The following is a 72,089-nucleotide window of genomic DNA, read 5'->3' on the forward strand; positions in this document are numbered from 1 at the left end:
TTTCATCATAACTAGTGCAATCATCATTAGTACTAAGGATATTCAAAGAGTTCATACTAACAACATTGCAATCATGCTCATCATTCAAAGATTTAGTGCTAAACATTTTATAGACTTCTTCTTCTAGCACTTGAGCACAATTTTCCTTTTCATCATACTTACGAAAGATATTAAAAATATGAAGCGTATGAGACAAACTCAATTCCATTTTTTTGTAGTTTTCTTTTATAAACTAAACTAGTGATAAAACAAGAAACTAAAAGATTCGATTACGAGATCTAAAGATATACCTTCAAGCACTCACCTCCCTGGCAACGGCGCAAGAAAAGAGCTTGATTTCTACTACACAACCTTCTTCTTGTAGACGTTGTTGGGCCTCCAAGTGCAGAGGTTTGTAGGACAGTAGCAAATTTCCCTCAAGTGGATGACCTAAGGTTTATCAACCCGTGGGAGGCATAGGATGAAGATGGTCTCTCTCAAGCAACCCTGCAACCAAATAACAAAGAGTCTCTTGTGTCCCCAACACATCCAATACAATGGTAAATTGTATAGGTGCACTAGTTCGGCGAAGAGATGGTGATACAAGTGCAATATGGATGGTAGATATAGGTTTTTGTAATCTGAAAATATAAAAACAGCAAGGTAACTAATGATAAAAGTGAGCACAAACGATATTGCAATGCTAGGAAACAAGGCCTAGGGTTCATACTTTCACTAGTGCAAGTTCTCTCAAGAATAATAACATAATTGGATCATATAACTATCCCTCAACATGCAACAAAGAGTCACTCCAAAGTCACTAATAGCAGAGAACAAACGAAGAGATTATGGTAGGGTACGAAACCACCTCAAAGTTATTCTTTTGGATCGATCTATTCAAGAGTTCGTACTAGAATAACACCTTAAGACACATATTAACCAAAACCCTAATGTCACCTAGATACTCCAATGTCACCTCAAGTATCCATGGGTATGATTATACGATATGCATCACACAATCTCAGATTCATCTATTCAAACCAACACAAAGTACTTCAAATAGTGCCCCAAAGTTTCTACCGGAGAGTCAAGACGAAAACGTGTGCCAACCCCTATGCATAGGTTCATGGGCGAAACCCGCAAGTTGATCACCAAAACATACATCAAGTGGATAACGTGATATCCCATTGTCACCATAGATAAGCACGGCAAGACATACATCAAGTGTTCTCAAATCCATAAAGACTCAATCTGATAAGATAACTTCAAAGGGAAAACTCAATCCATTACAAGAGAGTAGAGGGGGAGAAACATCATAAGATCCAACAATAGTAGCAAAGCTCGCGATACATCAAGATCGTATCACCTCAAGAACACGAGAGAGAGAGAGAGAGAGAGATCAAACACATAGCTACTGGTACGTACCCTCAGCCCTGAGGGGGAACTACTCCCTCCTCGTCATGGAGAGCGCCGGGATGATGAAGATGGCGACCGGTGAGGGTTCCCCCCTCCGACAGGGTGTCCGAACAGGGTCCCGATCTATTCTGTTCCCCGATGGTTTTAGGGTATATGGATATATATAGGCGAAAGAAGTCGGTCAGGGAAGCCATGAGGGGCCCATGAGGGTGGAGGGCGCGCCCAGGGGGTAGGCGCGCCCCCCTGCCTTGTGCTCTCCTTGTTGATTCCCTGACGTGTACTCCAAGTCTCCTGGATTGCTTCCGTTCCAAAAATAACTCTCCCGAAGGTTTCATTCCGTTTGGACTCCGTTGGATATTCCTTTTCTGCGAAACACTGAAATAGGCAAAAAAATAGAAACTGGCACTGGGCTCTAGGTTAATAGGTTAGTCCCAAAAATCATATAAAAGTGCTTAGTAAAGCACATTAAACATCCAAAAGAGATAATATAATAGCATGAATACTTTATAAATTATAGATACGTTGGAGACGTATCAACAGGCAGTACAAAGAAAAACATGATTCAAGTATGAATTTGGTTCAAAGCTTACAGCTGGCGGTTTATTCAGAAAGCAGAAAGGATTTAATCCAACTTGACTACAATCTTCCAATCTCTCATTCAGCAAGGTTTTGGTCATATTGTTGATGTCTTCATCAGTCATTTCGATTTGACAATGGTGCTGAGAATCTGCTAACTCGCCAGTGTACTCACACATTAAGCCGGGCCGACAGCTTAGAGGTAAGACTCTCCAGGTGACCCAGTAGCGAACTAGATCAATTCCGGTCAAGCCATTGGCCATCAAGGCCCTAATCTTTGCAAAAGCCGGTACATATTTCTTCCGCTCTGTTGTACTGATAAGGTCCGGAAGATGATGTCTGTTACTAAGCCGGCTGGCGCGATAACCCAGCAAGGGATTTTCTCCTTCTGGTGAGGTATCTTGGCAATAAAACCAAGTATGGTTCTAATCTTTGGGGTGACTGGGTAGAGTGGCAACTGGGAAGGTGGCTTCTTTCCGTCACTGTATAGATATGCCGCCTAGCTCTAAGCTAGGTCCGTTTGTGAACTCATTTTGCCGGTTTAAGTAGTAAAACTCCCTGAATAGTTCTACGGTTGGCTCCTGTTGAAGGTACACTTCGCAAAATACTTGGAAGTTGCAGATGTTTGAAACAGAGTTGGGCCCGATATCTTGTGGATGGAGCTTGAAAAAATGCAACACATCGTGGAAGAATTTTGAACCGGGAGGGCTGAAGCTCCAGCTTATGTGACCAGTAAAGACAATCACCTCACCGTCCTTGGGCTCGGGACGAGTCTCATTGCCTGGAACCCTCCAACGGATGACATCTTTTTTGGCCAAGACGCCAGTCTGAACATATTCGTTCAGGTCTTCCTCGGTGATCCGGGAAAAGACCCAATTGCAGGCGGTGACAGCCTTGAAATTTTTGAGGAAAAAGACCTGAGAGAAAGAGATATTACCAGGCTTAAGATCATATTATTAATCCGGGCCATTGTCGGTGTCAAAACCGGCGGATCTCGGGTAGGGTGTCCCGAACTGTGCGTCTAAGGTCGATAGTAACAGGAGACATGGGACACGATGTTTACCCAGGTTCGGGCCCTCTCTATGGAGGTAATACCCTACTTCCTGCTTGATTGATCTTGATGAATATGAGTATTACAAGAGTTGATCTACCACGAGATCGTAATGGCTAAACCCTAGAAGTCTAGCCTGTATGATTATGATTGTCCCTATGGACTAAACCCTCCGGTTTATATAGACACCGGAGGGGACTAGGGTTGTACAAAGTCGGTTACAGAGAAAGGAATCTTCATATCCGAACGCCAAGCTTGCCATCCACACCAAGGAGAGTTCCATCCGGACACGGGTGAGAGTCTTCGGTTTTGTATCTTCATAGCCCATCAGTCCGGCCCATGTCCAACAGGCCGGACGTCTGAGGACCCCTTAATCCAGGACTCCCTCAGTAGCCCCTGAACCAGACTTCAATGATGAGGTGTCCGGCGTGCAGATTGTCTTCGGCATTGGAAGGCGGGTTCCTCCTCCGAATACTCCAAAACAACCTTCGAACACAAAGAACGTGTCCGGCTCTGCAAAATAAGTACCAGACACCACCGCAGAGAGTATAATATCTCACGAGTCCAGCCCACTGACAACTTTTGTAGCGTGACGCCACATCACCACCCGGTCATTATTTTGAACCTTTTTCGGCCTGCCACTCCACGTTTTGAGATGTGGTTCCATTGGCATGTCTTGTCAAAGCTGAGATCGTGTCCCCTTATTGCGGGATTCTCATCAATACGGGCACGAGTAATCCAACCGTGCCGTCTGCGCGGCCCTTGGGAAACAGGCGAGTTTTAAGGCGAGTGGGGAGGCGCTTGATATTCGCTGCCTTTCACCCACGCCTTCTCTCTCTCTGCCCATCCATTCTCGAGCTCCAGCGCCCAAGTCCTCATCTCTTCCGCCTCAAGAAATCACTCCGATCATGTCCGGATCCGGAGCGCAGGGCAAGTGGATGGTCTCCTCCCTCAAGGAGAAGGACATCACCAAGCTTCGGGAGGCCGAAATTTGGCCAAGGAGGTCGCCCACCGACTTTCGACCAAGGGACATATCGTCCCTACCTTGGAGCCCCATGAGAGGGTAGTGTTCGTCCCCCACTTCGTCCGCGGGCTGGGATTTCCACTCCACCCATTCATCCGCGGACTCATGTTCTACTATGGGGTGGATTTCCATGATTTGGCCCCCAACTCCTTCCTCAACATCTCGGCATTTATTGTCGTCTGCGAGGCCTTCCTCCGCATCTCACCCCACTTTGGATTGTGGCTGAAGATCTTCAATGTGAAGCCGAAGGTGGTGGACGGCCAACATGCAGAGTGCGGAGGCGCCATGGTGAGCAAGATGCCCAACGTCATATGGCCCAAAGGTACTTTCGTGGAGACCGTCAAGGGGTGGCAACAGCAATGGTTCTATGTCACGGAGCCCCGCGACACCACTTGGGCCGAGGCTCCCGAGTTCAAGTCCGGGGCCCCGATGAGGCTCACCTCCTGGCTAGAGAAGGGCCTAGACTGGGCCTCGTCGGACAAGCTGACAGCGCTGCAGATGCGCATCAAGAGCATGGTCGACAAGAACATCAAGCTTGTCAATGTGATCCAGGTGATGCTCTTTCGCCGGATCCTTCCATGCCAAAGTCGGACCTGCAATTTGTGGGAGTTCGATCCGGCCAAGCACCAGACCCTGCAACACTTCTTCGGTGTTACACACGAAGGTATTTGGAAGGTGCTCTTCATGGCCAACGAGACATGGCCGAAGGAGACCGAAGACCGTGGGTACAACCTGACCCACCCCGCCAGTCCGGTGAGTTTTTCCGTGTTTTCAAGGTGTATCCTTTACTTATATACCCAAGGAGAATGTCTAAACTTCCCCATCTTACTTTTTCAGAGCTAGACAAAGAAGGTAGAGTTGGTCAAGAGTCCAGCTCCACTGCCCGAAGACCTAGCAACTCCACTTCTGACGAAGATGATGGTTCCGGCGCCCTACCAGGTGCCGGAGGAGAAGGCCAAGCGGACCAGAGGCGGTCTCCGCCACAAGGGCACTTCGGACGTGATGTTCAGAGACGTCGAGACCCATTCCCCACCCGCCACCGACGACGAGGAGGAGGAGGAAGAAAGCAACTCCCCCCTGAGGGGGGAAGGAAGAAAAGGGCGGCCTCCACACGTCTGGAGGTCGAAGCGTCCAAGAGGGGGAGAGCCTCCCTTGCGGACGACACTGCGCCGGATACCGACAGCAGCTCGGAGTTGCACCCCAGGGATAAGCCCCGTGCCGGATCGTAAGTATTCGAAGGTTCTGACGCGCTTATATGTCCGACTCCTTTATCTCGTAATTCTAATGTGTTGAATCATGTGCCGCAGTCCAGCCCACGACAGCTCCCAGCGATCCTCATCGGGGGATTCGCTGGATCCAAAGGCTATGGACAGCGATTCGCTGCCGACAGCCACCTCTCCCAAGGCCATGGACGACGCTAAGGCGGTGTCCCGAAGGACCTTCACGGACCAGGGAGAGATGCAGGAGGCCATCAGGATGGCGCCGGAGGGCGAAAACTCGGCTGTCGGACACCTGGGGGAGCAAATCCCCCTGGAGACTGGCGATGGGGGCCATATCCAGTGCGGCCCCCAGCCGAATACCATTCCGGAACCCAGTACGGCTCCGGATTCAGGCAAGCAGCCTCCTTCGAAAGAAGGAGGTGCGCCTGTTCCACTGGTGACCTTTGTCCAACCAGAGGCACCGGATACTCTTCTGGAAGCGCTGCAAGGTGATTCCATTGTTGAGGAACACCGTATCCTTATGGGTATGGTGGTTGAGAAGGTTCAGTCCGTTAAGAGCGGACTAACCGAAGCCTGCACCAGCCTTCTGATAGGATTTGAGGTAAGCGGCATAATTGTGTAAGAAGAATGTCATAGTGTAGACAGTAGCCCCTGAGACTTTGTCCAGTGTTTGGAAAGAAAAGCCCGACAGAGGATCAAATAATTTTCGCAGGGGACTAACCATACATGTTTATGCGAATAAGCAGGCGTCGCTGCTGGCCGCGACCTCTCATGCTACCGAAGTCTCCGGACTGAAGCGGAGTCTAGAGCGGGCTGAGGAAGAGCTCGGCCGAGTGAAGAAGCAACTGGAGGACAAGCAAGGTATGTAATGACCTTCTGTATATCAGAAAGGATTAAGGATTTGTGTTGACTATAGTGCCATGGTATTTTGTAGGAGCGGCGACTGAGGTGGAAACCCTCAAGAAGGCGCTGGCCGAGGCCCAAAAGAAAGCGGCAAAGGAACAAGCCGCCCGTGAAAAACATGAGGCCTGGGTTGATGAGGTCCAGCAGGAGCTCCAGGACGCCAACAAGAAATGCGAGTCCTTGGAGCACAATATTGCGGATCAAGAGACCGAACTCGCCAAGGCTCGCCAAAGAGCACAAGATGCCCGGGTTAAAGCCCAGGGCGCCCTCCAGGAAATCCAAGAGGCCAGAAAAATCACAGCGGGTAAGGCCTTCATTATGCAGAGCAAATATGCGAAGAAGAGGTATCTCTTACTAACCCGGATTTGGAGTTCTCCAGGAGCGTTTGAGGATTTACCGCGCAGTGTTGCCGACACTGCAGAATTCTTCCGAGCCGAAGAGGGGAGCTCAACGGAGAAGTTGTTCTGGTCGTAATACCTTCCGCCAGAACATCCGGTGCCCTTTAGCGATCAGCTAAAACAGCTGGTCGAACTGCATAGGGTGGCCGAACTAGCCATGAAGGATTTGATAATCCGGCTATGTCCTGCAGAAGCCATACCCAGCAGCTACTTCGGGCTCGTGAAGCGGCTGGTCAATGCCTGCCCCCAACTCGACGTCATCAAGCGGTCGGTCTGCATCGAAGGTGCACGGATGGCCTTCGCATGTGTCAAGGTGCAGTGGGCGAAGATGAACATCGTCAAGCTCACGCCCGAGGGACCGCCCGCTGGCAAGGAGAACCGCACGCCAGAGCGGTATTTTGATGATGTCCTGGAGGGATCCCGCACTGTAGCGGAGCAATGTGCGAAGGACATTATTTTTGAATGAATACATTCATGTTATCCTATCCTGTATGGTGAAACAAAGCTGATATGTAATATAATGCTTGTTATTTTTAAAATTTTACCTCCTGTGCGGCTGTTTTTATTAAATCTGAGAGTTGGCCAGTCGTCGGCTTCAGCCCCCACGTAGGTAGTACGGGGTTGTTTGGGATGGAATCTAAACACTCTTGATCCAAAAATTTGGTCCTTGAAGGAGGTGTTTAGCGCAACGAACCAGGCAATCGGACTATGTGGGTTTATCACCCTCACTTAGCCATAGGAGTTTGACAATAAAAATGCAGGCGTAGCCCCTAGTTAGCATTTAATCCGAACTAGGGTGTTGTAAACACCTGATCGGACTGAGGCCGATCCGTCGCATAATGCGGAAAAAATCGCAAAAGATTTGTAACCTCCGAATAGCTGACCGGCTCAGGCCGCCTCATGACAGTCAGTTTTCGGCTTTCTCTACTGAGGTGCTCATCTGGATAAACCAGGACACAATCGCACTAGTTCTCCCTTTACTACCCTAGTCGATAGAGCGGAACGTAAGGTAGTAAGCACAGGAGCCGGGCAACCCAACTATTGACCAAAGACATGATTCGGAGCCAATGCATATAATGCTGAAATTCGGGGCGCCGAAATGTACTATAGAAGTGTTTGGACTTTGTTGCCATAGTATGGAGCGTAGTGAAGCCCCTGGCCAATTTAAGACGTACCAAGGTGTACGGGTGCAAAAAATAGCAAAAAATGAAGTAGTAAGCCAATGCCACGTAAGTTGGGCCGCAAACTGTTTTCATTATAATTAGATTAATACGTCAAAGCGTATTTGTACAAATAGTGTGATAAGCACCCGGGCTATTTGACATGCCAAGATCAAGGGGGGAGCTTGCGTGTGGGTCCCGAAAACAGGTAGAATGACCGTCGAGAAAGACATCTAGAGACCCCCCCCCCACACGTCTGTGCTACTTGCCGCCTTGGTGTATTCGTCCTTCGAAAGGACCGTTGAGCAGGCCGCCACGAGGGGCCTGTGGAGAAGGAGCCTGAAAAGGATAAAAAAGAAAAAGTGAAAGTATGTGTGTCCGGAGAAGGTCGAGCCATATTGTGGACCACAATCTGGTTATGCCTCCGTCTCTGCCCATGGTATTTTCAGTGCGTAGTTATGTACGTGCTGTACGTATGCTGCCACTTGGTCAGGACTGTGACGTAGGTCGAATTGCTAGTCTAGCTCCTGATGAGCCAGATTGTCATGCTACGGAGTAGTCCAGACTCGTTTGACAGTATCTGGGAGCTTGGCCGTTGAATTAAAATTTTGCCTTAAAAGGCCGCTCTGTACTTCCGCTGCCAGGGTCGCGGTGTGTTCTTCAGTGCGGAGGGAGCGCTCCGTGTTACCATTGACTGTTATGACCCCGCATGGTCCGGGGATCTTGAGCTTGAGATGAGCATAGTGTGGCACCACATTAAATCGAGCGAATGCGGTTCGTCCGAGCAATGCGGAAGGGGACGATATCGAAGATCAACTCTTCGCTTATGAAGTTGTCCGGGGACCTGAAGACAACTTCCAGTGTGATTGAGCCCGTACAACGGGCCTCTACACCTGGTATGACTCCTTTAAAGGTAGTTTTGGTGGGCTTGATCCTTGATGGATCGATGCCCATTTTGCGCACTGTATCCTAATAGAGCAGGTTAAGGCTGTTGCCCCCGTCCACGAGGACTCGCGTGAAGTGGAATCCATCGATCATTGGGTCGAGGACCAGTGCGGCTGAATTGCCGTGGCGGATGCTAGTCGGATGGTCCCTACGATCGAAAGTGATTGGTCAGGACGACCATGGGTTGAATTTTGGGGCGACTGGCTCTATCGCATAGATGTCCCTAAGTGCGGGCTTGCGCTCCCTCTTGGGGATATGGGTGGCGTATATCATGTTCACCGTTTTGACCTGAGGGGGAAACTTCTTCTGCCCCCCTATGTTCGGTGGATGGGGCTCCTCGTCATCGTCCTCACTTTGCTGCCCCTTCTCCTTGTTTTCGGCGTTTATCTTGCCGACCTGCTTAAAGACCCAACAACTTCTATTAGTATGATTGGCTGGATGAGCCTGAATTGTTCCTTTTGAACGGCTTCTTCCGCTGGCCGGACTTGGAGCCACTGAATCCGGCGTTGACCGCTGTGTCGTCGGTATTATCACCGTTGCTTCGACGCTTGTGTCTTTTGCGTCGGGGCTTGCCGTTGCTATTTCTGGCTTCCGAAGTGCCAGGTTTGCTTGTATTGTTATTGCTACGGGCTAGCCAGCTATCTTCGCCCGCGCAAAAGCGGTTCATGAGTGCCGTGAGGGCTGCCATGGACTTCGGCTTTTCCTGGCCGAGATGTCGGGCGAGCCATTCGTCGCGGATGCTGTGTTTAAAGGCCGCTAGGGCTTCGGCATCCGGACAGTCGACAATCTGGTTATTTTTAGTTAAGAACCTAGTCCAGAATTTCCTAGCCGACTCTCCGGGCTGTTGGACTGTGTGACTTAGGTCATCAGCATCCGGAGGCCGGACATATGTACCTTGGAAGTTATCACGAAAGGTGTCTTCCAGGTCCTCCCAGCTGCCAATGGAGTTTTCGGGCAGGCTGTTCAACCAGTGCTGAGTTGGTCCCTTGAGTTTTAGTGGGAGGTATTTGATGGCGTGAAGATCATCACCGCGGGCCATATGAATATGGAGAAGGAAATCTTCGATCCGTACCGCGAGGTCTGTTGTCCCATCATATGATTCGATGTTCACAGGTTTAAACCCTTATGGGAATTCATGCTCCATTACCTCATCAGTGAAGCAAAGGGGGTGTGCGGCGCCTCTATGTCGGGCCACGTCGCGACGTAGCCCGGATGGAGTCCGTCTGTGGTTTTCGGCCCGGGCATGATTATGCTTGTCGCGTCTGGCTAGGTAGCCGTCGTCGCGCGTCGGGGCATGCCCCCTCGGTCCGTAGATCGATCTGGTCTGTCCTGCTCTACTGTCCAGGTCTTGCCGCAGGTCATATGTATATCCCCGAGCTATTTTATCTCTGCCTTTACGGTGAGGTAGTACGGGCAGGTGTTCGGCTTGAGTTGCCGCTTTGTCCCGACCACGTGGTGGTCGGTCAGCCGCATTGCGCGATGATGGTATGGGCTCCAGCACCTCGTCATCGAACTGAGGGAGCAATTTGCGCTTCGGATAACTTTTGGTTGGGCGCTCGAGGCCGTATTCCTCGGCTGCCAGGACATTAGTCCATCTATCATTGAGCAGATCTTGATCAGCTTGAAGGTGCTGCTACTTCTTTTTCAGGCTCCTTGCAGTGGCTATTAGCCGGCGCTTAAAGCGATCCTACTTGAGAGGTTCCTCAGGCACGATGAAATCCTCGTTGCCGAGGCCCACCTCATCCTCGGAGAGCAGAAGATAATTACTGTCCTCCAAGTCTTCGTTTACGCCCTGTTCATCAGGGCTGACTCGCCCATCTTCCCATTCATCCTAATCGGAGGTTGGCTCAACGGGGTCTTCATTGTCTTCGGCATCGTCTAGAGTATTATTTTCTCCTGTGCCGGTATTGCTGTTTTTTCTACGGCGTGATTTAGAGTGGCGCCGCTGACGCCGGTGCTTTGGCTGTATCTCAAGAGGTTTATCCTCAACTGGGTCTTCTTTGTCATCGCCGTTATTCTCTTTCGGTGTATCCACCATGTACACGTCATACGAAGAGGTGGCCGTCCAGCGTCCAATAAACGGCTGGTTTTGGGCCTGCTCTTCTCCGGCATCGTCGTCCATACCATCGATGTCTTCGGAGTCGTAATCGAGCATGTCGGTTAAGTCCTCGATGGTGGCTATAAAGTGGGTGGTGGGTGGGACGGAAAATTCCCTGCTCTTAGCCCCTAGTCCGGGCTAGGCACTGTTCGGACGTTGCTCCTCTGTAATAACAAGGGATCGCATTAGGTCCAGAGCCTCGCTTAAAGGCGAGGTTTGGCCCGAGAGAAGAGAGCCCGTGGAGTATGGTGAGAGGGAGACTCCTTGGCCGAACTCACACGATGCTGACTCCGAGGGTTCGGAGCCAGTGTCCGGAGAAGGGTCTGGCTTCGTGATGGTTGCCACCGACGCCACTTCAACCGGCTCTCCCGTACTGGGTTTGGCGGCCGCAGATAGTCCGGGGGGCTCGAGAAGTCCGTCTTCGGACATGGTGACGCACTCCGGGTCTAAGGCCAGAGCGGGAGTTGGAGTCGCGAATCCTTGGAAGATAAAGTCTCCCCGGACGTCAGCGACATAGTCCAGGTTTCCAAAACTGATCCAGTGACCTGGGGCATAGCTGTCGATCTGCTCTAGATGGCCAAGCGAGTTGGCTCGCAGTGCGAAGCCGCCGAACACGAAGATCTGGCCGGGGAGAAAAACTTCCCCCTGGACAGCGTTGTTGTAGATGATTGACGGAGCCATCGAACCTCTTGAAGACGACACAGCGGAACTCTCAATGAAAGCACCAATGTCGGTGTCAAAACCGGCGAATCTCGGGTAGGGGGTCCCGAACTATGCGTCTAAGGTCGATAGTAACAGGAGACAGGGGACACGATGTTTACCCAGGTTCGGGCCCTCTCTATGGAGGTAATGCCCTACTTCCTGCTTGATTGATCTTGATGAATATGAGTATTACAAGAGTTGATCTACCAAGAGATCGTAATGGCTAAACCCTAGAAGTCTAGCCTGTATGATTATGATTGTCCCTATGGACTAAACCCTCTAGTTTATATAGACACTAGAGGGGACTAGGGTTGTACAAAGTCTGTTACAGAGAAAGGAATCTTCATATCCGAACGCCAAGCTTGCCATCCACGCCAAGGAGAGTCCCATCCAGACACGGGTGAGAGTCTTCGGTCTTGTATCTTCATAGCCCATCAGTCCGGCCCATGTCCAACAGGCCGAACGTCCGAGGACCCCTTAATCCAGGACTCCCTCAGCCATTGATTCAAAGATATAAACAATTAACAGATTAAGCCGGGGGATGGACATTTGAAGTATTGGCGGCTTAAATGGGGACTAATGGTACCTACTTTCTGCTGTTAAACCGGACAGAGTTTAAAGTCAAGATATATTTTACAGAATCAAATTATAAGGAAGAAAGCATGGTTAAACCGGAGAAGCAGTGCTGGGTCATGCAAGTATGAAGCATATGGTGGATCACGGTTTACAATATAAGCCGCCGTGGCAGTTATGGTACTTCAAATTTCACTAAGTGTTGGATAAATAGATTTCGCAAGCTGGAGCAATAATTTTGGATCTACCAGAGTTCAGAAAAATAGTAAAATTCTAGCCTAAGGTGGCGGCAATGGAAAAGTTTGGATACTCTGAAGAGATCTTCTATGGAGAGATGCTATTCTAATGATGAAAATGATGTTAAAAACTCCTTCCGCACAAGATTTATGGCCTATTCGGATTAAAAGCTATCAGAGTTGACGGAAGCAATGCAAGAACGACAAGAACACCGACGAACGGCCCGAACCCTAATAAAGATCTGAGATAAAGGGGGAGGTGCACTTACAGGTGATGACGGTGGCGCGCCGGAGTTTTCTTGTCCGATCAAGCCGATGCAGCGGCCTGAGTTGATGCAGCGGTCGGAAGTTACAGCGGCGGAGCTCGAGCACTGGTGCGGCTGTGCGAAGGAGGAAGGCGAAGGAGGAAACGAGGGGAAAATGATAAAGACCCCTGCCCCTATTTATAAGGGGGTGGATACAAGGCATGCGCGGGAATCGAGGAGGCTAAAATCATCATGTGGTTATATGGACGCCTCGGTTTTTGGGATGCTCATTAAGATAAGTATCAATTAAGATTTCTAGGCCTCGTGCGAAATTAATACAAAATGACGTCATGGCGGTTTAAGAAGATTCTGTGAGCTGATGTCATGGCGGGTTACAACAATGTTCATCAAACAAAGCGATGTAAGATTTTTGACAAATCAGATATTGAAGATTGATATGAACAAGTTCAAATCAACCTGGGGCCTAATGTTGGGGATATAACTACTGGGTACGAACCGCCCAGGAGGGGTCGGGTCATACCACTGGCGACTCATCAAAGAAGATGGCGGATCATACAAGCCCGTTGACGGCCCAAGACCGAGAGGCGACTTGAGGCTCAAGAGGATGAACCGCCATATGTGTATGACTTGTTTTGTAAGGCAAGCGTAGTTAGTCACCGAGCCGGACACGTTGTGTATGAGCCGGCCGGGACTCCGTGAGCCGCCGGGCATCTACCTGTGTATATAAAGGGACAACCCGGCGGCGGTTTAGGGCAAGAAACAAGAGATCGAGAACTAGGTCAAGCGTATTCGCTCCCTGGTAATCGAAACCCAAGCAATACAATCTCAAACTGGAGTAGGCCTTGTTACCTCCATCGCGAGGGGCCGAACCAGTATAAACCCTCTATGTCCTTTGTCCCGATTAACCCCTTTAAGCTAACCTAGTTGCGATGGCTCCACGACTAAGTACTTCCGCTAGGACATCTGCCGTGTCAATTCCACGACACGACTCGTGAAAGAGTCATCGTCATCATTGAAGAAACCGCTGGAGAGGTCATTGAAGAAAACCATGGCGACCGCGGGGGGTTGGATGCGAGACGGCGAGAGCGAGGAAGCGGCTATAGCTTTGAAAGGAAGGAAGAAGGAAACACGGGAAATGTGACTTGTGGTCGCGGAGAAAAGAGGTTGGGGAGGGGGGGAGAGTTAGATATTTTGGCGGTAGGCCAATAATTTTGAAAGGTGGAGGGAAACTTTGCGCGCGGTGCCGCCGGACACCATTCACTTTGAACAAATGTGTGCATCGCAAACGTTTCTTATACTTTACGCACATGCGATAGTTTGATCATTCAAATTTTGCTGGAAATTTCCCTGGGTACGATGCTCATCCACGTCATTGCATAATTTAACATCGCTTGATAATTTGGGTAAAAGAGTCTACAACACACATATCATATTAACTGAATTGAGCAATTTTAGTAATTAAACAGAGCCAGTTGACCTAAACATTGCTCTAACCAAATACCAGCGTTATAAACAAAGGCTAAGTACTCATAATTTTAACAAAGCCGACGATGCACCGCCCTACGCCTCGCCGATGTAATATGAGACGTCGATGACTTGTCCTGGTGACATGCCACCATTGGTGGACTCCACGTCCCCCAGGCTGAAGTCGACCCGCGTTGTCGTCCTTAGCGCCACCCTCGAGGTTGTAGTAGTTGTAGTAGTGGTTGCGCTAGAGCTCGCGTTGGTACTCCACCGCCTATTCCTTGATGGACAGGCTCTTATCTACCTCCTCCTCAGCCACGTGCAACTCCTCCTCCCGGCGCTCCTCGATCTCTACCGCCTCCTGCATTTCTAGCTCCCGCTCGGCGATCTCATGAGGAAGCAGGTGCTCCATGGCCTCCGATGCCTTTTCAGACGTGGGTTGCATGCTGGATTCCAAGGAGGCCTGGAATATCTTGACATGGGCATCCTCGATCTTGGTGTGGATGGCCTCGACCCGGGCCAGGGCGGCATGGATGGCTGCTCGAGCGCTCTTGGCTCTTTCTTTTTGGAGATACCCTTGTAGTGTTATACTGCCTATTGATTAGTTCTTTCTTTCTGCAACTTATTGAGCTTCATGAGGGCTCAGATTTGCTAATTTAGCTTTTGGCTCTTTCAATACATTGGGATATAGAGATAAGAGATAATGCGGTGGAATTATCCAAAGATCAAAAGTGTGTCATGGACGGGTCCCAAGACTGCCAACGCTTTCTCTGCAGGTCCGGCTACCAAAATACTAGTATATGGTGTGCACCCAAACATTTCACACCCAACAACGACAACAATTCATTGGGCTGCATTTGAGATACACAACAGTAAAAAAGACAGTTAGAGCATATACAACCGGCCTGGTGCCCCAAACCCTCCTCAAACGCTCGAACGGGCCGCCTGGTCACTGACCGGTCATGATTTTTTGATCAAGATGGGCGACTTAAACGGGCCTCAAAAGCTCGGGCTGGCCAACACCCCTCGTATCCAGCCCAAATACGGGGCAGAAATGGGGGTGCCCGGGTGTGCCCGGGCACGCGCGCCATGTCAGACCCGACAGCCCGACCCCACCGCAAATTGCACCAAATCCACCCCCAAGACGTGCCGGATACATTTGCTATCTCATCTCTTCTTCCTCTTCCATGTCGTCCGTCTCGTAGCTCCGCCGCCGCACGCGCTCAGCAGCCGTTCCTAGCCTCTGCGCCGCCAGCTCCGGCAAAGCACTCCTCTCTCCCATCCCCACCGCGGGGGACGTCGTCACCGGCCTGGACGCCACCACGGTACGTCCGGCAACTCTCTGGCTCCATCTTGCGCTTGATGTGTTTGACACATTGTCCGACCGGATTTTTTGTGATTTTGTTAGGGAAAATGATGGATTCCGATGCTTCGTCGGACGAGGAGTACAGACCGACGGAGCTTGACCAAATGATTCAAGATGAGTTCTTCGATTCCTCGGATTCAAACGAAGAAGTGGACATGATTATGCTCATGAGCATGCAAGAGGCAATGGACCGGTAAGTGGAGCATATTCACAACTTCAAGGGCTCAATCAAAGGGAGAAGAGTGATCAACCGGGATACGGTGTCCCGGACCAAAGCTACTAGACTACTTTGCTCCCAATCCTACTTTCCCGGATGATCCATGGTTTCATCATTGTTTCCACATGCGGAAACCTGTTTTTGCGCGTTGTGGGGGGAATGGAGGCACACGACGACTACTTCAAGCTCACAAGGAATTTCTGCGGACAACTATCGTTCTCTGCCAAGTAGAAGTGCACGGCTGCTTTGAGGATGCTTGCACTTGGTACTGTTGCAGATGCCGTTGGTGAGTGCTTGAAGACTACTGTCAACTTTGCCCGCGCCATGGTGGAGGTGTTTGGACCTGAGTATCTCGGAGAACCAAATGTGCAGGATGCAGAGAAGTTGTTGGCTATTGAAGATGCAAGGTGGTTTCCAGGAATGCTCGGATCAATTAATTGCATGCATTGGCAATGGAAGAACTGCCCCAAAGGTTTGCGAAGAATGTATCATGGTCACACCAGAGAGTCCACCATCATACTAGAAGCGGTGGCATCACATGACTTATGGATATGGCATGCTTTATTTGGAATGTCGGGTTCTCGCAATGACATCAATGTGCTTCAACGATCTCTGGTGTTCGGGAGGCTTTGCAATGGGGAATCATCGCCGTGCAACTACACCGTCAATGGTCGAGACTACAACATGGGATACTATCTTGCCGATGGTATCTATTCTTAGTGGGCGTCGTTTGTGAAGACCATATATGAACCGCATGGCAATAAACATAGCCACTTTGCAACAATGCATGAAGCGGCTAGGAAGGATGTGGAGAGGGCATTTGGTGTGCTTCAAGCTCGTTGGGGAATTGTGTGGAGCGCTTCAATGATGTGGGAATCAGAAACTTTGTGGCAGCTGATGACATGTTGTGTTATTCTGCACAATATGATTGTCGAGGATGAGAGTGATGGTGTAGCCCAAACCCATGATTTTGAAGCACATGGAGAACAAGTTGAGATCCCAGAATATCAAGATGCGGCTCAACTTATGAACTTCCTGCAGATGCATCAGAATCTTCGAGATCATCTGCACACGCAGCTACTCAATGATCTTGTGGAGCACATGCAGACCCACAATGACAACCAAGGAGCTAATGCTTGAGTTGTGCACTTAAAATAAATTTTATGTAAACGTTATCTATGCTCAATACCAATATTTGTTATTTACGTGCAACATTGTCTTCTATGATCGACGTGCATGGATTTGCATGGATTTGAGAGTCCGAACTTGAGATATGTGAATGTCGGGAGGAAAATATGAGGGCCCGTTAGGATGTGCCCGGGGGCGTCCGCGGATAAATAGGGGTTCAAATTTGTCAGGTCCGGCTGTAGATGCTCTTAGATGCTCAGGAGGAAAAGGTAGAAGAATAGGGCCCATTTTGAGCTCTGGCCCACACGCCAGCCGCAGCCCAATCAACAGATGGCCTCAACGCTCTTTTTTTGGTAAACTTTTCCTTCTTTATTTATTCATAAATAAAGTAGCATTGTTTACAAGTAAAAGGATAACCTAATCATGGGCGTTATCCATCCAAACACTCGGAGGAGAAAACCAACCTAGCTAACCTTGCTAGTTCATGAACTACTCGATTACGCTTTTCATTTAAGCTTGGCATAAACAAGAAGATATTGTATAAACTTGAAGAAGATATTGTATAAACTTGAAGAAGATATTGTATAAACTTGAAGAAGATATTGTGTTGAATTTTTTTTGACTCCCTGACAACGCACGGGTAATACTATACAATTAGAGGATATGTCTGCATTGGGCAAGAGACAGCGGTGGGGGTGGTTGCTGGTACAGGAGGCGAGGACGCTGGCAAGGCTCTGGTTGTTTTTAATAATTTGTCAAACCCAGTCGAGTATGTTCTTTCAGGTACTCCAAAAAAACACAGGACATCGGGGTCACTGGACGGGCTGCAGACTCAGCATGGAGAGGGGACACGCGATCAGGAGATGGAGGAGGGATCTCACACACCAGAGGCAGTCGGCCCAGGGGCCGCCGACGAACTGACGGGGCCGACGGAGCCCCGTCAGGAGCAATGAATATCCTTGGCTGGAACTGCCGAGGGGCGGGGAACCCTCGGACAGTTCGTGATCTTGTGAGCTTGGTGCAGGCTCAGTCCCCTAGTATCGTCTTCCTTTGTGAAACTAGGCAGCCAAAAAATAAAATGAAGAGACTGCGTGCTCGTTTAGGTTTAAGAAGTTTTGATGCTTTCGATTGTAATGGTCTTAGTGGTGGTCTTGCCTTGTATTGGCATGAGTCAGTGAGTCTTGATGTAAAAGAAATAAATGAACGATACATTGATGCGTATGTGACTGGTGTGGCGGGTGAGCCACCCTGGCGGCTTACCTACGTCTATGGTGAGCCTCGGACGGAGGATCGTTGTCGTATGTGGACAATGCTTCGTAATCTCCACCAACAGGCCAGCATGCCGTGGTGGGAGATTTTAACGAAGCGATGTGGAGTTTTGAGCACTTCTCCGACACACCACGTTCCGCAGGTTAGATGCTTGATTTTCGAGATGTTCTTGAAGTTTGTGGGTTGGGGGATCTCGGTTTTGCAGGCCTCCCATACACCTTCGACAATCGACGAGGAGGCCGAGCAAACGTCAAGGTTCGCCTTGACCGTGTGGTGGCGAATAATGCTTGGAGGGATGTTTTTGCACATGGAAAGGTGGAGCATTTGGTGGCGCCGAGCTCAGACCACCTAGCCATCATCCTCAAGTGTGTGCTGGAGGAGCCACACCAACAGGGGGCAGGAGGTGCAGGCAGTATGAGGTTATGTGGGAGCGGGACCCCGCCCTCCCAGAGGTAATTATGAACACTTGGACTGAGTTGGGCTCTATGTTGAATCTTGGTGATATTGCTTCTGGATTAGGAAATATGATGAAAAAGCTGCAGGAGTGGAGCCAGAATTTTTTTGGTAATGTCATTAAGGAAATTAACAAATCGCGCTCTCGCCTCGAAGAGCTTATGTCTATGAATGCAGATAGAAAGGAGATACGAGAGGCGACTGACCGAATGAACGAGTTGCTTTACAGAGAGGAGATGTTATGGATGCAGCGCTCCCGCATTGCATGGCTGCGAGAAGGTGATCGCAACACCCAGTTCTTTCATCAGAAGGCTGTTTGGCGTGCACACAAAAATCGTATTAAAGTTCTCATTGATGATGACGGTGTTACACATCAGGACCACGGGTCCATGGCGGCCATGGCAACAACATATGTTGCTAAACTTTTTGCTGCTGACCCCTCTCTTTGTGTGGATCCAGTAATTGATCTAATTAAACCTCGTGTGTCTGACCACATGAATGATGGACTATGTGCAGATTTTTCAGACAAGGAAATTGCCGATGCTCTGTTTCAGATTGGTCCGCTCAAGGCGCCGGGACCGGATAGCTTCCCCACGCGCTTTTTCCAGCGCAACTGGGATGTATGAGAGAGCAGGTAATTGCGGGGGTTAAGGAGTTCTTCCGGACAGGGATTATGCCTGAGGGGGTGAACAACACTTCTATTGTTCTCATCCCGAAGGTGGATAACCCTGAGAGGCTTACAGAGTTTTGCCCAATCAGCTTATGTAACGTCATCTACAAAGTGGTGGCGAAATGTCGGGTAAACCGGTTGAGGCCTATCTTGGATGACATTATTTCCCCTGAACAGAGCGCCTTTGTTCCTGGACGTATGATTACTGATAATGCTTTGATTGTGTTTGAGTGCTTTCATTCTATTCAGCAGGAGAAAGACCCAAGTAAAAGTTTCTGTGCGTATAAGCTGGACCTCTCCAAAGCATATGATAGGGTGGACTGGATCTTCTTGGAGCGAATGATGATTAAGATGGGTTTTGCTCGCCGGTGGGTGGACTGGATTATGGCTTGCGTCACCTCGGTGAGATATACAGTTAAATTTAATGGAACCCTTCTGGAATCGTTCGCACCGTCGCGTGGGCTGCGGCAAGGTGATCCTTTGTCCCCGTTCTTATTTTTGTTTGTGGCTGACGGTCTATCTGCTCTCTTGAAGGAAGGGGAGGAAAAAGGCGACTTCACCCAGCTAAGAGTGTGTCGCAGAGCTCCAGGAATTTCTCACCTTTTGTTCGCAGATGACACATTATTGTTTTTTAAGGCAGTGGAGGAAGAAGCCCTAAAGGTTCAGGAAGTGCTAACCACTTACGCCAATGCCACTGGACAATTCATTAATCCGGCCAAATGTAGTGCCCTTTTTGGTTCGTCTTGTGCTTTGGACAAATAGGAGGCAGTGAGAAAAACCCTCAACATCGGCACTGTTACTTTTGAGGAGAAATATTTGGGACTTCCAACGCCCGAAGGTCGCATGTCACGCGGTAAATTTCAGAATTTGCAATCTCGGTTATTGAAGAGGATTATTGCATGGGGAGACACCCTCTCTCTGGCGGGTAAGGAAACCATGATTAAAGCTGTTGCCCAAGCTATTCCCACTTATATTATGGGTGTTTTTAAGCTCCCAATGTCAGTATGTGATGACCTGAACAGAATGGTTCGCAATTTCTGGTGGGGCGCTTCTGAGGGAAAGAGGAAGACACACTGGTTGGCTTGGCCGAAGATCCAGGCACGGAAAAGCAGGGGCGGACTGGGCTTCAGGGATTTCCGCCTTTTTAACCAGGCTCTCCTAGCGAGACAGGCCTGGCGGTTGCTTACTAAACCCACCAGTTTATGTGCGCAGGTATTAAAGGCCCGATACTACCATGATGGTCATCTTGAGGACACGGTGTTCTCGGGGAATGCGTCCCCGACCTGGCAGGCTATCCAACACGGCCTTGAGCTCCTGAAAAAGGGCATCATTTGGCGTGTGGGGAATGGGCAGGACATTCGCATATGGCGGGACCGATGGCTGCCACGAGAGCCCTCGCGCCAGCCCATCACTCAGCAGGGCACTTGCCGCCTGAGGAGGGTGGCCGAGCTCCTCGATGGCGGAGGTTCTTGGCGCACCGATCTACTTCAGCGATATTTCCTGCCGACGTACGTCGCCGTCATCACCACCATCAAGACATCCCCACGTGTCACTGACGCTGTCATCGCTTGGGCGCCGGAGAAAAACGGTATCTTCACCGTTCGATCCACGTACCGCCTGGCAATGGACGAGCGCGAGCGTCCATTGGCCACCGCCACGAGCAGGGCACCGGATGGTCGTTGCGCCATCTCGAAGATCATATGGGGGTGCCCTGCTCCCCCAAAGGTACGCGTGTTTGCATGGAGGGTTGTCACAAATTCCCTTGCTACTTGGGCTAACAAAGCCTCACGACACCTCGAGGTTACTGACGTATGCCCCCTATGTGGTGTTGAACGCGAGGACGGATTCCACGCGCTATGCAGGTCCCCACTGGCGAGGGAGCTCTGGAGTATCATGGCGTTCGATTGGAACATCCCCAAGGTGGAGTCTATCCGCGACACGGGGCCTGAGTGGCTTTTTGCACTGTTGGAACCCCTGGATGAGACGGCGAGGCTGGTGGTACTCATGATCATGTGGCGAGTGTGGCATGTTCGTAATGAGATTACCCATGACAAACCACCGCCCCCGCCCGAGGCCTCTTGTCTTCCTACATGGGTACATCAATTCCCTGCTATGTATTCAGCAACACCCGGCGGCCAACATGGAGAAGGGGAAGATAGTTGTCTGCGCCACCCCATAGCGCGCGGAACCCAGCAAGAGGGATAGGGTGCGGACGTGCTGGACCCCCCAGCACGGGCTGGACCAAGCTTAACACCGATGGCAGTTTCGTTGCAGCCACATGAGCAGCAGGCGGAGGTATGATCCTTCGAGATGACAGAGGGGATATCATCTTCAGCGCATGCAGAGAAATCCGCATATGTGATAGCGCGTTGGAGGTGGAGCTCTCAGCTTGTAGAGAAGGCTTAGACCTTGCTCTACATAGGACCATGCTGCCTACCATTGTGGAGTTAGATAGCGCAGAGGCGGTGGCGATGCTCACAGCACCAACGACAGATAGATCACAGTACCGCGCTCTCGTTGGAGATATTAATAGCTTAGTACGCCGTCACGCCAGAGAGCTTGTATTTGTGCAGTGTAGCCGATGGCAGAACACTGCGAGTCATGAGTTGGCCGCGTATGGTCGTAGTACCCCACGTATGGCAGTCTGGTTCGCAGGAGGACCTGACTTTCTTGTAAACTTGGTTAAGGCTGAGAGGCCTACTTGAGTAATGAAATTTTATTTTCCCTCGCAAAAAAAAAAACAACGCACGGGCACCTACATAGTCCCTTAAAAAAGTGTCCCTGGGAAGAAATGCAACGCAGATGAGATGATACATGCATGGCATGCCACGTTAGCGTCCAGATGGCGAGCTGCGGTGCGCAGATAGCCTATAGCCAGACACAATCGTCCCGTCGGGGTGGTCGACCAACGAGAGCCATTCGTCTGCCCCAGGCGCGTACGATGGCCACTTCGACGCTTCCCTCGCACTCATCGTCGACTAGGGGAGTCAAAAATCTAGCTAGCTAGCATCTGCGCCGAGCCGATCGAGCACGCAAGCGAGAGGCCACGTCCGTGCACAGGCCTCCTCCCAGGCGCCATGCTCCGCCTGCTCCCGCTCTCCCTCTCCGCCCAGTGCCGGAGCGGCGGCCCGCCGTCGCACCGCTGCTTCGTCGACGGCGGCTCGCCGTCCCAGAGAGCCGGGCCAGGGCTCCTCGCGAACAAAGGAGTTCGCGTTCGAGTCCGGAGGCGAGCGCTCCGCGGGGCAGACGTCCAGCCGGACACCCCGCCATCGCGCAGGGACGGGGATAAGCCGCTGCACGCGGATGCCGAACAGGGGGAGGGCAGCGGCGTGGAGCTGCTGGACTCGATAAAGAAGCTGCTGCTGGAGGACGCCGAGCCCGGGGAGGAGGAGCAGGGGCAGTTCCCCAAGCGCTGGGCCATTGTCTTCCTCTGCTTCTCCGCCTTCCTCCTCTGCAACATGGACCGCGTACGTGCGCACCCCTAGCTGGGCTGCTTCCCCCACCTCCTCACTCCTCACCACCGACATCCATAGCTACTGAACCTCCAGCAATGGTTGCTATTAATTTGCAGGTAAACATGAGCATTGCCATCATGCCCATGTCCGCGGAGTACGGCTGGAACCCGCAAACCGTCGGCCTCATCCAGTCGTCCTTCTTTTGGGGCTACCTCCTAACTCAGGTCAGTGGTTCAGACCGGGGAGCAACCATTGATTGGTTCATACTGAACATGCACACACTCTGTATCTAAGATTCATGGAAGATCCGCAATTTACTCCTCCCCTTGGGTAGTACTAGTATCTAACACCATTGTCATTGCAGATAGCAGGAGGGATATGGGCAGACAAAGTTGGGGGGAAGACTGTTCTTGGTTTCGGGGTGATTTGGTGGTCAGTCGCCACAGCTCTTACGCCTGTGGCGGCAAAGCTAGGCTTGCCATTTCTCCTTGTTGTGCGTGCTTTTATGGGAATTGGAGAGGTAAGCCTTGATAATCATCCTTACTGTACAAAGCTACGTCACTGTAGCACTGTGACTTTGAGTCATAGAATGCTGTTCCTAATTTCATGGTGAAGTTGAACATTTGGTGCATTCTGTGTCTTCCAGTTTGCCTTTGGTAATTTGCACTACTTAACCGTTTGGTGTGGTGTTTGGACTGCTCAAGTTTTTTTATTTTCAAAAGGAGGATGCACCCTCGCCTCTGCATCTGGACGATGCATGCAGCCATATTATTAATTATTCCCAAAGACCTTACAAGGTAATACATCAATAAGCCTGAAGCCATCATCTTGGCAACGCCTGTTGCTACTCCTATCCCTTGATGAAGGGGTGCTGAATGTCTGAGCCTAATACCAAACAGACATCGCACCAAAGTCTAAAGCCGGATGCCTCATCCAAACCACTACCTAGACTGGGTCACACACCTGTCCGGCACACTCCCAGTGAGCACCGCACGCTGCAAGGGCCATCACCTCCAACTTCCATCGATCCATCCTCAGAGAAGAACTGATGCATCGACCTTACTAGGCCTCTCTGCCATCGACGCCACCACGACGTCAGACAGCGTCGCCCTCCTGCGCGAGTCCATCAACCCGCATCGGACGCCGAGCCTGCACCGCGCCACGCCACTGAGACCTGCCGTCATCGATGCGGAAGATGAAACCCCGCTCCACCTCTTGGCCCTTCCAATCAGCACCGGCTCCAAAACGATGCCCTCAAGAGAGAGAACGACACCATAGTTTCCGTCATCATCCGATCTGGGAGACCCAGATCCAGGGTTTCCCCCGAAGCAGATGCCTCCTGGAGGGAGAGGGGCATGCCAATTGCAGCTGCCCACGACCACTTAGCTCTGTCGACGACACCTTCAAGAAGGACACGAGGCCATGAGCGCCGTCGCCGCCCTAGGGTTTTCACCCGAGAAACCGTGGAGTGGGAAAAGGTAGGGCGGACCCGAACGACGTCTCCAGGAAGAGAAACGGCACCCTCGGGCGTCGTCCCCGTCGCGGCCGGCAGGAGCCGACCAGGGAATTATCCCAATTCGAATCCCCACCTCCCGCTCCGCCCACCCGGTGCCTGGCAAGCAGCGCAGCCATGTCTGTTACGACGGAGTGCATGATGCAAGTATTGGAGGAAGAAGCAGCTCGATGCCGTTGCTGCGGCACCAACCCCCCGGTGGATCACCGACCATCCGACCCGATCCCCGGCAGCCCGCCCGCCCCGCCGCGCCACCAGACAGGGAGGCCAACCTCGGGGCCGCCGCCCTGGATCCAAGGCCCTCCGCCCTAGATCGGGAGGAGCAGCGCCAGCACTGACACCACAGCCGCCGATAGGACGCTGGCCAGCCACCACACCGCCGAAGTCCAGATCTGGGCCGCCATGAACCAGATTGGCGCCACCGCAGCCCAGATCGGGGTCACACCCTCGAGCCAGGGAGCCCCGCGTCACCCTTTGACCCGTGAGAGGGAGGAGTGCCTCTGCCGCCGCCGGCGTACGCACGGGCTAAGCCCGGCGCCTACCACCAGCGGCAACAGAGGGGAGGGAGAGGAAGGGGCGGAGACCCGGCGGCTAGGGGTGGAGCCCCTCGGTCGCCCGTGCGGGGGGCGACAGGGGGGAGGGGAGGAGAGGAGAGGAAGTAAATCAGTACAATGAAATAGTTTTTGGACTGCTCAAGTGCTTCCCGAAGTGATATCATTGCATGCATTTCTTGATTTAGTTGTCGTCCTGTCTGAATTTGCTGTGAAGTTAGTGTGATAAAATAAGGGGTACCAGATCTTAGGTTCAAATATTGCTTTAAACGTAGAGAATAAGCCAACTGGGGGAAGGGCCAAATTATATAATAGGAGAAGAAAGGCAAACAAAGTTGTAGTTGATGTTCTTCATACACCGGTGCATCATGGACATGACAAAATATAAATTCTTGCAACAGGGGGTTGCCATGCCTGCAATGAATAATATACTTTCAAAATGGGTTCCTGTATCAGAGAGGAGCAGATCATTGGCTCTTGTATATAGTGGGATGTACCTAGGGTCAGTGACAGGACTCGCATTTTCGCCATTCCTGATATACAAGTTTGGGTGGCCATCAGTCTTCTATTCCTTCGGCTCTCTCGGGACTGTCTGGTTCGCGACATGGGCGGCCAAGGTACTTCGGTGTTGTGAATTACTGTGTAACTTCTCTGCTTTTGTTTTCGTCATGTCTGAATTTGTTGTCTGTTATCTTAAAAGGCTTATAGTACTCCACTTGAGGATCCGGGGATTAGTGCTGAAGAAAAGAAGCTTATCATTAGTGAAACCACATCAGGAGAGCCTGTTACAACAATTCCATGGGGAGTAATATTGTCAAAACCGCCTGTTTGGGCACTTATAGCTTGCCACTTTTGCCATAACTGGGGAACTTTTATCTTGCTCACATGGATGCCTACGTACTACAACCAGGTATCATCAACATCGTTGTTACCTAATTGAGCATCATGAACTGCAAACCCCTTTCTTTATAAAGACAAACTTAATATAAAATAGGTTTTGAAATTCAACCTCACGGAGTCCAGCCTTTTCTGCGTCCTTCCCTGGCTAACAATGGCGATTTCTGCAAATGTTGGTGGTTGGATTGCAGACACACTTGTTAGTAGAGGAACATCAGTGACAACGGTTCGCAAGGTAAATTAAACACTTTGATATTCTGAGTTTATATTCCCCAGTGATGTATGGGGCTAAGATAACCAGGATCCAGTTTTTGAACTTGTACTAAAGAAAGATGTCATCAATATTGTTACCCTATGCACGTCCACCTGTTGCAGATCATGCAATCAATTGGTTTCTTAGGGCCAGCCTTTTTTCTCAGTCAACTGAGCCATATCGATTCACCAGCACTGGCAGTTTTGTGCATGGCTTGTAGCCAGGTGAGGCTCCCTTTTACTTCTTGTCGTTGATAATATTTTCTTCGTATAGAGCAACTCTGTTTTATATCTGAATCTTTTTCCAAATGTCAGGGAAGTGATGCATTTTCTCAGTCTGGTCTATACTCCAATCATCAAGATATCGGTCCTCGATACGCCGTAATCATCTGACTATAGCATAATATTTCAGTGGACTATAATCTTAGATGTTCTGTAAAGTCGTACTGAATATATGCTACCAAAAGGTGATGAACTTCCTGTCTTGCAGGGTGTACTACTTGGTCTCTCCAACACAGCTGGGGTTCTAGCTGGTGTATTTGGCACAGCAGCAACTGGATACATCTTGCAGCACGGTCTGCCCTGATCCTAAACTCTTTACGCTACGTAACATATTACACTGTCAATTTGCACGTCTCATCCTTCAAACAAAAATGCAGGTTCTTGGGACGATGTCTTCAAATTGTCTGTAACTCTTTATCTTGTTGGAACTGTGATATGGAATTTATTTTCAACGGGCGAGAAAATCATTGATTGATATGTATAGCCCGCTTCTGGTTAACGACTCATCCCTGCTAGTAGTAGATACTGCCCTGGGTGGACACAATTCATTCTGCATGCACTGCTCCAACTCCTGGGAGGAAAGAAAGAAGCAAACAACAGACTGCCAGATCTAATATGTACCAGCAAGCAACAGCTGCACATAATTCAGGATCTTAATTTTGAAACGGAGCATGAATTGAGCACAGGAACGCGCAGCGGCCGGTTGTATAGGGATGTGTAGTGTGCGAGTGATTATAGGTATCCTGTACATATTCTGTCATACACGCATAGTGTTTTTGACCTGTAAGCCTCTTTTCTTTTTCTTTTTGGAATAACTCACTTCTGTGACATATCATCATAGTCTAGTTTTGTTTCCTGATTATTTCAGGATCATAAACATGGATGCACTGAACATTTGATGAGTATTTAACACTCACTTTGATCTATACAACTTTTGTAGCATGTATGTTTAAATGAGGAAGTGCAACTCTGTTTCATCCTGTGAACGCTCAGATGTTCAGGTTTTTTGTGGTGGAACCAGCCCATCATAATTCAAGTCCTAGACTTGGCACTGATGCTCGCATTCAAGCTTCACGACAATGTTCGTTTAATGGGAGGAGATATTCTCGTTGACTACGAAACGCCTGTGGTGGCTTCGTCAAATCTAAAGATGTTGTGTCAACGAAACGCATGTGGTGGCTTCGTCAAATCTAAAGATGTTGTGTCAACGAAACGCATGTGGTGGCTTCGTCAAATCTAAAGATGTGTCAACGAAACGCATGTGGTGGCTTCGTCAAATCTAAAGATGTTGTGACCGCTCAATATCACTAAGGTGCTTATAGGCGTAGGGTGTGCGTGCGTGTATTCATAGGGGTGACAGAACCGGTGGCTAGGGTTAGGCTCGTCCTCGTCCTCTCACGCGTCGCCCCCGCGAGCGACCCGGGGCAACTCTTGCTCGTCGCCTCTCTCCCCTCTCCTCCTGGTACTTCTCCCCCACCGCCATCACAAGGCGCCGTCAGGCAAAGCCCAATCGACGTAGGTGGCGGCGGGGCCTCTTTCCTCTCCGCTTGATCCAAGGGCTAGCTTGGGATGATTTCGCGGGTGGAGAGGCTGGGTTGTCACGGGGTCCAGCTGCACGAAGGCGAGTGGGCGGCACAACGGCGCCCAAGATCTTGTTGGTGGTGTGGCGGCGCCCTAGATCTAGCTGGTGGTGCGGCTGCTGCGAAGACTTCTTCCTTAGGTGGAAGCATGCGGCCGGCCTCTGGCCAGATCTGCCTGGATTTGCCACCAGTGGGCCGTCGTGCGGCGTGGGTTGAGGGCGGCATGGGTCGCGAGCGGCCTGCTCCGCCCTGGCTGTCGGCTGCTGTAGTGGACGGTGTTGCAAGGTGGTGGGTGGTGCGTGACCCAAGCGACAGATTTGGTTCCTGCCTTATGGTCAGTGCGGGTTGCGGGGCGACTTGAGTTGCGGTCGACGACATCCCCCTTAGCTTTCGGGCGGGGATGTTGTGACACGGTGGCTGTGGTGCCTGCCTGGCGGCGTCGGGTAGGCGGTGACGTTCTTCTCCCACGGGCATGTGTTCACGAGGTATTGCAGATTGATGTCGATGTCGGGTCAGGTCGCTTGTGTAGAGGTAACCGCATGTGGAGCCGCGGGCGCAAGGAAGCGTCATGGAGTTAGGTGTAGGGATGCTGATGTAGGGTGGAACCCTAGGGGACGATCTTTCGCGACTTGGAGGGGGATTCCATGGGTGATACAGAATAGGAAATGGCATATATAGACCATGGGATTGAGCTTTAGACTTAGCTTTGGGACATGTAGAGCATCGGTTGGTGTAGCGAGAGACGTCGCGGAGCATCTTGGGCCAAAAGTAGTTCTTGGAGAGGTAGCTAATGTCTTGTCGCGTCCAAAGTGTCCCGTAAGTCCTCCTCCATGAGATTCTTGCAAAAGTAACAAATGAGGAGAAGACTCGGGGATACATAGTTAGTTAGCTCTCATAAGATAATCATCTTTGATGTAATAGCATTCCCAAGATGTACGCGTCAAACATTTGGCATAAGAAATAGCAAAAGTACGATCATGGCATACAAGTCTTTTATGTGCTCGAAGCCAATGACATTCAATTCAAGTTGGGTGACAAGCATGCATTTGCGGGAGAGAGCATCCGCTGAAGGAAATATGCCCTAGAGGCAATAATAAAGTTATCATTTATTTCCTTATATCATGATAAATGTTTATTATTCATGCTAGAATTGTATTAACCGGAAACATGCTACATGTGTGAATACATAGACAAACAGAGTGTCACTAGTATGCCTCTACTTGACTAGCTCGTTGATCAAAGATGGTTATGTTTCCTAGCCATAGACATGAGTTGTCATTTGATTAACGGGATCACATCATTAGGAGAATGATGTGAATTACTTGACCCATTCCGTTAGCTTAGCACTCGATCGTTTAGTATGTTGCTATTGCTTTCTTCATGACTTATACATGTTCCTATGACTATGAGATTATGCAACTCCCGTTTACCGGAGGAACACTTTGTGTGCTACCAAACGTCACAACATAACTGGGTGATTATAAAGGTGCTCTACAGGTGTCTCCGAAGGTACTTGTTGGGTTGGCGTATCTCGAGATTAGGATTTGTCACTCCGATTGTCGGAGAGGTATCTCTGGGCCCTCTCGGTAATGCACATCACTTAAGCCTTGCAAGCATTGCAGCTAATGAGTTAGTTGTGGGATGATGTATTACGGAACGAGTAAAGAGACTTGCCGGTAATGAGATTGAACTAGGTATTGAGATACCGACGATCGAATCTCGGGCAAGTAACATACCAATGACAAAGGGAACAACGTATGTTGTTATGCGGTCTAACCGATAAAGATCTTCGTAGAATATGTGGGAGCCAATATGAGCATCCAGGTTCCGCTATTGGTTATTGACCGGAGACGTGTCTCGGTCATGTCTACATAGTTCTTGAACCTGTAGGGTCCGCACGCTTAACGTTTCGATGACAGTTATATTATGAGTTTATATGTTTTGATGTACCGAAGGTTGTTCGGAGTCCCGGATGTGATCACGGACATGACGAGGAGTCTTGAAATGGTCGAGACATGAAGATTGATATATTAGAAGCCTATATTTGGATATCGGAAGTGTTCCGGGTGAAATCAGGATTTTACCGGAGTACCGAGGGGTTACCGGAACCGCCCGGGGGCTTAATGGGCCATAGTGGGCCTTTGTGGAGAAGAGGAGAGGCGGCAGGGCAGGGCCGCGCGCCCCTCCCCCCTAGTCCGAATAGGACAAGGAGAGGGGGGCGCCGCCCCCCCTTTCCTTCCTCTCTCCCTCCTCTTTCCCCCTCCACTCCTAATCCAACTAGGAAAAGGGAGGGAGTCCTACTCCGGGTGGGAGTAGGACACCACCTGGCGCGCCCCTCCTGGCCGGCCACACCTTCCCCTTGCTCCTTTATATACGGGGGCAGGGGGCACCCTAGAGACACAACAATTGATCGTTTGATCTTTTAGCCGTGTGCGGTGCCCCCCTCCACCATAGTCCACCTCGATAATACTGTAGCGGTGCTTAGGTGAAGCCCTGCGTCGGTAGAACATCATCATCATCACCACGCCGTCGTGCTGACGAAACTCTTCCTCAACACTCGGCTGGATCGGAGTTCGAGGGACGTCATCGGGCTGAACGTGTGCTGAACTCGGAGGTGCCGTGCATTCGGTACTTGATCGGTCGGATCGTGAAGACGTACGACTACATCAACCGCGTTGTGCTAACGCTTCCGCTTTCGGTCTACGAGGGTACGTGGACATACTCTCCCCTCTCGTTGCTATGCATCACCATGATCTTGCGTGTGCGTAGGATTTTTTTTGAAATTACTACGTTCCCCAACAGTGGCATCCGAGCCAGGTTTTATGCGTAGATGTCAGATGCACGAGTAGAACACAAGTGAGTTGTGGGCGATATAAGTCATACTGCTTACCAGCATGTCATACTTTGGTTCGGTGGTATTGTTGGATGAAGCGGCCCGGACCAACATTACGCGTACGCTTACGCGAGACTGGTTCTACCGACGTGCTTTGCACACAGGTGGCTCGCGGGTGTCTGTTTCTCCAACTTTAGTTGAATCGAGTGTGGCTACGCCCGGTCCTTGCGAAGGTTAAAACAGCACCAACTTGACAAACTATCGTTGTGGTTTTGATGCATAGGTAAGAACGGTTCTTGCTCAGCCCGTAGCAGCCACGTAAAACTTGCAACAACAAAGTAGAGGACGTCTAACTTGTTTTTGCAGGGCATGTTGTGATGTGATATGGTCAAGACATGATGCTAAATTTTATTGTATGAGATGATCATGTTTTGTAACCGAGTTATCGGCAACTGGCAGGAGCCATATGGTTGTCGCTTTATTGTATGCAATGCAATCGCCCTGTAATGCTTTACTTTATCACTAAGCGGTAGCGATAGTCGTAGAAGCATAAGATTGGCGAGACGACAACGATGCTACGATGGAGATCAAGTTGTCGCGCCGGTGACGATGGTGATCATGACGGTGCTTCGGAGATGGAGATCACAAGCACAAAATGATGATGGCCATATCATATCACTTATATTGATTGCATGTGATGTTTATCTTTTATGCATCTTATATTGCTTTGATTGGCGGTAGCATTATAAGATGATCTCTCACTAAATTATCAAAGTATAAGTGTTCTCCCTGAGTATGCACCGTTGCGAAAGTTCTTCGTGCTGATACACCACGTGATGATCGGGTGTGATAGGCTCTACGTTCAAATACAACAGGTGCAAAATAGCTGCACACGCGGAATACTCAGGTTCTTGACAAGCCTAGCATATAACAGATATGGCCTCAGAACACGGAGACCGAAAGGTCGAGCGTGAATCATATAGTAGATATGATCAACATAGTGATGTTCACCATTGAAACTACTCCATCTCACGTGATGATCGGACATGGTTTAGTTGATTTGGATCACGTGATCACTTAGAGGATTAGAGGGATGTCTATCTAAGTGGGAGTTCTTTAAGTAATATGATTAATTGAACTTTAATTTATCATGAACTTAGTCCTGGTAGTATTAGCATATCTATGTTGTAGATCAATAGCTCGCGTTTAGCTCCCCTATTTTATTTTTGATATGTTCCTAGAGAAAACTATGTTGAAAGATGTTAGTAGCAATGATGCGGATTGGATCCGTGATCTGAGGATTATCCTCATTGCTGCACAGAAGAATTATGTCCTTAATGCACCACTAGGTGACAGACCAATTGCAGGAGCAGATGCAGACGCTATGAACATTTTGACAAAAGCTCGGTATGATGACTACTTGATAGTTTAGTGCACCATGCTTTACGGCTTAGAACCGGGACTTAAAAAATGTTTTGAATGCCGCGGAGCATATAAGATGTTCCAAGAGTTGAAATTGGTATTTCATGCTCATGCCCGTGTCGAAAGGTATGAGACCTTTGACAAGTACTTTGCCTACAAGATGGAGGAGAATAGCTCAGCTAGTGAGCATGTGCTCAGAATGTCTGAGTACTACAATCACTTGAATCAAGTGGGAGTTAATCTTCCAGATAAGATAGTGATTGACAGAGTTCTCTAGTCACTATCACCAAGTTACTAGAACTTCGTGATGAACTATAATATGCAAGGGATAACAGAAACGATTCCCAAGCTCTTTGTGATGCTGAAATCGATGAAGGTAGAAATCAAGAAAAGCATCAAGTGTTGATGGTTGACAAGACCACTAGTTTCAAGAAAAGGGCAAAGGTAAGAAGGGGAACTTCAAAGAAGAACGGCAAGCAAGTTGCTGCTCAAGTGAAGAAACCCAGGTCTGGACCTAAGCCTGAGACTAAGTGTTTCTACTGCAAAGGGACTAGTCACTGGAAGCGGAACTGCCCCAAGTATTTGGCAGATAAGAAGGATGGCAAAGTGAACAAAGGTATATTTGATATACATGTTATTGATGTGTACTTTACTAGTGTTTATAGCAACCCCTCAGTATTTGATACTAGTTCAGTTGCTAAGAGTAGTAACTCAAAACGGAAGTTGCAAAATAAACAGAGACTAGTTATGGGTGAAGTGACGATGTGTGTTGGAAGTGGTTCCAAGATTGATATGATCATCATCGCACACTCCCTATACTTTCGGGATTAGTGTTGAACCTAAATAAGTGTTATTTGGTGTTTACGTTGAGCATGAATATGATTTGATCATGTTTATTGCAATACGGTTATTCATTTAAGTTAGAGAATAATTGTTGTTCTGTTTACATGAATAAAACCTTCTATGGTCATACACCCAATGAAAATAGTTTGTTGGATCTCGATCGTGGTGATACACATATTCATAATATTGAAGCCAAAAGATGCAAAGTTAATAATGTTTGTGCAACTTATTTGTGGCACTGCCGTTTAGGTCATATTGGTGTAAAGCACATGAAGAAACTCCATGCTGATGGGATTTTGGAATCACTTGATTATGAATCACTTGATGCTTGCGAACCATGCCTTATGGGCAAGATGACTAAGACTCCGTTCTCCGGAACAATGGAGTGAGCAACTGACTTATTGGAAATAATACATGCTGATGTATGCGATCCGATGAGTGTTGAGGATCATGGCGAGTATCGTTAATTTCTCACCTTCACAGATGATTTAAGCAGATATGGGTATATCTACTTAATGAAACATAAGTCTGAAACATTTGAAAAGTTCAAAGAATTTTAGAGTGAAGTTGAAAATCATCGTAACAAGAAAATAAAGTTTCTATGATCTGATCGTGGAGGAGAATATTTGAGTTATGAGTTTGGTCTTCATTTGAAACAATGCGGAATAGTTTCGCAACTCACGCCACCCGGAACACCACAGCGTAATGGTGTGTCCGAACATCATAACCGTGCTTTATTAGATATGGTGCGATCTATGATGTCTCTTACCGATCTACCACTATCGTTTTGGGGTTACACATTAGAGACAGCCACATTCACGTTAAATAGGGCACAATCTAAATCCGTTGAGACGACACCATATGAACTGTGGTTTGGCAAGAAACCAAAGTTGTCGTTTCTTAAAGTTTGGGGTTGCGATTCTTATGTGAAAAAAGTTTCATCCTGATAAGCTCAAACCCAAATCGGAAAAATGTGTCTTCATAGGATACCCAAAGGAGACTGTTGGGTACACCTTCTATCACAGATCCGAAGGCAAGACATTCGTTGCTAAGAATGGATCCTTTCTAGAGAAGGAGTTTCTCTCGAAAGAAGTGAGTGGGAGGAAAGTAGAACTTGATGAGGTAACTGTACCTGCTCCCTTATTGGAAAGTAGTTCATCACAGAAATCTGTTCTTGTGACTCCTACACCAATTAGTGAGGAAGTTAATGATGATGATCATGAAATTTCAAATCAAGTTACTACCGAACCTCATAGGTCAGCCAGAGTAAGGTCCGCACCAGAGTGGTATGGTAATCCTGTTCTAGAGGTCATGTTACTTGACCATGACGAACCTACGAACTATGAGGAAGCGATGATGTGCCCAGATTCCGCGAAATGGCTTGAGGCCATGAAATCTGAGATGGGATCCATGTATAAGAACAAAGTATGGACTTTGATTGACTTGCCCGATGATCGGCGAGCCATTGAGATTAAATGGATCTTCAAGAGGAAGACGGACGCTGATAGTAGTGTTACTATCCACAAAGCTAGAATTGTCGCAAAAGGTTTTCGACAAGTTCAAGGTGTTGACTACGATGAGAGTTTCTCACTCGTATCTATGCTTAAGTCTGTCCGAATCATGTTAGCAATTGCCGCATTTTATGAAATCTGGGAAATGGATAAACAAAACTGCATTCCTTAATGGATTTATTAAAGAAGAGTTGTATATGATGCAACCAGAAGGTTTTGTCAATCCTAAAGGTGCTAACAAAATATGCAAGCTCCAGTGATCCATCTATGGACTGGTGCAAGCATCTCGGTGTTGGAATATACGCTTTGATAAGTTGATCAAAGCATATAATTTTATACAGACTTGCGGTGAAGCCTGTATTTACAAGAAAGTGAGTGGGAGCACTACGACATTTCTGATAAGTATATGTGAATGACATATTGTTGATCGGAAATAATGTAGAATTATCCTGCAAAGCATAAAGGAGTGTTTGAAAGGAGTTTTTCAAAGAAAGACCTCGGTGAAGCTGCTCACATATTGAGCATCAAGATCTATAGAGATAGATCAAGACGCTTGATAAGTTTTCAATGAGTACATACCTTGACAAGATTTGAAGTAGTTCAAAATGGAACAATCAAAGAAAGAGTTCTTGCCTGTGTTACAAGGTGTGAAATTGAGTAAGACTCAAAGCCCGACCACAGCAGAAGATAGAAAGAGAATGAAAGTCATTCCCTATGCCTTGGCCATAGGTTCTATAAAGTATGCCATGCTATGTACCAGATCTATTGTATACCCTACACTGATTTTGGCAAGGGAGTACAATAGTGATCTAGGAGTAGATCACTGGACAGCGGTCAAAATTATCCTTAGTGGAATAAGGATATGTTTCTCGATTTTGGAGGTGACAAAAAAGGTTCATCGTAAAGGGTTACGTCGAAGCAAATTTTGACACTGATCCAGATGACTCTAGGTCTCAATCTGGATACATATTGAAAGTGGGAGCAATTAGCTAGAGTAGCTCCGTGCAGAGCATTGCTGACATAGAAATTTGCAAAATACATACGGATCTGAATGTGGCAGACCCGTTAACTAAACTTCTCTCACAAGCAAAACATGATCACACCTTAGTACTCTTTCGGTGTTAATCACATAGCGATGTGAACTAGATTATTGACTCTAGTAAACCCTTTGGGTGTTGGTCACATGACGATGTGAACTATGGGTGTTAATCACATGGTGATGTGAACTATTGTTATTAAATCACATGGTGATGTGAACTAGATTATTGACTCTAGTGCAAGTGGGAGACTGAAGGAAATATGCCCTAGAGGCAATAATAAAGTTATTATTTATTTCCTTATATCATGATAAATGTTTATTATTCATGCTAGAATTGTATTAACCGGAAACATGATACATGTGTGAATACATAGACAAACAGAGTGTCACTAGTATGCCTCTACTTGACTAGCTCGTTGATCAAAGATGGTTATGTTTCCTAGCCATAGACATGAGTTGTCATTTGATTAACGGGATCACATCATTAGGAGAATGATGTGATTTACTTGACCCATTCCGTTAGCTTAGCACTCGATCGTTTAGTATGTTGCTATTGCTTTCTTCATGACTTATACATGTTCCTATGACTATGAGATTATGCAACCCCCATTTACCAGAGGAACACTTTGTGTGCTACCAAACGTCACAACGTAACTGGGTGATTATAAAGGTGCTCTACAGGTGTCTCCGAAGGTACTTGTTGGGTTGGCGTATTTCAAGATTAGGATTTGTCACTCCGATTGTCGGAGAGGTATCTCTGGGCCCTCTCGGTAATGCTCATCACTTAAGCCTTGCAAGCATTGCAACTAATGAGTTAGTTGTGGGATGATGTATTACAGAACAAGTAAAGAGACTTGCCGGTAACGAGATTGAACTAGGTATTGAGATATCGACGATCGAATCTCGGGCAAGTAACATACCAATGACAAAGGGAACAACGTATGTTGTTATGCGGTCTGACCGATAAAGATCTCCGTAGAATATGTGGGAGCCAATATGAGCATCCAGGTTCCGCTATTGGTTATTGACCGGAGACGTGTCTCGGTCATGTCTACATAGTTCTCGAACCCGTAGGGTCCGCACGCTTAACATTTCTATGACAGTTATATTATGAGTTTATATGTTTTGATGTACCGAAGGTTTTTCGGAGTCCTGGATGTGATCACGGACATGACGAGGAGTCTCGAAATGGTCGAGACATGAAGATTGATATATTGGAAGCCTATATTTGGATATCGGAAGTGTTCCGAGTGAAATCGGGATTTTACTGGAGTACTGAGGGGTTACCGGAACCCCCCGGGGGCTTAATGGGCCATAGTGGGCCTTTGTGGAGAAGAGGAGAGGCGGCCAGGGCAGGGCCACGTGCCCCTCCCCCCTAGTCCGAATAGGACAAGGAGAGGGGGGCGGCGCCCCCCCTTTCCTTCCTCTCTGCCTCCTCTTTCCCCCTCCACTCCTAATCCAACTAGGAAAAGGGAGGGAGTCCTACTCCCGGTGGGAGTAGGACTCCACCTGGCGCGCCCCTCCTGGCTGTCCGCACCTTCCCCCCTTGCTCCTTTATATACGGGGGCAGGGGGGCACCCTAGAGACACAACAATTGATCGTTTGATCTTTTAGCCGTGTGGGGTGCCCCCCTCCACCATAGTCCACCTCGATAATACTGTAGCGGTGCTTAGGCGAAGCCCTGCGTCGGTAGAACATCATCATCGTCACCACGCTGTCGTGCTGATGAAACTCTCCCTCAACACGCGGCTGGATCAGAGTTCGAGGGACGTCATCGGGCTGAACGTGTGCTGAACTCGGAGGTGCCGTGTGTTCGGTACTTGATCGGCCGGATCGTGAAGACGTACGACTACATCAACCGCGTTGTGCTAACGCTTCCGCTTTCAGTCTACGATGGTACGTGGACATACTCTCCCCTCTCGTTGCTATGCATCACCATGATCTTGCGTGTGCGTAGGATTTTTTTTGAAATTACTACGTTCCCCAACATCACGTGTAATGCGGTATCTTGGGATGGTCCCCAAACAAATGGTGCATTATTTTTGCTCAAGGCATGCAAAGGGGATGCAATAGTGCTAATGTCCTTAACGAATCTACGATATAAACCGGCTAAGCCAAGGAAACTACACACGTGTTGCAAGTTTGTTGGTTGTGGCCAAGTTTTAATAGCATCAATTTTAGCTTCATCTATATGAACACCCTTAGATGATACAACAAAACCAAAGAAAACAAGCTTGTCAACACCAAAGAGGCACTTGTCCATATTAGCATAAAGGCCCTATTTTCTTAGAGTTTGCAAAACGGTTCTAAGATGAGTGACATGATCTTCTAGAGACATGCTAAATACAAGAATATCATCAAAGTAGACAACAACAAATACGCCAATGTAAGGGCGAAGAACATAATGCATCACACACATAAAAGTGCCGGGTGCTTCGGATAAACCCATAGGCATGACCAACCATTCATACAAGCCAAACTTGGTTTTGAAAGTGGTTTTCCATTCATCACCTTCTTGAATGTGTATTTGGTAGTAGCCACTTTTAAGATCAATTTTAGAGAAAATGGTGGCTCCGCTAAGCTCATCTAGCATATCATCAAGGCGTGGAATAAGATATCGATAACGAAGGGTAATAGCATTGATAGGACGACAATCAGAACACATGTGAAAACTACCGTCTTTCTTAGGCACAAGGACTTAAACTTTCACATACATGCCCATTGTCAATGATTTGTTGTACTTGCCTTTGTATTTCCTTGGTTTCTTCGGGGTTGACGCGGTAGGGTGCCTTGTTCATGTAGCGACCCGACCTCAGGCGGTCAAGTCCCTGTGCTTCAGTGTCATCCCTGGATCGGTAATGCTGACACACACAGTACTCGAAGGATTTATAACAGAGTAGCAATCACACTCTTATTGCATCGAATGTCTCCAAAAGAGAACTTATTACAATAAATATGGCTTAAGGCTATCTAAATAAGATAACAACGGAAGGCTTGGAAGATAAAGTGAGTCCATCAACTCCAACAACATAGCTGAGTGCATGACAAACGACCTAGCGCACCTTACTCTTCGTCTGAAAAGTCTGCAACATGATATGTTGCAGCCCAAAACGGGTCAGCACATGGAATATGCTGGCAATATAACACAGTAGAGCAATAAACAAATAAATGCTAACACTACATGCAAATATGGCTGGTGGAGGCTCTATGGTTATACTGTTTTCCGAAAAGCCAAAATTTCCCTACAACAAAGGAATAGATTTTAATTTAACTATCATGGTGGTTGAAACAACATTGAGAAGGTTCCTACAAATCAATTCCATTTAAAGTAATCAATTACAACCCAACAAATTAATTTAGAGTGATGAGATCAAATCAATAATTCGAGTACCAGATACTCAAGATGTCCATAACCAGGGACACGGCTAACCATGATTAGTTTATACACTCTGCAGTGGTTTGCGCACTTTTCCCCACAAGACTCGATCTCCTCCATTGGATTTCTCGCACTACATGGTGTTTGAGAAACGGATGAACGAGACACAATCTTTCAGAAACATTTTCTCTTTACTTTGGGTAGACAGTTACACCTACTTTCCCTCTACATCTGCTAGCCTGCCACTGAAAGAGGTCATGCAACCTACTCAACTATGCTAGAGCCCTTAATAGCTTGTGGCTGCACATGGAAGTTTCTAGCATGAATAATCTTATGATCCCTTTGAGCCTGGGTGGCGGACCGTAGGATGATCACACGGGTACTCCGGGATATCCTAGGACAACACTGGATTCTCCAGGTGCCCAAACGAACAATCCACCCATATGTGTATTCAAGTAGCCACCTTAAGTTAACCACTAATTAACAATATACATCTGTCGTGGATTCACTCACCCAAACCACGTATACGAGCATAGCATATCAATATAAGCATAATGTAGAAGTAACTCCCAAGGTTTGATAACATAAAGTCAATAGGTTCTACCTCATCAACTACTTCCCAATACCCACATGTTAATCACATCCTAATCATGCAGTGTTTGAGGATTGTAACTAATGCATAAAAACTGGGTATGAAAAGAGTATGATCAATGTCTTACTTGCCTTGCCGACGATCTGCAAATCCTAGAGACTCGTAGTAGCACGCTTTGCACTCCGGGAATTCTATCGCAAAAAAAAATAGCACACATAAGCACTCAACTAGAAGCACGGATAAAACTCAAATAAGAAGATCTAACCAGAAAGTTCAACTGAAGAACTCCGGTTTGCAAAGAGAAACAAATCAAACGGAGCAACGAAACTCAAACTATGAAAGAAACAAGATCCGTTTATGGCCTGACTCTTCAATACCAAAGATACTCGGCTTCCTCTTCATCAAGTCACGAAAGTCGACCCTTAGTTAGCAACACCAAAACTACAATAATCTGGACTAAAGTCAAATTTTACAGTACCAAAATCTTGTTCAAGTTGATTAAACAGAAAGAGGGCTTCGAGACAAAGGTCTAGGCGCTTGTTTCACCCGATTTGGATAAACGAGCGAAAAGATAAACTAAAACGAAGATCAGGGCAGAAATTGCGATCGAAAATAATTGCGGAAAAACCTTGGAAAATAAAACAGGACGAGCAGGCTAACAAACGAACGTTCGCTGTCTGCGGCTAACTGATGAACAGCGTTCGTTTAAACAAACGAACGGACAAACATCTGTTAAATAACCGAACCGAGAAAACCAAACCGAACAAAATAAAAAAAATGCATCTAGGGTTTCTAAAAAAACTGATCGGTTTTTACCTAAACCGAAAAAAACCAGGCGTCGGATCCGGCGAACGGCGGCGGCGGCTCCGGCGACTTGCGGCGGCTCCGGCGAGGCGAGGTGGCGGCGGGGTGAAGGCGGGGTGCGGGCGGGGCGACGAGGGCGACGCGGGGATGGCGGCGGCGGCGACGACGGCTGCTGCGTGCTGCTGCTGCTGAGGTGGGGAGCGGGGCGATGCGAGGCGGGGTGAGGGCGGCGGCGGGGCAGGTTATAAAGGGGAGGGGGTGACTCGGCTTGGGCCAGGGGCAACCGGGCGGTGGCGGCGTCCCGGACTCCGGCGGAGTCCGGCTTGGGCACAGGGCGTGCGCGCGCGGGGAGGCGGCGGCGGTGTATGGCCGGCTGGGCTTCGGCCCAGTTCGGTCCGCGAAGATATTTTTTAACAGATTCCGCCGGAAAAAATCCTAGAAAATAAAAAAATCTAAAAATACCAAAACAAATTTTCACCGTCTAAATAGAATATTTAGAACAAAGTGAACACTTTCTTGGCCCTAAAATGAAATTTTGAAAAATGCATATTTTCTAATTCAAATAAAATAGCAATAAAATCCAAATAAAATTATTTATTTTATTTTAATATTTTTCCTCCAATATTTCTTTTATTTTGGAGAAGTCATATTATCTCCTCTCGTTTATTTTTATATTGGAAATCTTTTCGGAGAGAGAAAATTAATTAAAACCAAAATGATCCTTGTTTCGATATTTGAGAAAATTCAAATATGAAAAACTTGAAATCCCCAACTCTCTCCGTGGGTCCTTGAGTTGCTTAGAATTTTGAGGATCGCGAAACGAAATGCGATAAAATATGATATGCATGAATGACCTATGTATAACATTCCAAATTGAAAATTTGGGATGTTATAAACCTACCCCCCTTAAGATGAATCTCGTCCTCGAGATTCGGGTTGGCTAGAAAATAGGTGTGGGTGGTCTTTGCGTAGATCATCCTCTCGTTCCCAGGTAGCTTCATCCTCGGTATAGTGGCTCCACTGAACTTTGCAAAACTTGATAACTTTGCTGCGAGTGACTCCGCTGGCAAATTCCAGAATCTTGACAGGTTTCTCCTCATAGGTCAGATCACTGTCCAACTGAATTGCTTCCAGGGGCACTGTGTCTCTCAGAGGAATATCGGCCATCTCTGCATGGCACTTCTTCAACTGGGAAACGTGAAACACATCATGAACTCCTGACAGTCCTTCGGGTAACTCCAACTTGTAGGCAACCTCTCCCATACATTTCAAAACTCGGTATGGTCCAACAAATCTCGGGGCTAGCTTTCCCTTAACTCCAAAACGTTTAACTCCTCGCAGAGGTGACACTCGCAGATATGCTCTGTCTCCAATTTCATAAACTACCTTCTTGCGTTTTGAGTCTGCATAGCTCTTCTGTCTAGACTGGGCTACCTTTAGTCTGTCTCGAATCAGCTTAACCTACTCTTCTGACTCTTTAATCAGATCCGGGCCAAACAACTGACGGTCTCCAACTTCATCCCACATCAACGGTGTTCTGCACCTTCGTCCATACAAAGCTTCGAAAGGTTCCATCTTCAAACTGGCCTGGTAGCTATTGTTGTATGAGAATTCCGCGTAGGGCAAGTTATCATCCCAACTAGATCCATAATCTAGTGCACAAGCTCTCAACATGTCCTCCAGAATCTGATTGACTCTCTCGGTCTGTCCATCTGTCTACGGATGAAAGGCTGTACTGAACTCTAGCCTGGTACCCAAAGTCGGGTGCAGCTGGTGCCAAAACATTGAAGTGAACTGTGTTCCTCTATCTGATACGATGGTCCTCGGAACTCCATGCAGACATACGATCCTGGTCATATATATCTTGGCCAACTTTGCACTTGTATAAGTGGTCTTTACTGGATAAAGTGAGCCACTTTAGTCGAACGATCAACTACTACCCAGATGGAATCATATCCCGATCGGGTCCTGGGTAATCCGGTGATAAAATCCATGCCAAGCTTGTCCCACTTCCATTCGGGTATCGGCATAGGCTGCAGTAATCCTGCTGGCTTCTGATGTTCTGCCTTCACTCTCTGACATACATCACATACGGCTACATACTCGGCAATATCCTTCTTCATTCTAGTCCACCAGAAAAGCTCCTTCAAATCCAAATACATCTTGGTGTTTCCGGGGTGTATTGAGTATGGCGAGTCATGAGCTTCCTGTAGTATCAACTTCCTGATCTCGACATTATTGGGCACATATACACGGTCCTCAAACCACAGGGTGTCGTGCTCATCCTCACGAAAACCTTTGGCTTTTCCTTCACTCATCTTCTCCTTTATCTCGGCAACTTCTTTGTCATCCTTCTGAGCTTCTCAAATCTTTCCCAATAACGTTGACTGAACCTCCAACGCTGCAACAAAACCTCTAGGGACTATCTCCAAACGAAACTCCCTGAGATCCTCGGCTAAATCCTTTGGAAATCCTCCGCTCACGATCGTATTGGCATAACTCTTCCGGCTCAAAGCGTCTGCTACGACATTGGCCTTGCCTGGATGATAGTGCAACTTCGTATCATAATCCTTTATGAGCTCCAACCATCTCCTATGCGTGAGGTTCAGCTCCTTCTGTGTGAAAATCTACTTCAAACTCTTATGATCCATGTACACATCACAACGGTTTCCAATAAGAAAATGTCTCCAGGTCTTGAGTGCATGCACTACAGCTGCCAACTTTAAATCATGCGTAGCATAATTCAACTCATGGGGTCGAAGCTGACATGAGGCATATGAAACAACTCTTCCGTCTTGCATAAGTACCCCCAAGTCCTAAACGAGATGCGTTGCAATACACTTGGAAATCCTTACGTATATCCGACAGAATCAGCACTGGGGCTGTAACCAAACATTTCTTCAACTCCTGAAAACTTGCTTCACATTCTTCAGTCCAATGGAACTTGGTGTCCTTCTTCAACAATGCCGTCATAGGCTTCGCAATCTTGGAAAAATTCTCAATGAAACTTCGATAGTATCCCGCGAGTCCAAGAAAACTGCGGATCTCTCCAACTGAGGTGGCTGCCAACCACTCAGTGACTGACTGAACCTTGGTAGGATCCACTACTATAACTTCTCCTGATATAACATGTCCAAGAAATCCAACTTCCTTCAACCAAAACTGACATTTGCTGAATTTGGCATACAACTGATGTTCTCTGAGCTTCTCGAGAACCAATCAGAAATGCTCTTTGTGTTCTTCTTCATTCCTCGAGTACACCAAAATATCATCAATGAACACCACGACAAACTTATCCAAGAACTCCATGAATACCTTGTTCATCATGCTCATGAAATAGGCGGGGGCATTAGTCAATCCAAATGACATAACCGTATACTCATATAGCCCGTACCGTGTGGTGAAAGCTGTCTTTGGTATATCATTTTCTCGAATCTTCAGCTGGTGGTATCCTGATCGCAGATCGATCTTGGAGAATACTTTAGCTCCTTGCAGCTAGTCAAACAAATCATTGATCATCAGTAGTGGGTACTTGTTCTTGATTGTCACCTCATTCAGAGCACGATAATCAACAACCATTCTTAAGGATCCATCCTTCTTCTCAACCAAGAGCACTGGGGCTCCCCATGGTGATGAACTTCGTCGAATGTAACCTTTCTCCAATAACTCCTTAATATGTTTCTTGATCTCTTCCAGATCATTTGCGGACATCCGGTACGGTCTCTTCGATATCGGTCCGGTGCCTGGCAACAGCTCTATCAAAAACTCGATGTCTCGATCTGGCGGCATGCCTGGTAGCTCCTCTGGAAATATGTCTGGGTAATCCTTCACTACAAGCACTTCCTCCTGAACAACTCCTGAGAGAGAATTTACTTGAGTCCTCCTAGGCGCATGCCTGGATACATACTTGATCCTTTTTCCCTCCGGGGTGGTAAGTAAAATCGACTTACTGGCGCAATCGATGTTTCCCCCATAAATCGATAGCCAATCCATTCCTAGTATCACATCCAATCCTTGTGACTCCAAAATTATCAGGTCTGAGGGGAAAACATGGCTTCCAATGGTCAATGGCATCTGAAAAAACCTTGACTTGCCATATACTCCGCTCCTGGTGAGCTTACTAACATTGGTATCCTAAGTACTTTAGTGGGCAACTTATACTTATCCACGAATCCCCTTGAAATGTATGAATGCGATGCACCAGTATCAAAAAGGGCAACTGCAGTAAATGACTTAACCAAAAACTTACCGACAACTGCATCAGGCTGCTCTTCAACCTCCTCCACGTTCACGTGGTTCACTTGTCCCCTGTTGAAAGGGTTGGGCTTCTTCCCAAAGCTTCCATTGCCATTTCCGTTCTTCGCTTCAGGGCACTCAGTGGCATAGTGTCCAGTCTTCCCGCACTTGAAACAAGTAATGTGATTTAGGTCCTTCTTGGCGGGTGTGGCCGGATTAGAGCGGTTCTGATTGCTGCTTGCTCCATTCCCGTTCCCATTCTTGGGGCCACTGTGGTTATGCGAACTTCCTCCATTGTGGGTATGGCCTCCATGGTTATGGGTAAATCCTCCCGAGTTCGGGGTAAAACGGGGCTTCTGTTGAGCTCCAGAATTGTACTTTCCTTGTCCATACTTCCTCTTGAGGCTCTCAATCTGCTGCTGCTTCCCTTCAATCATAAGAGCCTTGTCTACCAACTCCTGGTAGTTGTTAAATGTTGCCACCATCAACTGCATGCTCATCTCATCATTCAGCCCTTCCATAAACTTCTCCTGCTTCGCGGCATCTGTGGCCACATCATCTGGGGCATAGCGAGATAGCTTACTAAAGTCATCTACGTACTGAGCCATAGTACGATTTCCCTGGCGCAAGTTGCGAAACTCGCGCTTCTTCATGCTCATAGCTCCAGTTGAGACATGGGCTGTGCGGAATGCTTGCTGAAACTGATCCCAAGTGATATTGGCTATAGGGAAAGTAGTCGTGTAATTCTCCCACCATGAAGCTGCTGGTCCATCCAATTGATGTGCGGCAAAGCGCACCTTCTCAGCATCTGTGCAACCCGCGGTGGTCAATTCCCTTCCAATCTTGTGTAGCCAGTCATCGGCCACTATTGGCTCGGTGCTACTGGAAAACACCGGCGGCTGCAACCTCAGAAAATGGGCTAAGTTGTCAACTGGAGGTGGTGGCGGCGGGTTGTTTTTGTTGTTGTTGTTGTTGTTGTTGTTGTTGCCTTGGTTCTGGACTAATATCTGCATCAAGGCATTCTGCTGTTGGATCAACTGAGTGATCTCCGGTGGGAAGACAAATCCGGTGTCATGTCTCGGAGGCATCTGATGGGTTTAGAGGGGAGAGGTTAGAATAGAAATGAGGTCTAGTGAGAAAGCACTACCCATATGCTCATGAGACAAACACAATCATATCACACCAAATCAATTCAAGCAAGGGCATACAATCGGTCTAGAACCATCGTTACAGAAGTGCTCGGACTACTACTATGTACATGGGGGAAACTACTAATCATATGGTGCTCATCTAGAAATATTGATCGGTGGAAGACTCCATGATATTTGCTTCAGCTTCGTCTTCATAATCATCATCACTACCATTAGGGTCGGAGTCGGTGTCGTCGATGATGATGTAGTCTTCAGAACGAATTTCCTTGGGTTCGTCGTCTTCTCCTCCTGGTGCGGGGTCTCCCATAAAAACTCCTAGCTTCCTTGTCAGGTCATCGTTCTTTTCCACAAGTATTGCGATTTCTTCCTCATATCCGTCGCGAGTAGACTTGAGTTCCTCTTCTAGCTCCATGTTCTCGGTCATCGCCTTTTTCAAATCTAACATGCTTGCGCACATCTGGTTCTCCTGTCGACGAATGTGCTGGTTTAACTCTTGGATGAAAGCTGCAATGGACCGGTCTTTCCTGGTGCTGATCATCTCCCATTGCTCATCTCGGCGCCCACATTTCTAGTAGATAGTGTCTTTGAGATCCTTGCTGTAGACTTCACCGATGCGTCCCATGGCGATGTGGGCTGCCATGCTCTTTCCTAAACTCCAGGTTGGGGCATCAAAGGAAAATTCTATGGGCTCAGTAACTGGCATGAATGTCCTTCCTGGAACTTGAACTCTAATCATCCAGCGCTCTTCTTCTGGTAAAGTGGTGGTGTAGGTCCCGGTGAAGCTTGGTATTCCAATGTTCAGGTACCTAGTGACTTCCTTCAAGTGTCGTCCAAAGGGTGGGTCTTCATCCGGTTGAGCAAACTTGTTCCTTGAGTCCGCCATCCTAAAGAGTAGAAAATGGAGAGGAGTCAGAAATGAGTAGACAAGAGTGACCTATGGCTCATCTTAGTGGTCGTGTCCTACATTCAGCGTGTGCTCTGATACCATCTTGTAGCGACCCGACCTCAGACGGTCAAGTCTCTGTGCTTCAGTGTCATCCCTGGATCGGTAATGCTGACACACACACAGTACTCAAAGGATTTATAACTAAGTAGCAATCACACTCTTATTACATCGAATGTCTCCAAAAGAGAACTTATTACAATAAATATGGCTTAAGGCCATCTAAATAAGATAAAAGCGGAAGGCTTGGAAGATAAAGTGAGTCCATCAACTCCAACGGCATAGCTGAGTGCATGACAAACGACCTAGCGCACGTTACTCTTCGTCTGAAAAGTCTGCAACATGATATGTTGCAGCCCAAAACGGGTCAGCACATGGAATATGCTGATGATATAACACAGTAGAGCAATAAACAGATAAATGCTAACACTACATGCAAATATGGCTGTTGGAGGCTCTATGGTTATACTATTTTGCGAAAAGCCAATTTTTTCCTACAACAAAGGAATAGATTTTAATTTAACTATCATGGTGGTTGAAACATTATTGAGAAGGTTCCTCCAACTCAATCCCATTTAAAGTAATCATTTACAACCCAACAAATTAATTTAGAGTGATGAGATAAAATCAATAATTCAAGTACCAGATACTCAAGATGTCCATAACCGGGGACACAGCTAACCATGATTAGTTTATACACTCTGCAGAGGTTTGCACACTTTTCCCCACAAGACTCGATCTCCTTCGTTGGATTTCTCGCACTACATGGTGTTTGAGAAATGGATGAACGAGATACAGTCTTTCAGAAACATTTACTCTTTACTCTGGGTAGACAGTTACACCTACTTTCCCTCTACATCTGCTAGCCTACCACTGAAAGAGGTCATGCAACCTACTCAACTATGCTAGAGCGCATAATAGCTTGTGGCTGCACACGGAAGTTTCTAGCATGAATAATCTTATGATCCCTTTGAGCCTGGGTGGCGGTGTTGGAAATATGCCCTAGAGGCAATAATAAATGGTTATTATTATATTTCCTTGTTCATGATAATTGTCTATTGTTCATGCTATAATTGTGTTATCCGGAAATCGTAATACATGTGTGAATACATAGACCACAACGTGTCCCTAGTAAGCCTCTAGTTGACTAGCTCGTTGATCAACAGATAGTCATGGTTTCCTGACTATGGACATTGGATGTCATTGATAAAGGGATCACATTATTAGGAGAATGATGTGATGGACAAGACCCAATCCTAAGCATAGCACAAAAGATCATGTAGTTCGTTTGCTAGAGCTTTTCCAATGTCAAGTATCATTTCCTTAGACCATGAGATCGTGCAACTCCCGGATACCGTAGGGGTGCTTTGGGTGTACCAAACATCACAACGTAACTGGGTGACTATAAAGGTGCACTACGGGTATCTCCGAAAGTGTTTGTTGAGTTGGCACGGATCGAGACTGGGATTTATCACTCCGTATGACGGAGAGGTATCTCTGGGCCCACTCGGTAATGCATCATCATAATGAGCTCAATGTGACTAAGGAGTTAGCCACGGGATCATGCATTACGGTATGAGTAAAGTGACTTGCCGGTAACGAGATTGAACAAGGTATAGGGATACCGACGATCGAATCTCGGGCAAGTAACGTACCGATTGACAAAGGGAATTGTATACGGGATTGATTGAATCCTCGACATCGTGGTTCATCCGATGAGATCATCGTGGAACATGTGGGAGCCAACATGGGTATCCAGATCCCGCTGTTGGTTATTGACTGGAGAGGCGTCTCGGTCATGTCTGCATGTCTCCCGAACCCGTAGGGTCTACACACTTAAGGTTCGGTGACGCTAGGGTTGTAGAGATATTAGTATGCGGAAACCCGAAATTTGTTCGGAGTCCCGGATGAGATCCCGGACGTCACGAGGAGTTCCGGAATGGTCCGGAGGTGAAGAATTATATATAGGAAGTCCAGTTTCGGCCACCGGGAAAGTTTCGGGGGTTATCGGTATTGTACCGGGACCACCGGAAGGGTCCCGGGGGTCCACCGGGTGGGGCCACCTATCCCGGAGGGCCCCATGGGCTGAATTGGGAAGGGAACCAGCCCTTACTGGGCTGGGGCGCCCCCCCTTGGGCCTCCCCCTGCGCCTAGGGTTGGAAACCCTAGGGGTGGGGGGCGCCCCACTTGCCTTGGGGGCAAGCCACCCCCTTGGCCGCCGCCCCCCCTCAGATGGGATCTCCAGGGTGGCCGACGCCCCCCAGGACCCCTATAAATAGTGGGGGGGAGGGAGGGCAGCAACACAACAGCCCCCGGCGCCTCCCTCTCCCCCTGCAACACCTCTCCCTCCCGCTTGCGCTTGGCGAAGCCCTGCCGGGATCCCCGCTACTTCCACCACCACGCCGTCGTGCTGCTGGATCTCCATCAACCTCTCCGTCCCCCTTGCTGGATCAAGAAGGAGGAGACGTCGCTGCTTCGTACGTGTGTTGAACGCGGAGGTGTCGTCCGTTCGGCACTCGGTCATCGGTGATTTGGATCACGGCGAGTACGACTCCATCAACCCCGTTCACTTGAACGCTTCCGCTCGCGATCTACAAGGGTATGTAGATGCACTCCTTTCCCCTCGTTGCCAGTATACTCCATAGATGGATCTTGGTGATGCGTAGAAAATTTTAAAATTCTGCTACGATCCCCAACAGGCGGACCGTAGGATGATCACACGGGTACTCCGGGATATCCTAGGACAACACTGGATTCTCCAGGTGCCCAAACCAACAATCCACCCAGATGTATATTCAAGTAGCCACCTTAAGTTAACCATTAATTAAGAATCTCACATCTGCCATGGATTCACTCACCCAAACCACGTCTACGAGCATAGCATAGCAATATAAGCATAACGTAGAAGTAACTCCCAAGGTTTGATAACATAAAGTCAATAGGTTCTACCTCATCAACTACTTCCCAATACCCACATGTTAATCACATCCTAATCATGCAGTGTTTGAGGATTGTAACTAATGCATAAAAAATGGGTATGAGAAGAGTATGATCAATGTGTTACTTGCCTTGCTGACGATCTGCAAATCCTAGAGACTCGTAGTAGCACGCTTCGCACTCCGGGAATTCTATTGCAGACAAACAATAGCATACATAAGCACTCAACTAGAAGCACGGATAAAACTCAAATAAGAAGATCTAACCATAAAGTTCAACTGAAGAACTCCGGTTTGCAAAGAGAAACAAATCAAACGGAGCAACGAAACTCAAACTATGAAAGAAACAAGATCCATTTACTAATCTAGACTAAAGTCAAATTTTACAGTACCGAAATCTTGTTCAAGTTGGTTAAACAGAAAGAGGGCTTCGAGGCAAAGTTCTAGGCGCTTATTTCACCTGATTTGGATAAACGAGCGAAAAGATAAACTAAAACGAAGATCAGGACAGAAATCGCGATCGAAAATAATCGCGGAAAAACCTTGGAAAATAGAACGAGACGAACAGGCTAAAGAACGAACGTTCGCTGTCTGCGGCTAACTGACGAACATCATTCGTTAAAATGAACGAACGGACAAACGTCCGTTAAATAACCGAACCGAGAAAACCAAACCGAACAAAAAAAATGCATCTAGGGTTTCTAAAAAACCGATCGATTTTTACCTAAACCGAAAAAACCGGGCGTCGGATCCGGCGAACGGCGGCGGCGGCTCCGGCGACTTGCGGCGGCTCCGGCGAGGCGAGGTGGCGGCGGGGCGACGGTGGGGTGCGAGCGGGGCGACGCGGGCAGTGCGGGGCTAGCGGTGGCGAGCGGCGCAAGCGGCGGCGGCTGCTACATGCTGCTGCGGTGGGGAGCGGGGCGAGGAGAGGCGGGGTGAGGGCGGCGACAGGGCAGGTTATAAAGGGGAGGGGGGCGACTCGGCTTGGGGCAGGGGCAACCGGGCGACGGCGGCGTCCCGGATTCCGGCGGAGTCCGGCTCGGGCACGGGGCGTGCACGCGCGGGGAGGCGGCGGCAGTGCCGGGCCGGCCGGGCTTCGGCCCAGTTCAGTCCGCGAAGATTTTTTAAACAGATTCCGCCGGAAAAAACCCTAGAAAATAAAATAAAAATCTAAAAATACAAAAACAAATTTTCACCGTCTAAATAGAATATTTAGAACAAAGTGAACATTTTCTTGGCCCTAAAATGAAATTTTGAAAAATGCATATTTTTCTAATTCAAATAAAATAGCAATAAAATCCAAATAAAATTATTTATTTGATTTTAATATTTTTCCTCCAATATTTCTTTTATTTTGGAGAAGTCATATTATCTCCTCTCGTTTATTTTTATATTGTAAATATTTTCGGAGAGAGAAAAATATTAAAACCAAAATGATCATTGTTTCGACATTTGAGAAAATTCAAATATGAAAAACGTGAAATCCTCGACTCTCTCCGTGGGTCCTTGAGTTGCTTAGAATTTCGAGGATCGCGAAACGAAATGCGATAAAATATGATATGCATGAATGACCTATGTATAACATTCCAAATTGAAAATTTGGGATGTTACAGTTCGGTAATGGTGCACCGGGAATGAGGTCGATTCGGTGTTCGATGCCGCGTAGTGGAGGTAGCTCATCGGGGAATACGTCCTTGAATTCCTGCAATAGAGAAGACAACACTAAAGGTAGATGGTGAGAGGTGTTAGTCCTTGCCGTTTCATCCTTGTACACTAGGACATAGTGCATAACACTTGATGGGTTCTCACACACTTCTCTCATCTCACTTCTGGTAGCGAATAGCACTAAGTTTTTCTTGTCGCTCATCGTGGAGGCACTCAATTTTGGCTTGGGGCGCTCACTCTCTTTTTGGTGGCTTTCTCTCTCTCTTTCTTAGTATTCTCCCCATGATGGGTGGTTGCTTGCTTGTCGGCGATCACTTGGCTTGGTCACATAGGTCGTAGCACGTACTCCTTTCCCTTCATCTTGAAGCTATAATGATTGGTTCGTCCATTGTGGATGACGCCGCGGTTGAATTGCCATGGTCGTCCAAGTAGGAGATGGCAAACGGACATGGTAACCATATCACACTCCAAGGTGTCTTCGTATGCTCCAATCTTGAAGGAGACTTGAACGGTGTGCTCCACTTGAATGGTGCCGGATTCGCTAAGCCATTGGACCTTGTAGGGGTGAGGATGATCATCTTGACCAATTGTAGCTTCGAACATAGCTCTTGACTTGCCAAGTTGTGGCAACTTCCTCCATCGATGATGACCTTCACGGATCTTCCATTGATGCCCGCCTCGGTGTGGAAGATATGGCATCTTTGGTCTTCCTCTTGTTGATGTTGGAGTGTCAAGACCTTGGAGACAATGAGAGCGGGTCTCGAATAATTATCACAAAAGACTTGGTCATCTTCATCTTCATTCACGCGCCGGTGCATGGCCACATGCGCAAGGGCTTCCATTTCTTCCTCACTCATTGAGTCATAGGTGCCATCGTCGTTGGCAATCATGGTTCGCCGGGTGGGGCATTGGTATGTCTTGTGGCCTCGGCCTTGACACGTAAAACACTTGATGGAACTTGTCTTGTCGGTCTCATCATTTGGAGTCGTTGATGATGAAGCTCCTAGCTTGAAGTTCTTTGTAGTAGGAGGATGGCTTGGTGTCGAAGTCGACGAAGATTTCTTGTAGTTGGACTTGTCGTCGTTGCTTGTAGATGGTTTGGTTGAGGTAGAAGGTGGTGTAGTCGTTGAAGCTTGATTGTATGAACCGTATGGCTTGGAAGAGTACTTGGCATCCTTGTAGTCTGATGCGGCCTGAAGCTACGTCGGTATTTCCCCAAAGAGGAAGGGATGATGCAGCACAGCGGCGGTAGGTATTTCCCTCAGATGTGAAACCAAGGTTATCGAACTAGTAGGAGAACCAAGCAACACAATGTAAATAGCACCTGCACACAAATAACAACTACTCGCAACCCGACGTGTAAAAGGGGTTGTCAATCCCTTTCGGGTAGCGGCGCCCCAAGATGGGCAAACGGACGTGAATAAAATTGTAGTAGATTGATAGATCGAATGCCAAATAAAATAAATAAGAATAAATTGCAGCAAGGTATTTTTGTATTTTTGGTTTAATAGATCTCAAAATAAAAGCAATGGAAAATAGATCGCAAAGGCAAATAATATGAGAAAGAGACCCGGGGGGCATAGGTTTCACTAGTTGCTTCTCTCGAGAAAAATAGCAAACGGTGGGTGAACAAATTACTGTTGGGAAATTGATAGAACTTCAAATAATCTTGACGATATCCAGGCAATGATCATTACATAGGCATCACGTCCAAGATTAGTAGACCGACTCCTGCCTGCATCTACTACTATTACTCCACACATCGACCGCTATCCAGCATGCATTTAGTGTATTGAGTTCATGGAGAGACAGAGTAATGCAATAAGAACAATGACATGATGTAGACAAGATCTATCTATGTAGAGATAGACCCCATCGTTTTATCCTTAGTAGCAATGATACATACGTGCCAGTTCCCTTTCTGTCACTGGGATCAAGCACCGTAAGATCGAACCCAGTACAAAGCACCTCTTCCCATTGCAAGATAAATAGATCAAGTTGGCCAAACAAAACCCAAATATCGGAGAAGAAATACGAGGCTATAAGCAATCATGCATAAAAGAGATCAAAGAAACTCAAATACTTTCATGGATAGAAAATGCTAGATCTGATCATAAGCTCAAAGTTCATCCGATCCCAACAAACACACCGCAAAAAGAGTTACATCATATGGATCTCCAAGAGACCATTGTATTGAGAATTCAATGAGAGAGATGAATACATCTAGCTACTAACTACAACCCCGAAGGTCTACAAAGAACTACTCACGCATCATCGGAGAGGCACCAATGGAGGTGGTGAACCCCATCCGAGATGGTGTCTAGATTGGATCTAGTGGTTTTGGACTCTACGGCGGCTGGAATTGATTTTCGTCGATGCCTTTAGGGTTTCTGGAATATTGGGTACTTATAGAGCAAAGAGGCGGTCCGGGGGGCACCCGAGGTGGGCACAACCCACCAGGGTGCGCCTGGGCCTCCTGACGCACCCTGGTGGGTTGTGCTCTCCTCGGAGCACCCCCAGGTGCAACCTTGGCCCGTTTCGTGTCTTCTGGTCCATAAAAAATCTCCGTAAAGTTTCGTTGCATTTGGACACCGTTTGGTATTGATTTCCTACAATGTAAAAAACATGCAGAAAACAACAACTGGCACTTGGCACTATGTCAATAGGTTAGTACCAAAACATGATATAAAATGACTATAAAATGATTATAAAACATCCAAGATTGATAATATAACAACATGGAACAATAAAAAATTATAGATACGTTGGAGACGCATCAGCATCCCCAAGCTTAACACCTACTCGTCCTTGAGTAGCTAAGTGATAGAAACATAATTTTTGATGTGGCATGCTGCCTATCATATTTATTTTTGTTATAGCATGGACATTTGGACTTTTATATTGTTCAAAGCAATAGTCCATTTTTGACATGATAATTTAAATACTCAATCATATCAACAAGCAACCATGTCTTTCAAAATATCAACGCTAAAATAAGTTATCCCTAGCCCATCATGCTCAATCATTGATCCATTCATGAAACACGCTCGCATATTAGCTACATCCAATACTCAAGTACGATCATATTGCCTCCTAGTTGGTGCTTTTATAAGAGAATATGGAGACTCAAATTCAAAAATAAAAATTGCAAAGTAAAAGAAAAGCCCTTCGCGGAGGGAAGTAAGGATTTGTAGAGGTGCCAGAGCTTAAAGCAAAAAATTGAGAGATAAAAACATTTTGGGAGGTGTATCTTTCCCACCAACGAAAACGACTTAGAGTTCCCAACACTTACCATGCTAGATATATCATAGGCGGTTCCCTAACAGAAAATAAAGTTTATTCCTTTTTCAACCATACTTTCACTTTCCATGGCTAGCCGTATCCACGGTTGCCTTCCATACCAACACTTTCCAAGGAATTTATTATTTGACAACATAAGGTAAATTCATTTTTTCATTTCAAATAAACACTCATCATGAGAATAACACATCTAGCATGGAAAATATTAGCCACCCCTCACCGCTCCGCAAGCGAAACGAACACACAAAAAGAAGTTTATTTTGAAATTTAGAGATGGCACATACAAATTTGCTTAGAATGGCAAAAGAATGCCGCATATAGGTAGATATAGGGGACTCCTGTGGCAAAACTGGTTTGAAGGTTTTTGGATGCACAAGTAGAGATCATACTCAGTGCAAAATGAAGGCTAGCAAAAAGATTGAGAAGCGACCAACCAAGAAACGAATAATCTCATAAGTGAGCATTAAGCATAATTAACACCGAATAATGCACCACAAGTAGGATATAATTTCATTGCATAATTATTGACTTTCGTGCTTGCATAGGGAATCACAAACCTTAACACCAATATTCTTACTAAAGCATAATTACTCATCAACATAACTCAAATATCACATCATCATATCTCAAAACTATTACTAAGAATCAAGTTTATTTTGTCCAATGATCTTCATGAAAGTTTTTATTATATCCTTCTTGGATATCTATCACTTTGGAACTAATTTTTATGTGTTGCTTTTGATAAGCTCAAACAAATATAAGTGAAGATCATCATTATAATTTTTTCCTTTCTCTCAAATTAATTTAAGTGAAGCAAGAGAGAATTTCTTGAAAATTTTACTAACTCTCAAATAAATCTAAGTGTAGTAATAGAGCATTTCTTCAAAAAAAAACTAAAGCACACCGTGCTCAAGAAAAGATGTAAGTGAAGCACTAGAGCAAGTCCGTAGCTCATAAAAATTTAAATGAAGCATAGAGAGAAATTTTAACAAGTCTTGGCATAACTTTGGCTCTCTCAAATAGGTGTGTCCAGCAAGGAATCAAGACTAAAAACACAAAACAAAACAAGCAAAGACTCATATCATACAAAACGCTCCAAGCAAAACACATATGTGACAAATAAAAATATAGCTTCGAGTAAAATACCGATGGTCGTTAGAAGAAAGAGGGGATGCCACTCGGGGCATCCCCAAGCTTAGTTGCTTGCTCTCTTTGGGATAATAGCTTGGGATGCCGGGGCATCCCCAAGCTTAGGCTCTTCTTACTCCTTATTCGTTCATCCATCGTAAGATAACCCAAAACTTCAAACCTTCAATCACACAAAACTCAACAAAACCTTCGTGAGATCCGTTAGTAAAACAAAGCAAATCACTACTATAAGTATTGTACCAAACCAATTCATATTTTGTTTTTGCATTATATCTACTGTATTTCAACTTTTCTATGGCAAAAAATCATCAAAGAAAACCATAGAGCCATAAAAACAAGCACACAACACAAAGAAAACAGAATCTGTCAAAACAGAACAGTCTGTAGCAATTTGACTATTTCGAAAACTTCTGGAACTCCAAAAATTATTTAAAATTAGGAAGACCTGAGAAATTTGTATATTAAACTACTGCAAAAATAATTGGCATTTTAGCACTCTCTGGTAAAAAATGAGAATTATTTTCGTGAGAGCAAAAGTTCCTATTTTTCAGCAAGATCAAACAACTATCACCCAAGAAGATCTTAAAGGCTTTACTTGGCATAAACACTCATTAAAACACAAAAAACACAATCATAACAGTAGCATAATTGTGCAAACACTCAAGAACAGAAAGGAAAAAGGAAAAATAAATTTTATTCATTGGGTTGCCTCCCAGCAAGCGCTATAGTTTTACGCCCTTAGCTAGGCATAAAGCAAGGATCTAAGATTTGTCATCTTTGTTCAACTCTTCAATCAAACACTTAGAATCCCTTAGAGATTTAGCATAGAGATTTTCAATGACAATACTCTTAGGAATAAATTTAAATAATTCATTCTTGCCAAAGGGATCTCTTATAACTTCAACAAAATCCGGGTGGATACTAATCATCTTAAGATCCTATTTACTAGAAGTTGCACCCTTGCTCTTAGTGACTTGGGTAGTTTTGACAATTTTTTCGGGAGTTTTCGCAACAATTTTAGTGGAAGCAAAAGCCGTACTCAAATTACTAAGGATTTCTTCCAGTTTATCAATCCGAGACGGGCTCTCTTATATTCTTTCATGAATTATAGTTCCCTTTTCTTTTAGCAACCTAAAAACTTCCCCCGCTTTTGTCCCAGTTTTAGTGGAAAAATTATGCATCTTTTTATCTAAATTTACAATATGCTCTTCAGTAAGCATTTTCTTTTCAATAGCATCTAATCACTGGTGCGCGTCGGTCCTAAACAAACGGTTTTTAACCGCTTTCCGTGAGGACATTTGGAACCGTCGCCAAGTGAGTGTGGGTGATAGGGGGGTCCTTCCCACACGACCCAGAAACCGTCAGGGATATGGCCCCTACAGTACTCCTACTCGTTTCTGCTCGCATTGCCATCGTAGTCGGTATTCTGTGGTGCTACGTTTACGATGCACGGCCCATCACAAACAGTTCAGTATTATAGAACGTGTATGATGCGCGGCCCATCACAAACGGTTCACCGCTAAGAAGATTAGCTAATCGTCGTACGAGTGTCGGACGGGATTACGAAACGTCGGACCGTCGTAACATCATCGTACACGACAACTATCACACACGCTATTCTGTGGTGCAACGTTTATGATGCATACTTCATCAGAAACAATTCATGGTTGCGAATCGTGTACGATAAGGCAACTAAAACTAACGTTTAGTTTGCCCGCACCATTTGTGATATTGTCTAACATCGCACACGCTTTGCAAACGGCAACTGTGTGCATGCTTGCACACGTTTCCTCTCTATGAACCATCTCCGATTATGGTGCATATCGCAAACATTTGTGTTTTACCAACCGTGTGTGCCGTAACAACCTGGAGAGCGTAATTTCACCGTAATTTAATTGCTACTTTTCCAAATTGTACCGGATTTGGATTTGAATTTGAATGTGTGCTACAGCTTTATTCATATCCATCAGGTTCAAACAACCAATGCATTATTCGATTTATAGGTACATATGTTCAAGAATTACAAAAGAACCAAATAAAGAATGATGAACCATAGTTGTATACTTGTACTATTAAAGGCGGTAAAGAAAGAGGCAAAATATATTCTGGTTGCTGAACAAGGTGAAGCGGAATGCCAATATTGTGCCCTCCTCCATGCAGAAGGCATGCACGACTCTAGTCCAACCCCTTGTGATGGCCGACCGCCCATCCTTCACGGTCTTCATGAAAACATCTAGATAATCATCATGTCCTGGTAGAAATACTTTAACCTTTGCATGCCCACCAATCATGTAGTTTGAGAGGTAATCTTGAGTAAACTGGTTTGGCAATCACTGCAAAGGAAAAAGATTCAGACATTGTCATCTAACACAACTCATTATGGGCAGTAAAAAGAAGGCTGCAGAGTTCTTACTTACCATCCCGCAGTTCGCTGTTGTCTTGGATAAAGTGTAAACAAATAGTTTAATTGCCATCTTTGGACCCATTTTACTAACAATCTTTATCAGCTTCCTCACTTGATGATGGTTCATCGATATCTCATTGCCCCATACACAGAAAGGGTCGAAACACGGATCTTTACCAACGACATATGTACCTAAAAGCACCAAGTTAATATTAGAAGCTAAACAGCAATTGCACAATGATGTAGTACACCACTCTTTTATAATATGTCTATATACATCTGTATGTGGTAGTCCATTTGAAATCTCTAAAAAGACAAATATTAAGGAATGGAGGGAGTATCTTATAACATCCAATATACTCACATATTAGATGAATTAACATCTTATATTATGGGCCGGAAGGAGTTTAGTTCATTCTTACAAATTATCTGCTGTTGTATCCACGGGTTACAGTTAGTTTGAGCTAGTTCGGGCTCAAATAGCCCTAAAGTATATCTAAACATGAGGGCTAGTTTGAGCTAGTTGCATCTATAACCCACCCAAAAAAACTAGTATCCAACCCAAGAGGTGCTAATTGGAGCTAGTTCTCCTAGTGCATTTATTGTCAATCTAACCCTGCCATCCAAACAACTCTTTGGATAGAGTTAGTTCAGGGTTAGTAATGAGCTAGAAACTAACTCTAACCTCTAGCTAAGTTGAGTATCCAAATAGGGCTGTGTTGTTGCTGTTGCTGCTGCTGCTCTTCTACGTATATCTAGACATCATTAGAACATTAATGTAACACTCTTCCTTGTTGCTATGTAGCCTAGGATTGCATATTTAGACATTAAGTACAGTGCATGTTGCTATGTAGCCTCAGATATATTACATATGGCCCTAGTTAACCTCAGGAAAAATGGGTTGAAGATATATTCAGTTAAAAGTCCGATTCACCAATTAGTCCCTTATCAGCCGCCGACCTATATGGTACTAGCTACCAATATCCTGAACAGTGAGCAGATATAAGCCATGGGATGAAACTAACCTCGATGGAAAATAGTAGTCGTTCCCAAAAGTGTCCTGTGTAGGTACATCAAGAAGCATGTTAAGCACAACAGGCTAAACATCAACCAAAATTACACATGGCAGACAAAATAATCTCCAAAAGATAGCTTCAGTGTGCACGTTTAAGCACGCTAGTAAAGCAAACAAGTGGAAATGTGTGCTAACTGCAATAGGCCAAACATTTAACAATAAGCAAACATGGTCATTCAAACTAGTATTGTGTCGGTCTAAGTACACTGGTTATGGTTAAATAAAAATGGAAAGGCGTGTTAACTACAAGATGCAACAACCAAATGTAGTCATTCATAGTGGTATTGTTGAAACTGGTACTGATGAAATTGAACTGCACAGTTCATACTTGCACATATAGAACATCACGTTGTGAATAACCGGAATAAACAAGGCATACTACGAACAACCAAAGATAGCATTTGAAACTGAACATATGCTAACTACAAACAACCAAACAATCAAAAAACTTTAAAAGAGGCATATGCTAGCTATAACAGGCTTAACAGCAAGCAAATATATGCATTCCTATCAGTATGTTTAAAACTGGATTGATGAAATGTACTACACAGTAAATAATTGCACATATAGAGCATCACATTGTGAACAACTGAAATAAATAAGGCATACTGCAAACAACCAGATATAACAATTAAAACTGGACATATTCGCACCACACTACAAAAGGGACTCAACAAAACAAATCATGGGTTTCCCCCTGTGAAGAGGCACGGCAAAACAAATCATGGGTTTCCTCACTTGTCACGGATGGGCTCGTTCCCGTGGGAAGAGCACGAACCCTGGATGCGCTCCATGTTGTCGCAGATGGGCTCCTTCCCCTTTGAAGAGCACGGCTGTAGGGTGCCCTCCCTGATGTAGCAGACGGGCACTTTCCCCTTGGAAGAGCCGGAGAGGGTGCCCTCCTCATGGTCGCCGTCGATGAGGTCTGACTTGGAAGCTGTGGATCCCAAGCTAGTGTCGCAGAACGTGTCCTTCAGAAATGACAAAAGGGGCTCGATGGCGATGTAGAATGGCAAATTGTTGACAACGAGCCAGAGGAGATCAGCGGCGGGGCCATGGATGAGATCGATAGCGGTTGAACCCGAGGGGTTGGGGGTGGGCCACTTAACCTGTGACACAGCCCACCTCAAGGCGTCGCTGTCGATGACCTCGATGTCGTAGTCGGCGGACGAGACATGCCCGCATACTCTAGCCCGCTGCTTGAGTACCTGCCGCCAGTAATGGTCGTCAGCTTCCTCGGCGACGTCGGGCGAAGAGAATGCTATACACCTCTTTTGGGCCAGTTGCTCCTCGAGCTCCACGGGAAGCATAGCCGGGCTTAGGCTGCGATGCTCTGGAGTGGGGGATGGGGATGGGGATGAGGATCTGTGGGAAAGGGGGCGTTTGGCAGGCGTCATCTAAGAAACTCAGGGCGGCCTGGTTATGGAGATCGGTGGGTAAGCTGCACGGGCAAACCGGCAGATGTTGACAATGGAGGCCTTACGGCGGCGGCGGTAGCGGCGGCGGGGACTTTGCTAGGGTTTCGAGCGAGGGAAGGTGTGTGTGTGTGCGCACACGCCCGAGGAGGTCTTGGTGTGTGTGTGTGTGTGTGTGAAGGAAATATGCCCTAGAGGCAATAATAAAGTTGTTATTTATATTTCCTTATATCATGATAAATGTTTATTATTCATGCTAGAATTGTATTAACCAGAAACTTAGTACATGTGTGAATACATAGACAAACAGAGTGTCACTAGTATGCCTCTACTTGACTAGCTCGTTAATCAAAGATGGTTAAGTTTCCTAGCCATGGACAAAGAGTTGTCATTTGATAAACGGGATCACATCATTAGAGAATGATGTGATTGACTTGACCCATCCGTTAGCTTAGCACGATGATCGTTTAGTTTGTTGGTATTGCTTTCTTCATAACTTATACATGTTCCTATGACTATGAGATTATGCAACTCCCGAATACCGGAGGAACACTTAGTGTGCTATCAAACGTCACAATGTAACTGGGTGATTATAAAGATGCTCTACAGGTGTCTCCGATGGTGTTTGTTGAGTTGGCATAGATCGAGATTAGGATTTGTCACTCCGAGTATCGGAGAGGTATCTCTGGGCCCTCCCGGTAATGCACATCACTATAAGCCTTGCAAGCATTGTGACTAATGAGTTAGTTGTGGGACGATGCATTAAGGAACGAGTAAAGAGACTTGCAGATAACGATATTGAACTAGGTATTGAGATACCAACGATCGAATCTCGGGCAAGTAACATACCGATGACAAAGGGAACTACGTATGTTGTTGTGTGGTTTGACCGATTAAGATCTTCGTAGAATATGTAGGAACCAATATGAGCATCCAGGTTCCTCTATTGGTTATTGACCGGAGATGAGTCTCGGTCATGTATACATAGTTCTCGAAACCATAGGGTCCACACGATTAAAGTTCGGTGACGATCGGTATTAGGAGTTTATGTGTTTTGATGTACCGAAGGTAGTTCGGATTCCCGGATATGATCACGGACATGACGAGGAGTCTCGAAATGATCAAGACATAAAGATCGATATATTGGATGACTATGTTTGGACATCGGAATGGTTTCGGGTGAGTTCGGGCATTACTGGAGTACCGGGAGTTTATCGGAACCCCCCGGGAAGTATATGGGCCTTATTGGGCCATAGTGGGAGAGAGGAGAAGGGAACCTAGGAGGGGGCGCCCCCCAAGCCCAATCTGAATTGGGTGGGGGCCGGCTCCCCCTTTCCTTCGTCCTTCCTCCCCCTTCCTTCCTCTCCTAGTCCAACTAGGGAAGGGGGGATCCTACTCCCGGTGGGAGTAGGACTCCTCCAGGGTGCGCCATAGAGTGCCGGCCCTCCCCCTCCTCCACTCCTTTATATACGGGGGAGGGCGAACCCCATAGACACAACAGACAACTGTCTTAGCCGTTAGCGGTGCCCCCTCCACCATAATCCACCTCGGTCATATCATCGTAGTGCTTAGGAGAAGCCCTGCACCGGTAACTTCATCATCACCGTCATCACGCCGTCGTGCTGATGAAGCTCTCCCTCGACACTCAGCTAGATCGAGAGTTCGTGGGACGTCACCGAGCCGAATGTGTGCAGATCACGGAGGTGCCGTGCTTTCGGTACTAGGATCAGTCGGATCGTGAAGACGTACGACTACATCAACCGTGTTGTCATAACGCTTCCGCCTACAGTCTACGAGGGTACGTCGACTACACTCTCCCCTCTCGTTGCTATGCATCACCATGATAGATCTTGCGTGTGCGTAGGATTTTTTTTTGAAATTACTGCGTTCCCCAACAGTGGCATCCGAGCCAGGTCTATGCGTAGATGTTATATGCACGAGTAGAACACAAAGAGTTGTGGGCGATAATAGTCATACTGCTTACCAGCATGTCATACTTTGATTCGGCGGTATTGTTGGATGAAGCGGCTCAGACCGACATTACGCGTACGCTTACGCGAGACTGGTTCTACCGACGTGCTTTGCACCCAGGTGGCTAGTGGGTGTCTGTTTCTCCAACTTTAGTTGAATCGAGTGTGACTACGCCCGGTTCTTGTTGAAGGTTAAAACAACACACTTGACGAAAAATCGTTGTGGTTTTTGATGCGTAGGTAAGAACGATACTTGCTCAGCCCGTAGCAGCCACGTAAAACTTGCAACAACAAAGTAGAGGACATCTAACTTATTTTTGCAGGGCATGTTGTGATGTGATATGGTCAAGACATGATGCTAAATTTTATTGTATGAGATGATCATGTTTTGTAACAGAGTTATCGGCAACTGGCAGGAGCCATATGGTTGTTGCTTTATTGTATGAAATGCAATCGCCATGTAATTGCTTTACTTTATCACTAAGCGGTAGCGATAGTCGTAGAAGCAATAGTTGGCGAGACGACAATGATGATTCGATGGAGATCAAGGTGTCAAGCCGGTGACGATGGTGATCATGACGGTGCTTTGGAGATGGAGATCAAAGGCACAAGATGATGATGGCCATATCATATCACTTATATTGATTGCATGTGATGTTTATCCTTTATGCATCTTATTTTGCTTAGTTCGGCGGTAGCATTATAAGAAGATCCCTCACTAAATTTCAAGGTATAAGTGTTCTCCCTGAGTATGCACCATTGCTATAGTTCGTCGTGCCGAGACACCACGTGATGATCGGGTGTGATAAGCTCTATGTTCACATACAATGGGTGCAAGCCAGTTTTGCACATCCAGAATACTCGGGTTAAACTTGACGAGCCTAGCATATGCAGATATGGCCTCGGAACACTGAGACCGAAAGGTCGAGCGTGAATCATATAGTAGATATGACCAACATAGTGATGTTCACCATTGAAAACTACTCCATCTCACGTGATGATCAGACATGGTTTAGTTGATATGGATCACGTGATCACTTAGATGATTAGAGGGATGTCTATCTAAGTGGGACTTCTTAAGTAATATGATTAATTGAACTTTAATTTATCATGAACTTAGTACCTGATTGTGTTTTGCATGTCTATGTTGTTGTTGATAGATGGACCGTGCTGTTGTTCCGTTGAATTTTAATGCGTTCCTAGAGAAAGCTAAGTTGAAAGATGATGGTAGCAACTACACGGACTGGGTCCATAACTTGAGGATTATCCTCATTGCTGCAAAGAAGAATTACGTCCTGGAAGCACCGCTAGGTGGCAAACCCGTTGCAGGAGCAACGCCAGATGTTATGAACGTCTGGCAGAGCAAAGCTGATGACTACTCGATAGTTCAGTGTGCCATGCTTTACGGTTTAGAACCGGGACTTCAACAACGTTTTGAACGTCATGGAGCATATGAGATGTTCCAGGAGTTGAAGTTAATATTTCAAGAAAATGCTCGGATTGAGAGATATGAAGTCTCCAATAAGTTCTACAGCTGCAAAATGGAGGAGAATAATTCTGTCAGTGAACATATACTCAGAATGTCTGGGTAGCACAACCACTTGACTCAAGTGGGAGTTAATCTTCCTGATGATAGTGTCATTAACAGAGTTCTTCAATCACTGCCACCAAGCTACAAGAGCTTCGTGATGAACTATAATATGCAAGGGATGGATAAGACAATTCCTGAGCTCTTCGCAATGCTAAAGGCTGCGGAGGTAGAAATCAAGAAGGATCATCAAGTGTTGATGGTCAACAAGACCACCAGTTTCAAGAAAAAGGGTAAAGGGAAGAAGGGGAACTTCAAGAAGAACAACAAGCAAGTTGCTGCTCAAGTGAAGAAGCCCAAGTCTGGACCTAAGCCTGAGACTAAGTGCTTCTACTGCAAAGGGACTGGTCACTGTAAGCGGAACTGCCCCAAGTATTTGGCGGAGAAGAAGGATGGCAAAGTGAAAGGTATATTTGATATACATGTTATTGATGTGTACCTTACTAATGCTCGCAGTAGCGCGTTGGTATTTGATACTGGTACTGTTGCTAATATTTGCAACTTGAAACAGGGGCTACGGATTAAGCGAAGATTGGCTAAGGACGAGGTGACGATGCGCGTGGGAAATGGTTCCAAAGTCGATGTGATCGCCGTCAGCACGCTACCTCTACATCTACCTTTGGGATTAGTTTTAGACCAAAATAATTGTTATTTGGTGCCAACGTTGAGCATGAACATTAAATCCGGATCTTATTTGATGCGAGACGGTTATTCATTTAAATCAGAGAATAATGGTTGTTCTATTTATATGAGTAATATATTTTATGGTCATGCACCCTTGATGAGTGGTCTATTTTTACTAAATCTTGATAGTAGTGATACACATGTTCATAGTATTGAAGCCAAAAGATATAAGTTTAATAATGATAGTGCAATTTATTTGTAGCTGCCGTTTAGGTCATATTGGTGTAAAGCGCATGAAGAAAATCCATGCTGATGGGCTTTTGGAATCACTTGATTATGAATCACTTGATGCTTGCGAACCATTCCTCATGGGCAAGATGACTAAGACTCCGTTCTCCGGAACAATGGAGTGAGCAACAGACTTGTTGGAAATAATACTTACTGATGTATGCGGTCCGATGAGTGTTGATGCTCGCGGCGGGTATCGTTATTTTCTTACCTTCACAGATGATTTGAGAAGATATGGGTATATCTACTTGATGAAACATAAGTCTAAAACAGTTGAAAAGTTCAAAGAATTTCAGAGTGACGTGGGAAATCATCGTAACAAGAAAAAAAGTTTCTACAATCTGATCATGGAGGAGAATATTTGAGTTACGAGTTTGGTCTTCATTTGAAACAATGCAGAATAGTTTCGCAACTCACGCCACCTGGAACACCACAGCGTAATGGTGTGTCCGAACGTCGTAATCATACTTTACTAGATATGGTGTGATCTATGATGTCTCTCATTGATTTACCGCTGTCGTTTTGGGGTTATCCTTTAGCGATGGCTGCATTCACGTTAAATAGGGCACCATCTAAATCCGTTGAGACGACACCTTATGAACTGTGGTTTGGCAAGAAACCCAAGTTGTCGTTTCTTAAAGTTTGGGGCTGCGATGCTTATGTGAAAAAGCTTCAACTTGATAAGCTCGAACCCAAATCGGAGAAATGTGTCTTCATAGGATACCCAAAGGAGACTGTTGGGTACACCTTCTATCATAGATCCGAAGGCAAGATATTCGTTGCTAAGAATGGATCCTTTCTAGAGAAGGAGTTTCTCTCGAAAGAAGTGAGTGGGAGGAAAGTAGAACTTGATGAGGTAACAGTACCTGCTCCCTTATTGGAAAGTAGTTCATCACAGAAATCAGTTCTAGTGATTCCTACACCAGTAAGTGAGGAAGCTAATGATGATGATCATGAAACTTTTGATCAAGTTACTACCGAACCTCGTAGGTCAACTAGAGTAAGATCCGCACCAGAGTGGGACGGTAATCATGTTCTGGAAGTCATGTTACTTGACCATAATGAACCTACGAACTATGAGGAAGCGATGATGAGCCCAGATTCCGCAAAATGGCTTGAGGCCATGAAATCTGAGATGGGATCCATGTATGAGAACAAAGTATGGACTTTGGTTGACTTGCCCGTTGATCGGCAAGCCATAGAGAATAAATGGATCTTCAAGAAGAAGACTGACGCAGACGGTAATGTTACTGTCTACAAATCTCGACTTGTTGCGAAAGGTTTTCGACAAGTTCAAGGAGTTGACTACGATGAGACCTTCTCACCCGTAGCGATGCTTAAGTCCGTCCGAATCATGTTAGCAATTGCCGCATTTTATCTGAAATTTGGCAAATGGATGTCAAAACTGCATTCCTTAATGGATATCTTAAAGAAGAGTTGTATATGATGCAACCAGAAGGTTTTGTCGATCCAAAAGGTGCTAACAAAGTGTGCAAGCTCCAGCGATCCATTTATGGACTGGTGCAAGCCTCTCAGAGTTGGAATATATGCTTTGATAGTCTGATCAAAGCATATGGATTTATACAGACTTTTGGAGAAGCCTGCATTTACAAGAAAGTGAGTGGGAGCTCTGTAGCATTTCTGATACTATATGTGGATGACATATTGTTGATCGGAAATGATACTGAATTTCTGAATAGCATAAAAGGATACTTGAATAAGAATTTTTCAATGAAATACCTCGGTGAAGCTGCTTATATATTGGGCATCAAGATCTATAGAGATAGATCAAGACGCTTAATTGGACTTTCACAAAGCACATACCTTGACAAAATTTTGAAGAAGTTCAAAATGGATCAAGCAAAGAAAGGGTTCTTGCCTGTGTTACAAGGTGTGAAGTTGAGTAAGACTCAATGCCCGACCACTGCATAAGATAGAGAGAAAATGAAAGTCATTCCCCATGCTTCAGCCATAGGTTCTATCATGTATGCAAATGTTGTGTACCAGACCTGATGTGTGCCTTGCTATTAGTTTAGCAGGGAGGTACCAAAGTAATGTAGGAGTGGATCACTGGACAACAGTCAAGAATATCCTGAAATACCTCAAAAGGACTAAGGATATGTTTCTTGTTTATGGAGGTGACAAAGAGCTCGTAATAAATGGTTATGTCGATGCAAGCTTTGACATTGATCCGGATGACTCTAAGTCACAAACCGGATACGTATTTTTATTGAATGGTGGAGCTGTCAGTTGGTGCAGTTCCAAGCAGAGCGTCGTGGCGGGATCTACGTGTGAAGCGGAGTACATAGCTGCTTCGGAAGCAGCAAATGAAGGAGTCTGGATGAAGGAGTTCATATCCGATCTAGGTGTCATACCTAGTGCATCGGCTCCAATGAAAATCTTTTGTGACAATACTGGTGCAATTTCCTTGGCAAAGGAATCCAGATTTCACAAGAGAACCAAGCACATCAAGAGATGCTTCAATTCCATCCGCGATCAAGTCAAGGAGGGAGACATAGAGATTTGCAAGATACATACGGATCTGAATTTTGCAGACCCGTTGACTAAGCCTCTCTCACGAGCAAAACATGATCAGCACCAAGACTCCATGGGTGTTAGAATCATTACAATGTAATCTAGATTATTGACTCTAGTGCAAGTGGGAGACTGAAGGAAATATGTCCTAGAGGCAATAATAAAGTTGTTACTTATATTTCCTTATATCATGATAAATGTTTATTATTCATGCTAGAATTGTATTAACCGGAAACTTAGTACATGTGTGTATACATAGTGTAGCGACCAGACCTCAAATGGTCTATGCTGCTGTGCACCAGTGTCATCCCTGGATCAGTATTGCTGACACACACAGTACAAATGGAGGATTTATAACAGAGTAGCAATCACACACTTATTACATCGAATATCTCCGAAGAGATTAAGTATGCTAAACATGGCTTAAGGCCATCTAAAACGATAACAGCGGAAGACTTGGAAGATAAGTGAGTCCATCAACTCCAGCGGCATCACTGAGTATAAGACCACGACCTAAGGCACCTTACTCGTCGTCTGAAAAGTCTGCAACATGAAACGTTGCAGCCCGAAAACGGGTCAGCACATAGAATATGCTGGCAATGTAACACATAGAGAATAATGAACAATAACAATGCTATACTACATGCATATATGGCTGGTGGAAAGCTCTATGGTTACAGTTTGCGAAAAGCCAATTTTATCCTACTTCAAAGGAATAAATTTTATTTAACTATCATGGTGGTTGTTAAACATTGAGATGGTTGACAGCATCTCAATCCCAATTAAAAAGTCATCAATAACCCAACAAAATTAATTAGAAGTAACATAGTGATGAGATTCACATGATAATCCAAGTACTAGATACTCAAGTTGTCCATAACCGGGGACACGGCTAACCATGATTAGATTGTACACTCTGCAGAGGTTTGTGCACTTTTCCCCACAAGACTTGATCTCCTCCGTTGGATTACTCGCACTACATGGTGTTTGAGTAACGGATGACCAAGACACAGTCTTTCAGAAGTGTTTGCACCTTACGTATGGGTAGACAGTTACACCTACTTTCCCCTACATCTGCTAGTCTACCACTGTAAGAGTTCACACAACTTAGTCAACTATGCTAGAGCCCATAATAGCTTGCGGCTGCACACGGAAGTTTCTAGCATGAATAATCTCATGATCCCTTTGAACCTGGGTGGCGGTCCAAAAGAAAAACAGGCAATCCTGGAATACCCAGGTACCTCAATCCACCCAGATGTGAGTTTAAGTTGCCACCTTAAGTAAACCATTAATTAACAATCTCACATCTGTCATGAATTTCACTCAAACCCAATCCACGTCTACGAGCATAGCATGGCAATAATAAAAGCAACGTAGAAGTAACTCCCAAGGGTTTGAATGGAAAGGTAATAGGTTCTACCTCAACTACTTCCCAATACCCACAATTTAATTAGATCCTAATCATGCAAGTGTTTGAGGAAAACAGATCTAATGCAATAAAAACTGGGTATGAACGGGATATGATCAAAGTGTTACTTGCCTTGCTGATGATCCGCAAAACCTAGCGATTCGAAGTAACAAGCGGCACACTCCGGATACTCTATCGCAAACAAACAAGCATACAATCAGTACTCATCTAATGCACAGGTAAAACTCGAATGAAAGATCCAACCAGAAAGTCCAACTTAAGAACTCCGGTTTGCAAAAAGAATCAACTCGAAAGAAGCAACGAAAGTCAAACAGCGAAAGAAAGAAACTTCGTTTACTAATCTGGATCTAGGTTAAATTTTACTGTAGCAAGAACTTGTTTGAGTAGGTTAAACGGAAAGAGAATTTCGAGACGAAACTCTAGGCGCTTGAATCGCCTGATTCCGATAAACGAGCGAGAAGATAAACAGAATCGAAGATTCGATCAGAAATCGAATCTGAGAAAATAACGAGAAAACTCCGACGAAAAAGAAAAACGGACGAACGGTTAAAGAACGGACGTTCGTTAACAGAGAAAAACCGACGAACACGTTCGTCGAAACGAACGGTTCGGTGAACGCTCGTAAAATAATAAAATCGAAAAAAACCAATCTAGGGTTTTTTTTAACGAAGGTTTTTTTAAAAAACGAAAACCGGCAAAGTCCACGGGCGGCGGCAGTACCTCGTCGGGCTCCGGCGGGGCGGCGAGCTCGGGCGGCGGGGTGCGGGGCTCGGCGAGGGGCGGGCGAGGCGGGGGCGGCGGCTCCCGGCGGCGGCGGCGGCGAGGCTACGGCGGCGGTGGCGAGGCGTGTTGCGGGCAGCGGCGGGGCTCGGCGGTGAGGGCTCCGGCGGCGGCGGTGGTGAGAGAAAGAGAGGGGGGGTATTTAAGAGGGGGGGGGGTTCCGGTGCCTTGGGGAGGGGGCAAGGGCGGCGGGCGGCGTAGCCGGCCGGGACTCGGCGGCGATCCCGTCTCCGGGGCGGAGACGACGGGGTGGCGGGGCTGGGCCGTCGGCTGGGCCTTTGGCCCAGTCGGCACGCGGGCGGAATTTTTTTTAAATAAGTTCCACGAAAAAAAATTACGTAGAAAAATAAATAAAAATCAGAAAAATATGAAATAAATTTTCCCCGTCTAGTTAGAAAATCTAGAATAGGGTGAACATTTTTTTAAATCAAAATAAATATTTTGAAAACATGCAATATTTTTAATGCACTAAAAATTGCAAATAACATCCAAATAAATTCCAAATAATGATTTTAACATTTTTTCCTCCAGTATTTCAATTGTTTTGGAGAAGTCATATTTTCTCCTCTCGTTTATTTAAAATGAAATATTTTTTCGGAGAGAAAAATAATTTAAACCAAAATCCTCGTCTTATTATTTGATGAAAATCAAATTTGAAAATTCGAGAAAATCCCCAACTCTCTCCGAGGGTCCTTGAGTTGCTTAGGATTTATCGAGGATTTGTCAAAATGCAATAAAACATGATATGCAATGATGATCTATGTATAACATTCCAAATTGGAAATTTGGGATGTTACAAACCTACCCCCCTTAAGATGAATCTCGCCCTCGAGATTCGGGTTGGCTAGAAAACAGGTGAGAGTGGTCTTTCCGTAGATCTTCCTCTCGCTCCCAGGTGGCTTCATCCTCCGTGTGGTGACTCCACTGAACTTTGCAAAACTTGATAACCTTGCTGCGGGTAACTCGGCTGGCATACTCGAGAATCTTAACTGGTTTCTCCTCATAAGTCAAATCACTTTCCAATTGTATCGCTTCCAGTGGCACAGTATCTCTCAGCGGTATCTCAGCCATCTCTGCGTGGCACTTCTTCAACTGCGAAACGTGAAATACATCATGTACTCCAGACAATCCTTCGGGTAATTCCAACTTGTATGCAACTTCTCCCATACGTTCCACAACTCTGTATGGTCCGATAAAACGGGGCGCTAACTTTCCCTTAACTCTGAAGCGCTTCACTCCTCGAAGGGGTGATACTCGAAGATACACTCTGTCTCCGACTTCGTGAACGGTCTCCTTTCGTTTAGAATCAGCATAACTCTTCTGCCTGGACTGGGCTACTTTGAGCCTATCGCGAATCAACCTCACTTTCTGTTCAGACTCCTTAATCAAATCTGGTCCAAACAACTGACGGTCTCCAACTTCGTCCCATAACAACGGTGTTCTACACCTCCTTCCGTACAAGGCTTCGAAAGGGGCCATCTTCAAACTGGTTTGATAACTGTTGTTATAAGAAAACTCCGCATATGGCAAATTGTCGTCCCAACTAGATCCATAATCTAGTGCACATGCTCTCAACATGTCCTCCAAGATCTGGTTGACTCTCTCGGTCTGTCCATCTGTCTGCGGGTGAAATGCTGTACTAAATTCCAGCCTGGTTCCCAACGTTTCATGTAACTGCTTCCAAAACTTTGAGGTAAATTGGGTTCCTCTGTCTGATACAATGGTCCTCGGAACTCCATGCAAACATACGATCCTGGTCATGTATATCTTTGCCAATTTAGCACTGGTGTAAGTGGTCTTCACTTGAATGAAATGAGCCACTTTCGTCAAACGGTCGACTACAACCCATATCGAGTCATAGCCTGAACGAGTTCTGGGTAATCCCGTGATAAAATCCATGCCTATTTTATCCCACTTCCATTCGGGTATCGGCAATGGCTGTAGCAATCCTGCTGGCTTCTGATGCTCTGCCTTCACTCTCTGACATACATCACAAACTGCTACATACTCTGCAATATCCTTCTTCATTCCGGTCCACCAGAAAGTATTCTTCAAATCCAAATACATCTTGGTATTCCCTGGGTGAATCGAGTACGGTGAATCATGAGCTTCCTGCAAAATCAACTTCCTGATCACCGGATCATTTGGCACATATACGCGGTCCTCGAACCATAAGGTATCGTGCTCATCCTCACGAAATCCCTTGGCTTTTCCTTTGCTCATCTTCTCCTTTATCTCTTCAATTTCCTTGTCTGTCTTCTGAGCTTCTCTGATCCTTTCCATCAAGGTAGACTGAATCTCCAATGTCGCTAAATAGCCTCTTGGGACTATCTCCAAACATAGCTCGCGTAGGTCCTCGGCTAACTCCTGAGGTAACTCTCCTGTCATGAGGGTGTTGACATGACTCTTGCGGCTCAACGCGTCTGCTACTACGTTAGCCTTTCCAGGGTGATAATGCAATCTCATATCATAATCCTTAATGAGCTCCAACCATCTCCTCTGTCTGAGATTTAACTCCTTCTGCGTGAAAATGTACT

The 72,089-nt window shown here is 46.3% G+C and overlaps 1 protein-coding gene across 1 annotated transcript; it reads left to right on the plus strand.

Moving 5' to 3' along the window:
* The first annotated feature begins 21,912 nt into the window (after nt 1-21,912).
* Nucleotides 21,913-27,018, plus strand: LOC109769293 (probable anion transporter 1, chloroplastic). Its single transcript, XM_020328047.4, has 10 exons — nt 21,913-22,581; nt 22,686-22,793; nt 22,934-23,089; nt 25,035-25,250; nt 25,334-25,543; nt 25,628-25,765; nt 25,906-26,007; nt 26,098-26,163; nt 26,273-26,357; nt 26,442-27,018. Exons 1-10 carry the CDS (start codon nt 22,192-22,194, stop codon nt 26,537-26,539), a joined length of 1,569 nt encoding a protein of 522 aa, XP_020183636.1. The 5' UTR covers nt 21,913-22,191; the 3' UTR covers nt 26,540-27,018.
* Nucleotides 27,019-72,089: the final 45,071 nt, after the last annotated feature.

This window comes from Aegilops tauschii, chromosome 3 (assembly GCF_002575655.3).
Source record: "Aegilops tauschii subsp. strangulata cultivar AL8/78 chromosome 3, Aet v6.0, whole genome shotgun sequence".
Lineage (NCBI taxonomy): Eukaryota > Viridiplantae > Streptophyta > Magnoliopsida > Poales > Poaceae > Aegilops > Aegilops tauschii.

Bases quoted from the DNA above. Each gene is read 5' to 3' on its own strand.
- LOC109769293 (XM_020328047.4), top strand. From the start codon at position 22,192: ATGCTCCGCCTGCTCCCGCTCTCCCTCTCCGCCCAGTGCCGGAGCGGC. The intron at 25,766-25,905 runs GTAAATTAAACA...CACCTGTTGCAG, and splicing joins CAGTGACAACGGTTCGCAAG to ATCATGCAATCAATTGGTTT. The intron at 26,358-26,441 runs GTCTGCCCTGAT...ACAAAAATGCAG, and splicing joins TGGATACATCTTGCAGCACG to GTTCTTGGGACGATGTCTTC.